General features: G+C 39.4%; 1 protein-coding gene and 1 pseudogene across 1 annotated transcript; one reads left to right on the top strand and one right to left on the bottom strand.

Annotated features, from left to right (window-relative positions):
* Positions 1–17,243: 17,243 nt before the first annotated feature.
* On the top strand, positions 17,244–17,684 carry LOC149839791 (uncharacterized). Its single transcript, XM_090004926.1, has one exon. It carries the CDS (start codon positions 17,244–17,246, stop codon positions 17,682–17,684), a length of 441 nt encoding a protein of 146 aa, XP_089861052.1.
* A 40,006-nt stretch (positions 17,685–57,690) lies between these two features.
* On the bottom strand, positions 57,691–58,959 carry LOC149839790 (fasciclin-like arabinogalactan protein 4 pseudogene; annotated as a pseudogene).
* Between the last annotated feature and the right edge of the window lie 13,130 nt (positions 58,960–72,089).

The following is a 72,089-nucleotide window of genomic DNA, read 5'->3' as shown; positions in this document are numbered from 1 at the left end:
GCTTTATCCACTGATCCATATATTTCTAATGTTTAAGGGAAATATGAGTTTTCTCTTAAAAATTATCCCCAAAATCCTAGTCCTAAGATTTGTATGAATGTTTATAACACAAAGTACACCTGCACAAGCCAGGTAAGAAGCTCACTATGTCCTAGATCAAATACATTTTTCACATTCTAGCATACTGAATCCCTCTGCACATATTTATAGTGCCAAGCTATGCCAGGCAAGGCCTTCCATTATGTCACATGTTTAATCATAAACTCAAACATCCTCAGGATGTGGTAAAATAAGCTAGCTTTTAATATGTGCATAATCTAAAAATGTCAAATGATCTTCCTTTCCAACTCTTATTCTTTGAATCAAGATAAGTTGTTTTCCCAAACATGTTCTTTTATACCCAATCAGACATGGCCTTAAGTGACATGCTAAAATAGCAACACTCATCTTTCTCCTTAAAATAAAGTCAAAAGTCAATAAGGATACCAAAATATATATATATATATATATCAGGGACTCACATAATGAAGAAGCAGGGATCATTCTTCATTTCCTTTTGTGGTCGACTTATAGTTATGGTGCGACATACGTGGTATGACTCACGTATTACGGCAAGACTATCTCACTCCAGTGAGTGTATGCATACACCATTGATTCTCTGTCGTACAGATCTATACTAGTTCAGTTCCTCCTCGAAAAACTAACTTGAGTCATTGAGGATACACATTCCCATGCAATGTCTATCCAAGTCCTCAGATCTGGTCAACCAGGTTACCCTTGTCACTTAAATAGCAAGGTCAGTCTTTCCATATAATTAAATATACATGAGACCTCATCCTAACCCAGTTAGGGCGATGTATTTCATATACGTATATATGGCAAATATCATAACTCATTGTACTCCCACTCTTTTGAGTTATTATCATATGATATCCCTAAAATCTGACATGCTTGTTAATTCAGCAACCCTGGATTTTGTTACATCTCAGCCCGCCCATAAGTAGCGTCTGAGGTGATAAATTTGTGTGAGAAGATTTATCTCAAACCTGGTAGCATACTCATATAGATGTGTAACATACTATACAATAATCATAGAAAAAAATATGAATAACATTAAAATGTCAAATCTTATAAATACTCATAGATTTTATATGCTTTATATAAGAATCCCTATTAATCGGCTTAGTAAAGGGATCTGCCACCATATCTTGGGTATTAACATAAGCCAAGGCAACCTTGCCTTTAGTTACAATGTTGCGCATATACTTGCATCTCGTGTCTATATGTTTGGTTCTACTGTGAAACTTGGGATCTTTGGCAAACACAATTATCGCTTGATTATCACAGAATAAAGTCACTGGCAGTTTTGCATCAGAAGTGACTCCCAAATGTTTGATGAATCTTCTTAACCAAACACATTCTTACATTGCCAACGAGCCTGCAACAAATTCAACTTCCATTGTGGACAAGGCTACACATGTTTGCTTCTTGCTACACCAAGATATAGCACCATTGTTCATCAAGAACACATAGCCAGACGTAGATTTACGCTCATCAGGGTCCTCGCCCCAATTTGCATCCGTATAGCCTACTACACGCATGTTACCACCATGGTAACAAAGAACTGAATCTGACGTGCCTTTAAGATATCGCATAATCTTCTTGACAACCTTCCAATGCACTTGTCCTGGATTAGTTTGATATCTACTCACCAACCCTACTGCATAACATATGTCAGGTCGGGTACACATCATTAAGTACATTAGGCTGCCTACTGCACTGGAGTAAGGGACTTTGGACATAGCTTCTATATCTTTTGACTCCTTTAGACACATCTTAAGACTTAAATCATTTCCTTTTGCAACAGAAGTATCTATGGGTTAACAATCTTGCATATGAAATCGTTCTAAGACCTTTTTTATATATGACTCTTGTAAAAGAGAAAGAAGCCTTTTTGAACAATCTTTTTTAATTTCTATACCCAGCATAAAGCATGTTTCACCCATGTCTTTCATTTCAAAATGAATAAACAATCATTCTTTAATGGGTTTTAGAAACTCTAAATCATTACTAGCCAATAAAATATCATCTACATATAGAGTTAGAATCATAAATTTTGGACCTTGACGCTTAAGATAAATACAGTGGTCTTCATCAATCATAGTGAAGTCATTGCTCATGATGGTCTCATGAAACCTTAAATACCACTGTCTGGATGACTGCTTTAATCCATAAATGGATCATTTGAGCTTGCATGCTTTGCGCTCAAATTCAGCAATAACAAACCCCTCAGGTTGTTTCATATATATTTCTTCATCCAGTTTTCCATTTAAGAATACAGTCTTAACGTCAATCTGATGCAATTCTAAATCCATATGTGACATTATAGCTAACAAAAGGCAAATAGAGGTCAATTTGACCACAAGAGAGAATGTTTCTTCATAGCCTATCCATGCCAACTGTGTGTATCCTTTAGCAACCAAATGAGCTTTGTATCGCTCGATAGATCCATTGACATTCCTCTTAATATTGAGAACCCATTTGCTCCTAATAGGTTTTCTTCCTTTTGAAAGATTAACAAGATCCTAGACCTCATTTGATGCCATGGATTTCATTTTCTCTTACATTGCCTTACGTCATTCATTCCTTTTTTAACAAGACAGAGCATATCTAACACTCTTAGATATCTTATCATCTTGGGGCATGACCATAAAGGCTTTCCCTTCGATTTAGAATCTCCGGCGAGGAATTTTCTTCCTTGAACTCTTTCGAGTTGCCAGATCTTCATCAAAATCGATATCTACTTAAGTGTTACTCCCACTATCCAATAGTGGTCTAGACACATCCTACTGTGTCACTAAATCATGATGACCAATCTCTTTAGATTGATCTAAATCATCCAATTCATAGAACTGAAAGTGACACTCTATCTCTCTTCTTTTAGGAAAGACACTTTCAATAAACGTGGCATTTCTAGAATCTATCTTAGAAATACTCTCATCTGTATTCTCTCCTAAGAACATACATCCTTTTGAATGTTTACAGTATCTTATAAAGATACACTTTTCTCCTAGGACCCAATTTTTCATGTTGATGGGAAAGATAATAGACCTATGCAGCAGACCCCCAGGGTCTAAGATAAGTCAAATTTGGTTTTCTGCCTTTCCATAATTCGTAGGGAGTTGAAGAAATAGATTTAGATGATACACGATTTGATACATGAGTGACAATCAACAAACAATCACCCCAAAAAGAAATGGGTAAATTTGCCTGCGCCATCATGGACCTGACCATCTCTAAGAGGGTCCTATTCCTTCTTTCTACAACACCATTTTGTTGTGGAGTTCAACGAATAGTTAATTGTCTATCTATCCCTTTATCAACACACAATTTCTTGAATTATTTAGATAGATATTCATGTCCACGATCTGTTCTCAAAGCCTTGATCCTACGATCAAGTTGATTATCTACCATGTTCATAAAGGATCTAAAGCAATCCAATGCTTCAGATTTATGTGTAATTAAATACACATGGCTAAATCATGTATAATCATCAATAAAGTGATGAAATAAGAGGCTCCATGCCTCGTTGCCATATTCATTGGGCCACATATATCAAAATGAATTAATTAAAGAGGATAGGTTGCTCTAATTGCCTTTCCAAAAGGCAATCATGTTGCTTTTTCAGCAAGACAATGCTCACATATAGGCATTTCAATCTTTGCATGGGATCCCAAAAGACCCTCTCGTGCGAGCCTATCCATTTTCTTTTGCCCTATATGTCCAAGTCGAGCATGCCATATAGATATATCCATATCCACATTACTAACAGTTGAAACAAGAAAAAAATATTCATCACTAACATTCAAACTTATAAGTTCTGTGTCAAACACATAGAAACCATTCATCAAGAAACCAGAAACAATTAAAGTTTGTCCATAAATGATGTCAACATTGACATCTCCAAACATAAGTTTATAGTTTAACATAGACAAAGCAACAACTGAAATCAAATTTCGTCGAATCTCTGAAACATGCAGAACATCATATAATAATAAAGATCATCCTCATCGTAAATCCAATTCGCAAATCTCGATCCCTTTGACTTCTGCTCTAGTGTTGTTCCCCAAGAACAACCACTTCGAATCAGATGGCATCTTCTTGTATTCGACGAAGTTTGTGCGGTCTTTGGTCACATGGTCGGTGACTTCTGAGTCTACAATCCACATAGGATTAGATTCAATAATTAGTGCACAACTATAAACATTTGCACATAAAACAGAAGTTATAAGAGAATGCAACTTCTTCTGCTCATGACAATCACGAGCATAGTGACCTAAATTGCCACGCTTAAAACATTTTGCATTCGCCTTATTTTTCTTGCTATCATGCTTCCCAAAGCACTGATAAGGCTTTTTTTCTTTATCTTTGTCTTGTCCCTTCTTGAACTTCCTTGGTCCATAAAATTTATTCTTAAAAGATTTTAGCTTTTTTGAGCTTTCTGCCACATATGCTTTCATGCCAGATTATTGAGCCGCTTCAAGGCGGTCATTTTCTAGCTCTACATGATGGGCAATGTCATCAAAAGTCTTAATACTCTCGTTATGAGTCATATTAACTTTCATATGCTCCCAATTGTGTGACAGAGTGTGAATCACAGCCTGGACTTGTTGTTCATCTCTAAGGGTATGTCCTACACTATTGAGCTCTCTTATCATATTTGCCATCTCCCTGAGATGCTGACTCATAGTGTGTTGATGATACTTCTTGTAGGAATCAAACCTGATGGTCAGACTTCTAAGCTTTGTAGCTGATGTTCCCCCAAACTTATCTTTAAGGTTCATCCACATCTGTTGAGCAGTCTTATAATGCTCAAATTGACACATGATGTCATCCTGCATAGAACATAGCATGGTGACACGCGCAACAATATTCATGCGCTTTCATTTCTCATAGGTCTCCATGTCCGTACGAGATTGTGCCCCATTACCAATTTCAGGTCGTTCCACAGTATGATTGAGAGCCTTCAAGGCCTCAGCCTCCTCCAGTATAAACTGAATCTTTCTATGCCATATATCATAGTTATCATCATTCAATTTCTCAATTTGTGCTAAGGCTATTATGGATTTACTTGGTGCAGCCATGTCCTTAAAAAAAATGCGCAACTATGTTATTCATGCATGTTATGATCTAATCATTGACACATCTATATGCAGTCATAATCACACGATTATATAACATATAATTTTTCATAGGGTGTGAAATCGAAAGCTCACTATGTTCACAATCATCTCCCACTTTCTCTATGATGATTATATTCATCTAAACGATATTATAACTATTTGAATTAAATATTAACACATGTAGTAAGTACTTCCAAAATACTTAAAAAATTCTCAAATAATCAACATGATCACATCATTTTTATTCACATTCATGAATGAAAAAATATTATTATTATTACTATTATTATTATTATTATTATTATTATTATTATTATTATTATTATTATTATCATTATTATTACCCGAACCAGGTCTGGGTATCCTCGGCCCAGCCGGGGCTCAACAAAAATGGCCTGCGGCACCAGCCACAAATCAAAGGCCTCAGCCCATATAGGCTCATAAAAAATGGCCTGCGACACCAGCCGCAGGTCATAGGCCTCAACCCACATGGGCCATGGCTGAATGCCAGGGTCCAGCCAAAAAAATTTGCGGCCCTGCCGCAGTGCCCGGCCCTTGGCCGAGCGCAGTTGTCGGGCTGAGGGGACAGGCTTGCGACCTATGTCGCAGGGCCCGGAGCAACGCTCAATGGTCCACCTGGCCATAGGCCAGGCCTGCGGCTACAGCAGCCCGCCTGACTGAAGGCCAGACCTACAGCCTAGCTGCTGGGCCTGCGGCTGCAGCAACCCACATGGCCTGGCCCGCCGACCAGGCCTGCAGCCTGGCTACTGTAGGGTTTGCACAAAGGCCGGATCTGGCCCGGGCACTAAAGCCAGCCGATCCCATGCCTCAATTGTGTGGCTACAGTCACACGGTCAAAAACAACAAAAAAATTATTTTATTGTTGTATGATGCCCCGCCGCCAGCATCCACCATGAACGCACAATGGTCTTAACCATGTGCATTTGAGGATACACCCGCGAACAAAAAATGGCATCTAAAAACCCAATGCTCTGATACCAATGAAGGATTCTAAAACATACATTTTCGTTGAAGCGCAAGCGAAAAAACCAGATCGTTGATGCACATTTTGCTTAATGGATGCGTGCCCTCACTTGAAGAGAACGACGAATCCACAAGTCCAAGTGCCCCATGATGTTTAATCATTTCTTCTTCTTTCTTTTCATTGTGCACACACTCTGCACACCTCTCTTTTCTCTTCTCTGCTGGGTTTTCTCTTAACCTCATACAGAGTGCCTTTTCTTCCCTGTTACCCTCATTTTCACGCAAATGAGACAGACATGAGAAGATAGGGAGGTGGGCAGTTTCCAAACCGCCCCCTCCTCAAATGATGGGCCGGGTCCGGATCTCGCCCATCATGGGCGGACCCGGTACCCAACCCAACAAAACCTATAAAACCCATACATACTGCTCTTTTTAAAGGCAAGCTGGGGTTAGTTAGACCCCCACCAGATACTATTCAAAGGTACCACTGGGGTTCAAGCCTGCAACATCCCACCACAATGAGAAGTGCATTGACAGATCCTACCAACCACGCGGAGCCCCGATTGGTCCATGGGTCACATACTTACCAGCTGTTTAGTGTGCTTTTTAGGGTCAGGATGGTGAGGTATGATGTCCAGTAGGGTCTACCTTAGTTTTGATTGTTTAAATCCACATCTAACACCATATTACATGTTACATGTGAAAAGAGAAAAAAGAATAAGGAAGACGACTTGGTTTGGTTCTGCAGTATTTGTTTGGTCCTGATTCCTGTTGCTCCTTGGATTTGCCAATCTTTCCAAACACTGACATTCATCATGCATGACGACATTGGAATGTGAACAAGTAATGCAACTAGTGATGTAAACAGTTCATATTGGGGTAGGATTTGCTATCCAATGTTGCCTGATTGGATTTACATTCAGATTCAGACTCCAATGGTGAAAAACTCAAATCAAACCCGTTTTTTTACAAGTAATCTGATTCGGATATCCATCAAATCCAGATATTCATCGGTTTCGGTACCAACAAATCAAAACCATATTCTCATCTGATTATAATCGAATATGGTTTCGGCTTACCAAATCTGACTAAACTTGGTCAGATTCTGTCAGACATCAGATAAGATGGGATCCGTTGATATCCCTAAATGCAACAAATCCAAACATGTCATAAACTCACTATCTAATACCATGCATGCAAACATGTCACATTGTCTACTTCCTTGGTCTGCTATGCAATGTATTGCTTCAGATGTGGTGCAGAGTGGGTTCAAATTGGATCCATATTGAAAAAATTGGGATCATGAAGGCAACCAAATACTTTTGATTAACTCTAGCACATCGTTGCCCTGTGGGTATTCAGCACAGTTTGAAAATTAGGAAAAGATTAGTTCTTTAGTGCCAAAACTGATGAAGGATTTAAAACAATAGCCTTCAACAACTGGAAGTTCACGTTACACAACTGTAGCTCCAAAGAATCTTGAAAGGAGACAAACAAGAATATGGGAAAAGAAGCTGTTCTTGTTTTTCCAGTTTCAGGAAACAGTAGATGCCGCTCTGCTTCTTGAATTCATGAATATCAAGGTTGGGTTAGGCATAGGGGTGGCAAAATCTGACACAACCCGCCAACCCGCTTCTTAGGCGGGTTCGGGTTTGGCTTAAACGGGTTCGTGTCGTAAACGGGTCGACCCGCCTAACCTGTTTATTAAACGGATCGGGTTCGTGTTAGGGGTATGCCAACCCGCCAACCCGGCTGACCCCTTTAATAAACGGGTTAGGCGGGCGGGTCAACCCGTTTACCCGAACCTGACCCGCCAACCCGTTTACCCGACCCGCCGCCAACACGAACCCGACCCGACCTGTTTATTAAACGGATTAACCGTGTCGTGTCGGGTTACCCATTTAATAAATGGGTCGGGTTTGTGTTGAGGTTTGCTGACCCGCCGACACGACCCGCCAACCCGACCTGATTGCCACCCTTAGTTAGGCACATGGGGATGCCCTTGCTTTATCATGGTTGGGTTAATTAGGCACATAAGGCTGGGTGGTCGTGTCCTCAACCAGGAGTCACTCCGCAGGAATGCGGGCTCATTAAGTGACCCAGTTCAAAGTGAGGGTTTTTCTTTATCATAAAAAAAAAGACATGAACCAAGGGGGGGCTTCGCTTGTCTGGCAAAAGCAGTTACTGCAAGTCATGTTGTGTTGGGATGATGCAAGTTCGAACCCCAAATGGAATGGCTGTATCACTGGTAGGGGTCTGCCTAACCCCAGCTTTCTCTGTCGAAAAAAAAGGCATGAAGTACAAAAACCCTTATTTTATTTTTTCCATTTTTTATTGTTTTTTGATGAAATTAAACTTATTACAGACATGTTCTATTTATCTCCTCTTGGATCGTCCAATTAGGGGACTAAAAAATCAGCAGCCCACATTAAGCGATATTTTCTCGAAAAGAAAAATTTATTGTCAAAAGATCTTGAATCAAGAGCCGAACCCTAGGGTTTGGAACAATGCAAAACACATCCATGAGGTCCTATGGGGTCAAAACAACCTGCATCTATGATCTATAGAAGTTACATAACGTGATGGTGATACTACCAAATGTTATCCCATGCACGAGACCATGACATCAAACTGCAGTCTGACTATGGAAAGTCTCTTGGTCTTTGTTCCACTTATTTTAAGGGCCTGTTTGGATCTAAATCCAGAAAACCAGTTTTCTAGATTTTTGCATTTTAGGGTTTCTAAAAGTTCTTTTTTTTTTTTTTTTAAATTATGAAAACAAACAGTGTTTGGATGCACCTGAATATCTGCAAAAAATATCCAGATTCTTCTTCCCCTGTTTGGTTGTTCACTAGAAATTCTAACTAGGGATGGCAGTGGGGCGGGGCGGGGCGGGGGACAAGGTTTCCACCCCCGCCCCGCCTCAAAATTTTATCCTCCACCCCCGCCCCGCCTCCGCGGCGGGGATGGATTTTATCCTCCACCCCCGCCTTCATCCCCGTTTCATGTCCTCCACCCCCGCCCCGTCCCCGTCCCCGTCCCCGCCCCGTCCCCGTCCCCGCCCCGCCCCCGCCCCGTCCCCGTCCCGACCCCGCCCCCGTCCCCGACCCCGCGGGATGAGCGTGCTCGTCACCGGCGCCGCTGGCTTTGTCGGCACCCACGTCTCGCTCGCCCTCCGGAAGCGCGGTGACGGTGTCGTCGGCCTCGACAACTTCAACGACTACTACGACCCCTCGCTCAAGAAGGCCCGCCGTCGAATCCTCGGCGACCACGGCGTCTTCGTCATCGCCGGCGACATCAACGACGCCCGGCTCCTGGCCAAGCTCTTCGACCTCGTCGCCTTCACCCACGTGATGCACCTCGCCGCCCAGGCCGGAGTCCGGTACGCTATCGAGAACCCGGCGTCCTACGTGCACAGTAACGTCGCCCGGCTCCAAGGTTAGGAAATTAGGGAAGGGAGTTAGGGTTAGTAAACAGTTCATCTGAGTTGGGGGCGGGGATGGGGCGGGGATGGGCCGGGGGCGGGGCGGGGATGGGCCGGGGCGGGGCCGGGGCGGGGATGGGGCGGGGCGGGGCGGGGCGGGGGAACGTGCCAGTCCATCCCCGCCTCCACCCCCGGACGGGGATGGATTTTAACCTTCATCCCCGCCTCCATCACCGTTTCATACCCTTCATCCCCGGTCCAAACGGGGCGAGGCGGGGCGGGGCCCCGCTTTCCCCCGGTCCACTGCCATCCCTAATTCTAACCAGGTTTTATCTGGACATGTTTGAACCCCAACTAATTAATTTGTTGTTGAATACTCTCTCTCTCTCTCTCTCTCTCTAACCTGCACCGGATCTCATATCATATGCCTTTGTCTCAGGCGTTTCAACAAACACTTGATGCGCACATTCCAACCCTTGAGATAACCCACAAAGAAACAATTGCCAAAGTAGAAGAAACGTCTCCCCTGGGCTCAATGGCACCAACAAGTGGATTTGGTGGAACTGATGACTGCCATCAATTGGTACAAGTCCATCTGTGCATATCTCCTGATCATTGTAGACGATCAGAATGGGAAGAGGTGAAGACGGGCAGCTTCAGAAGAGGATGGTCCTGCACCATATATTAGCAGAGAGTCCATCAGAGAAGAGTTATGGGTTCTACAGCCATAGCAATGGCTGCACAGGCCCCGGCAGATAAACCCTAGGAACCAGGTAGGGTTTAAGGTGGAGGGAGAAGGTGCTATTTTGGGTATTTTATTTTCTTAGAGAGAGAGAGAGAGAGAGAGAGAGAGAGAGAGAGAGAGGGGTAAAGGAGTCAGGGCCAATGTTGTCAGTATCGGTATCGGCCCTGAATCGTTTGGCCAACGATTCAGGTGAATCCACCGATACTGATTCTCAAGTGAATCGTTTTGAATAGGCTAAAAAATAATTAAAAAATATTTCATGTCAATCAGAACGTTGATTAAAAAAATAATTTTAAACATTTTTTATATTTATTAAAAAATAACCGATTCATGTTAGTATTATATCGATTTTCTGCCGATACTTATTGGCCCATGAAGGCCTGTACTGGTCGAGGGTTTGGGATGGGGGCGAAGGGGATGGGTTAAACCAGGTATATACATCATAAACAAAAAGATAAAAACATGGCGGTTCAGAACAAACCCGGTGATTGAAGATAAATGAAAACCTGTTTTTTTTCTTGTTTCTGTTGATCCATGTATCCACTGGATTAATAAAGTTCTGGATTTTGAGAAGTCTTGTTTTGCTATCCAAACAATAGAAAATTATCTCTTAATTTTTAAGTTTCCAGTATCTTAAATATCTGGATATTTGATGCTAACCAAACGGGCCCTGAGTAATTTAAAGCCAGAAACCATGGGCTTCGTTGCACCACCTTGGTTGATTATTTAAATAAAAAACCAAGTTTTTCAATGCGTTATCCAAAACACCCACTCAGAATCCTAGCATTTGGAACATGCTGAACACATCTATGGGTCCCACTGGTTCAAAACAACCTGCATCTATGATTTCTAGAGGCTTTGACTTGTTTTAAGTATGTTTATGCAAGAAACATGAGTGTGCCATAACTTGTAACATAGTTGATGATTTAAAAAAACCAAAAAATCAAGTTTTTCATTGCGTCATTCAAGTACCCAATCTAAACCCTGTATCCTCGAGGTCCCATTGAATTAAACAACCTGTCCATGCACGAACCCCGCGACATGAAACTGTTTGACTGTAGAAAACGTGGACACATCTATGAGGTTGGATTGGATCAAAAAGAACATGCACCTATGAACGACATGGTGCCATTACAAAATGTTCACACACACACACACACAAACACATATGAGTGGGGAGTTTTTCGCAAATCTGACCCCACAGATGTATTGGGCATGGTTGATTTGCTAAACAAACACACTTAGATTGTGTTATTTCTTACGAAAAATGTGAATTTTTCAGCTTGAATATTTATGAAAATTATACTATTGATTTTCAAACTTTATAAAAACCTACCCACGTGTCAAAATCAGACAATCCAAGAGTACATTCTTGTATAATCAAACATGTAGAACAGATCATTATATTTGAAAAACAAGAACAAAAACTCCTTGGGAAGCCCAGCAGACTGGCAGTAGGCAGGCACCGATCGAAATAGGTACGTAGCTATCCTTATACACACAAGTGCGTGCATACACACATTATATGACCACAATCCATATACCGTTTATCATTCCTGCGGAATTGGTTCATCCTGAGCCCCTAGCAATGGGTTATATTTAAACTTCATGGTTGACCTGTTTATCATTCATTTGAACGTATTTCTATAATCCTTTTAATTTCATTAGCGGGTGCAATTGCAATGGATCACCCTAAATAGATCAATTGAAAAAATAAAAAAATAAAGGCTTCCTCCGTGTAACTGTTATCACATCCACCTAAATTGGAATATCAACCGCTTTTTGAAACAATAAACTTGACTTCAATTTCTCCTGTTGACATTTTTCCTTTACAAAGCGAAAATCAATTTTCACATGCTTGGTATGAGTATGAAAATAAAAATCAGGGTTAGCAGCCAAATATGTTGCTCTCAAATTATCACACCACAAGACTGGTTTTCGCTCTTGCTTTATGCCTAGTTCATTTAACAGCTGACCAACTCATGTTAATTCAGCAACACCAGCTATAATGTGTACTGGAACGAGCTATGATGTGTTGTTTTGTCGAGATCTAAGATATAAGATTCAACCTCAAAAAAATCAGTTAGCCACTCATAGACCACCTGTCATCAGGGCACCCAGCCCAATATGCAACTGAAAGACCACAACTTTGTGATTATTGTATGTTGAGTCCAAAGTTAATTGTGCCTTTCAAGTACCTGAGAACATGCATGACATGCATCCAATGAATTTCAATAAGTTGATGCATAAACTGACAGGATTTATTCACAGCAAAAGCCACGTCGAGTCAAGTGAATGTAATATACTGAAGAGCACCAACTGTTCCACCCTGTCATGTTGATTCCTCCTTACTTGATGTAAATACCTCTTAGGACCCCTGCGAGTGCTCTATAAATGGCCTTTGGCCTAAGATCCCCCGTTAACCAAGAAAAGTAACTGGTCCCTCCCCCCTCTCTCTCTCTCTTGCTCTCCCCCCTTTGTAATTGCCAACTTATGAATGGAAGTTGCTTTCGTTGCCTATGCTGCTATCTCTCTCTCTCTCTCTCTTTGCTGCCCTCTTTGAGATTGTGTATGCTCGGATGTGATTAGACACCCTTGTGAAGGGGTGTTTGCGTGCTTTCTGAACTAGGAAGGCTGACCTGGTTGGGTTGCCAGGTGCCGCACGTGGCTTCCAAAATAAGCCCGTGACAACTGGTACCAAAGCCTAGTTGAGAATTTGGGAAGTAGAAAGGAGGGGTACTTATTGAAACCCTCGTGACGTTCAAGAATGGATACTGAGTTTGGTGAACTCGTCGGAAAAGTTCACAAAGCGAAAAAGGCAGACAAGGAAAAATCTGTTGTAGAGTCGACAGAGATGTCTCGCCTTGAAGAAACGGTTGGTCCTCTAGATAAAAGAGTGACCAAGATGGAGAAAAAGATGACAGATTTGACAAGTGATGTTCGTGGTTGCTCAGCTGCGCTAGAAGGTGCACATGAAGATTTTGAAAAGTTGAATGAGGATGTGAGGGCTGAGGCCGAAGAGCTGAGGGCCACAGTCCAGGAACTATCTGATCGGTTGGTGGCTCAGGAAACTGACATGCGGGAACTTCGGGAACGATATGGAGTCTTAGAAAGACTATTGGGAAATGGAATTGGTGGTGTGGCCAATGCCGGGAATCGCGGGGGTAATGCAGTGGTGGTTCATCATGAACGACCGAAATTGAAACCGGTGGAACCGACAAAATTCAAAGGTGAAAGGGATGCCAGAATCGTGGAGAACTGGCTATGGGACGTAGAACAATTCTTCGATCAAGCAGAGATTGACATCGATGCTGATCGAATACGCACGGCAACCAGGTACTTGATTGAGAACGCCGCTGTATGGTGGAGGACGCAATATCGTGGCATGGAACGTGGAAGGGTCCCTATTGAATCATGGGATGACTTTAAAAGGGAACTCAGGGGGTATTTCCTTCCACATAACGCTGAGGAGCTTGCTCGTGACAAATTGATGGCCTTAAGGCATACAGGAAGTATTTCGGAATATGTAGCGGCATTCTCCACAATGATGCTTGACATAGAAGATATGTCAGAAATGGATCGCATGTATTGCTTCAAAAAGGGCCTACAGTTCTGGGCTCAACAGGAATTAACTCGTATGAGACCGACAAACCTGATAAGTGCAATGACTATAGCGGAACAGATAGTTGAGAACCCAAATCGCGGGGCCGCTCAGGGACGGCCAAATCAAGGCAATGTTGCCGGAGGTCAAGCCAGGAACCAGTATCGACCTCCCCCTAGAGATCAGAGAAATCAGCAACAAGCACGTCAAGAGGGGATTCTAGGGAACAGGCCGATTCACCCAAATCTTCGGTGTTGGTATTGCAGCGGAAATCACTTTGCTCGAAATTGCCCTAATCAAAATGCGGGGAATGCAGGAAGAAGGGCGGCTAATGCCATTGAGATGGAGGAAGCCCCGGTAGAGGAGGACGTCAGGATGGGGGCGGTACAAAGGGTGAATGCGCTAGGAGAATCTTCTTCTGCAGCCCCCACGGTTAAGAAGGAACTAATGTACCTAGCGATGTCCATCAACGGAAGAGCTACGAAGGCAATGGTCGATACGGGGGCTACTCATAATTTCATGGCCGAAGATGAGGCCCGAAGGTTGGGCCTACGATGGGAACAAAAAGTTAGTCGCATAAAGGCTGTGAACTCCGCAGCACAACCTATTCTGGGAGTCTCTCAAAATGTGACAGTTGGGGCTGGTCAGTGGGTTGGCAGAACAGACTTCTCTATTGTTCCGTTGGATGACTTCAAAGTCATTTTGGGGATGGAATTTTTACGAGCAAGCAAGGCTGTGCCTATGCCTCACTTGGATGTTGTCAGCTTTATGAGTGAAGAATCGCCATGTATGATTCCTGCCTCGACGTTGGGGGCACCAAATGTTCGTTTGGTTTCCGCCCTGCAAATCAAGAAGGGCCTCCAACGAGGTGATCAAACATTTCTAGTGACAATGAGAGAGGAAACCAGTGAGAAACTTCCTACGGAAGTGCCACCACCTATAGCCGCAATATTGGAAGAATTTCAAGAAGTAATGCCCGAGGAGTTGTCGAGACAGTTGCCACCGCGAAGAGAAGTAGATCATCAGATTGAGTTGCTGCCAGGTGCACGACCCCCTGCCATGGTGCCTTACAGAATGACCCCACCCGAGCTGGTTGAACTCAGAAGACAGTTAGACGAAATGTTGACTGCCGGAATCATTCGCCCTTCAAAAGCCCCTTTTGGAGCCCCTGTCTTATTCCAGACCAAGCATGATGGGTCCAAAAGGCTCTGTGTGGACTATCGGGCACTGAACAAACTGACTGTCAAGAACAAATATCCCCTGCGACTGATCGCTGATTTGTTTGACCAATTAGGGGAAGCCCGGGTGTTCTCGAAATTGGATCTGCGTTCAGGGTATTGGCAAGTCAGAATTGCCGAAGGAGACGAAGCCAAAACCACTTGTGTGACGAGGTATGGTGCTTTCGAGTTTTTGGTGATGCCGTTTGGCTTGACGAATGCTCCTGCAATGTTCTCTACACTGATGAATCAGATATTCTATCCTCACTTGGATCGTTTTGTGGTTGTATACCTCGATGACATTGTGGTGTATAGCCAGGATATGGAAGAACACATGCGACACCTGCGCATAGTGTTCAAGATTTTAAAAGACAATGAGTTATGTGTAAAAAGGGAAAAGTGTATGTTCGGCCAGGATGAGATAAGTTTCTTGGGCCACGTGATCGGGAAAGGCTGCTTAAGGATGGATAGCCAGAAGATAAGTGCTATTCAGGATTGGGGAAGTCCAACCAAGGTTCCGGAGCTTCGATCCTTCTTAGGTCTGGCAAACTACTATCGGCACTTTATCGAAGGATATTCAGCTATCGCGGCGCCGCTAACTGAATTATTGAAGAAAGACAAAAAGTGGGAGTGGACAGAAGAGTGTCAGCAAGCCTTCGAAGGTCTAAAAGACGTCATGGCCAAGGAACCAGTGTTGCAATTACCGGACCAAGGAAAACCATTCGAAGTCTATACAGATGCGTCAAATTTTGCAATTGGAGGTGTACTAATGCAAAATGGTCACCCAATAGCTTTCGAGAGTCGAAAGTTGAACAGTGCTGAGCAGCGATATACAGTGCATGAACGGGAAATGACCGCCGTAGTCCATTGCTTACGTGCCTGGAGGCACTACTTATTGGGGTCGACATTCATTACCTACACCGACAATGTAGCCACGAGCTACTTCCAAACTCAGAAAAAGCTTAGTCCAAAACAAGCTCGGTGGCAGGAGTTTCTAGCAGAATTTGACATGGTTTTAGAGTATAAACCTGGAAGGACTAATGTAGTGGCGGATGCCTTGAGTAGGAAGGCTGGACTGGCGGCCTTGTTGGAAGATGCTAGTAGAAGTACTGGACCTCGAAGTGACCTCCTTGATAGAATTTGGGAGGGCTTACGGAAGGATCCCATGGCGCGACAGCTGCTTTCTCTGGTGAAAGAGGGGAAAACCAGGCGATTTTGGGAACAAGATAGATTGCTGATGACAGTTGGGGGTCGAGTTTATGTTCCCCGGTGGGGGGCACTACGACGAGAAATATTGAAGGAGTGCCATGACTCCCTATGGGCTGGTCACCCAGGCCAAGAGAGAACCTTTGCCTTGATAGAGCGAGTTTACTACTGGCCGCAGATGCGCGATGACATAGATGGGTACGTGCGTACCTGCTTGGTCTGTCAGCAGGACAAGGCCATGAATCAGAAGACAGCAGGATTGTTGGAGCCACTATCTGTGCCGAGTCGACCTTGGGAAAGTATCTCGATGGATTTTATTGTCAGCTTACCAACAGTTGAGGGATGCAGTATCATCTTTGTCGTGGTTGATAGATTTTCAAAATATGCAACATTCGTGCCAGGCCCAAATCATTGTTCGGCAGAGGACACGGCTCAACTCTTTGTGAAGCACGTTGTGAAGTATTGGGGAATTCCAGAGAGCATTATTAGTGATCGAGATGCTCGGTTCACAGGTAAGTTTTGGAGAGAAGTCTTTCGGTTGTTGGGATCCGAATTGCACTTCTCTACCAGTTTTCATCCCCAAACTGATGGCCAGACCGAACGCATTAACGGGATGTTGGAGGACTACTTGAGACACTTTGTGAACGCTAATCAGAAGAATTGGAAGGATCTACTCGATATAGCTCAGTTCTGCTATAATCTTCAAAAGAGTGAATCATCAGAGCATAGTCCCTTCGAGATTGTGATAGGACAGCAGCCTCAGACACCGCACTCCTTAGCTGCTCGAGGTCGAGGAAAGGCGCCATTTGCCTATAATTTTGTTAAGAACTGGCATGATTAGACAGAACTAGCAAAGGCATTCCTACATAAAGCAGCTAAGCAAATGAAGAAGTGGGCAGATCAGGGACGACGGGCCGTTGAATTCCAAGTTGGGGAGAAAGTGTTGGTCAAATTATACCCTGAGAGGACAGCTATATTTCGGGGGCACCATCGGGGACTCATTCGAAAGTATGATGGACCCTTCCCCATCGTCCAGAGAATCGGCAAGCTAGCTTATAGACTAGACCTCCCTCCCAGCTTTCAGGTACATCCTGTCTTTCATGTATGCAATCTGAAGCCATTCCACGAAGATGAAGAAGATCTGAGTCGCAGTCTGCCTCAACGAGCTCCTATTCCTCAACGAGCCCCCTCTACAACAGTGCCAGTCTCACGAGAAGTTGATTTTATCATTGATCATGTCCATAACTATCTTGAAGAAGTGAAGAAGTATCTAGTGAAATGGAAAGGTCTACCAGTGAGTGATGCCAGTTGGGAGACTCCATGAAATATTCGTCAGTTTCAGCAAGCAATCGAAGACTATCAGAAAAAAGATGGCGCCGAGGACGGCGCCAGTTTGGGTGGGGGAGTGTGTTCCACCCTGCCATGTTGATTCCTCCTTACTTGATGTAAATACCTCTTAGGACCCCTGCGAGTGCTCTATAAATGGCCTTTGGCCTAAGATCCCCCGTTAACCAAGAAAAGTAACGGGTCCCTCCCCCCTCTCTCTCTCTCTTACTCTCCCCCCCTTTGTAATTGCCAACTTATGAATGGAAGTTGCTTTCGTTGCCTATGCTGCTATCTCTCTCTCTCTCTCTCTTTGCTGCCCTCTTTGAGATTGTGTATGCTCGGATGTGATTAGACACCCTTGTGAGGGGTGTTTGCGTGCTTTCTGAACTAGGAAGGCTGACCTGGTTGGGTTGCCAGGTGCCGCACGTGGCTTCCAAAATAAGCCCGTGACACCAACAATGCTATGATAAAAGGTAGCATCCTTAAGTTCTTTCCCTTCAAATTTTGACAGCTTTACATTTCAAGCTGCTGGAGTTGATACAGGCTTTGAATCTGTCATACTTGCTTTGGTTAACAATCATATATGTATTTCCTTTGAGTAAGTGCAATGCCTGCATTTGTATGTATAACTTCAACACCCAAAAAATAATTTATAGGTCCCAAGTCTTTGATTGAAAATTCAAGATCAAAGGCTCGCATGATTTTTCTTATCTCCTCTTGTGAGTTTCCTGTAATAACAATGTCATCTACATATACAAACACAAAGATTATATTTCCATAAGAACTAATAAACAAGAAATTATTTAACTTGAAATTCACAAATCCTTAACGCTCCATATAACATTGTAGGTGGTCATACCAAGCACGAGGTGCTGAATTGTTTCAAAGTATATAGAGCATGATCCAACTAACACAATGTAGACACCTCAATTTTGACCAAATAGTTTTCTAAAAAATTCTTTCCTTAAAACCAAGTTGTTTCAAATCATTTTCAAGTCAAAATTAAGATAAAGTGAATTGTTTACATTCAAAAAACATCTTCAAGGGTTTTGACCAAAAGATGAATTGAACTAGAGAGTCTTAACTTTTCAATGAGACAAAAATTCGATCGGTATGATATTGGAGTAAATATTGATAAAAAAACAAGGTGACTTGTTTGACCAAAATCCTATTTTTAGGTAGGCCCCACTTTGAGTGCATTTTTACAAAAAAACTATAGAATTTAGTTTTTAACTTAAAATATAAACTAAATTAGAGGTTGTTACATTTTCAACATATTAAATTGTTTTTCAATCTGACACTTGGATAGAGAGTTATTGTTAAAATAATTTACCCTTTCATAATGTATCTGAAGTATGACCTGATTTAAAATGTAAAGATATGAAATTCCTATATCCAATATATAGAAAGTCTCTAGAAGCCTCATACATGACGTTAAATCCTTATCTTTCTAAAATTCTTAGAAGCTTCTCTCCAATAACAGTCTTGTATAAAAAATGCGTAGGAAGAGTTTGGATAGGATTGGGACACGCCGCTTAAGACTTATCCCAACATTCAACGGGATGGATGACAAAGTATGTTTGTCGTTTGGCCACTGGATGACAAAACAGTTTGTCATTCGACAACCAGACAAAAAAATGAGATTGTCGTTCAAACACTAAACAATAAAACCTCTTTGCCATCCAAACAATGGACGACAATTTGGGTTTTCCGTTAGGCCAATGGACAACAAACTGAATTTGTCGTTCGGCCGATGGACAACGAACTGAGTTTGATATTTGGTCGATGGACAAACACTACAAGAAATTTGTGGATTAGCGACGGTCTTAATCCGTCGCAAATCAGTTTAGCGACGGATAACTTTCATCTCAATTTCCTAGTCGCTAATTAGCGACAGAAAATATTTGTCGTTCGTTGCTAATTTGTGACAAATTAGTGAATGCCATATTGCAAGGCCGTCGTTAATCTGCAGAGATTTGGTTTTGTGACAGATACACATCTGTCGCTAATTCTTTCACTAATGTAGCGACAGAATTGTGAAGGATTACAATCCATCACAAAACATCGGTCGATTCAGTTTTCCAACAGATAAATATCTGTCCCTAATCCATCGCAAACTTAGAGGCTGATACTAATTAGCGAGGGATAATATCCATTGTTAATCCGTTGCAAAAAATAAAAAAATTTAATTTTTTTTTTGAAATATAAATATCGAGAAAAGATTTCTCGTTATACAATTTATATATCCTGTGTATAAAAAATAAAGTACACATAAAAAATACATATACAAAGCAACTGAAATAATTTATCGATCCACTATAATCATCGTCAAGTTCTAACTATTTACAAGTGAATATTTATAAAGAGTTTATTTTGAAACAACAAGAAGGTACAATAAATTCAACACATGAATCTAATCATCGCCAAGATTCTGAGCATCATCTTCTTCATTGTCTAGATCTGCCCCTTTATCCATGCCTCCATCAACTCCTCTACGCTGATTATCTCTAGCATCCTACAAGAGAAAAGAAAGGTTAGTATTGATAAACAAAATATAATGAAATAAATTATATACAATGCACCAAATCTAAGGCAATCAATGTAACATGAATGAATTACACATAGACTAGCTAGCAATAAAGTGAAGGACATTAACAGAAATCCGATATGTGTTCTAAGACTGATAGAAAAAAATTCATAGTGATTCAATCATGTAGATATGTGTTCTAAGGTTGTCAAAAAAATATCATAGTGATTCAAGTATGCATATATGTGTTATAAGGTTGTCAAATAAATGTCTTCTGTATCACAATCATGCTTATATGTGTTCTAATGTTGTCAAAAAACTCTCATAGTGATTCAATTATGCATATATGTGTTCTAAGGTTGTCAAAAAACTTTCATAGTGATTCAAGCATGCATATATGTGTTCTAAGGTTGTCAAACAATTTCATAGTGATGAAATCATGCTTATATATGTGTTCTAAGGTTGTCAAAAAACTTTTATAGTGATTCAATCATGCATATATATGTGTTCTAAGGTTGTCAAAAAACTTTCATAGTGATTCAATCATGCTTATATATGTTTTCTAAGGTTGTCAAAAAACTTTTATAGTGATTCAATCATGCATATATATGTGTTCTAAGGTTGTCAAAAAACTTTCATAGTGATTCAATCATGCATATATGTGTTATAAGGCAGTCAAAAACTTTCATAGTGATGAAATCATGCTTATATGTGTTCTAATGTTGTAAAAAAACTTTCATAATGATTCAATCATGCATATATGTGTTATAAGGCAGTCAAAAACTTTCATAGTGATGAAATCATGCTTATATGTGTTCTAAGGTTGTCAAAAAACTCTCATAGTGCTTCAAGCATGCATATGTGTTCTAAGGTTGTCAAAAACTTTCATAGTGATGAAATCTTGCTTATATGCATTCTAATGTTGTCAAAAACTTTTATAGTGATTCAATCATGCTTATATGTGTTATAAGGCAGTCAAAAAACTCTCATAGTGCTTCAAGCATGCATATTTGTGTTCTAAGGTTGTCAAAAACTTTCATAGTGATGGAATCATGCTTATATGTGTTCTAATGTTGTCAAAAAACTTTAATAGTGATTCAATCATGCATATATGTGTTATAAGACAGTAAAAAACTTTTATAGTGATAAAATCATGCTTATATGTGTTCTAATGTTGTAAAAAAACTCTCAGAGTGCTTCAAGCATGCATATTTGTGTTTTAAGGTTGTCAAAAACTTTCATAGTGATGAAATCATGCTTATATGTGTTTTAATGTTGTCAAAAAACTTTCATAGTGATTCAATCATGCATATATGTGTTATAAGGCAGTCAAAAACTTTCATAGTGATAAAATCATGCATATACTAGCTTGAAATTTAACGACATGAAATAAATAACATGAAACTTTCATACCTGACACGCAGTTGCAGACAAAGTTTCTCTATCCCAAAAAAAGTTTCACAACTCATCACGGATAAGGTCAAAAATTGCTTCATATAAATAGTCATGCATTGTGTTCTTAACAAGTTGGCGGACACCATCCCAAAAATCAACCGGGTCAATTGGAGGTTTGGAGTTGATGCTGGCGAGAGAACTCTGAGAGCCCTAACTGAAGGAGGCAATGACTGGTGTGGTGTTTATATTACTCTCAAACCCGAACACACAACCCTTTTTGGGTTCACCGGTTGGAGTCACCCATGCTGCAAGATCAAAAGACGGATGCTGAGTATAGTCATCGCCATATCGCTCTACCATCTGTTGCTCGTATGACTCCTACAAAGTAATGATTACAGTATGGATTAATAATTAAGAATTATAATGTTCATGGTAACTTTTATATTATAATGTTTATTAATATAATAAATATATATCATTGTCATTCTCGCCTTCTTTGATACAAACTCTCTCATGCTCTTATGTTTATGTGTTTCAATAAACACATCTTTGTAAGGCACAATGCTTTCTTTTTATGCTTCTTGTGAGGTTAAATGATAAAAAAATCATTTAAAAAATATGCAACAATACTTAAAAATTTGACAATATATGTTGATGACTTACCATTTTCTTCAGGAGGCTCCCAAAAGTCCTAGAACCACCTGTGTGTAGATGGGCATCAGGCATCTTTGCTCGATTTTGTGCAGCCTTTGCTGAGCAGTTTTGAAATTCATGCCCCGCCCACTTGTCGCACATTGCATCACAAAAATTTGACATGATAGTAGGAGGGTCATGGCCCTTCCACTGTAGTGGATCATCTATCTCACCAGATGCTTTTATTGTTGCAGTCTTCATATTGTGCAGCATGTCTGCAAATCGACTGGCAGCTACCTTCTGTCACACCCGCCTTGCGTCCTGCTCCTTCTTTGCAGTCGTGAAGCGATTCGAAGCCTACAAATAATTTCAGAAAGTTAATACACATGACTATAACAAAAAATTAAATATGAAACACATTGGCTATGATAAATGATTGTATACCATGAATGATGACCACAATATGTCCAACACCTCCTTCGGGTACTCTTTCCATTGAGCGACCAGTCCTAAAAGATGCTGAACTAGTGACTACCTAATTTCTCGTATTACTTTTTGTGGCTCGAACCTCGGGCTGCACATGAATTGGTACACATTAACTTTTGATATACACTAGTTATAAGATAAGTATTAGATAAGTGAAAATAAAATACTTACGGTCGATTATCGATATACACTATTTGAATGAGTCGTCATGTGTCAAACTAAGAAGACCCTGCATCCGGCATTGTCTCGTGACGTGTATGAATAGCTGGTGTAGGTGGGTCATGTGTAGGCGAAACATCATCTATAGAAAAATGAGTTAGAAATTCACACAATGCGCATTTAAACTAATCAAGTATATAATTAGTTAAATGATATACCTATCGAAGCAGCCCGTGAAGATGAAGACTGAGACTGGATACCACTAGGTGCTCGACCATTGTAACCTCCATGAACCATATTCTAATAAATAAAAACTTTATTTAGATCAGTTACACAACTCTATATCTTCATGGATACATAATCAAATCGAAAATAACTTCATGCAATATATTCAAACATTCCAATACATTCAAATCATTTAAATCATTGCAATACATTCAAATCTTTTAAATCATTGCAATACATTGCAATACATTCAAATCATTCACATCAAACATTGCAATACATTCAAATCATTCACATCAAACATTGCAATACATTCAAACATAAGATATGACATCACTTGCTAATCATGGATAACTTATCATTAACTTGCAATACAATTGGATCAATTGCACAACTCTATATCTTCATGGATACATAATCAAATAAAAAATGACTTCATGCAATATATTCAAACATTGTAATACATTCAAATCATTGTAATACATTCAAATCATATAAATCATTCAAATCATTCACATTAAACATTGCAATACATTCAAACATAAGGTATATATTACAAGATGTATTTCACTAGCTCGAGTATGCTTCCTCATCACTTGTTTGACTTTCATATTCTTCTTCTTCCTCCTCCTCCTCTTCGTCCTCTTCTTCTTCTTCTTCATTGGGCGCCCATCCACTTGGTATATCATTTGGATCACATTCTTCCATATGTGTGTCATCAGATAATAGAGATATGACATGCATACCATGTGCAATATCGTGACTATAAGAAAAGTCATACATATCATCTGATTGATAGTAATCACCCTCTTTAGCAATCGTGTCTTCCTATAACTGATCATACTTGGGGTATAGTTTAGACTTCACCTTGCAAACTGCTCATCATTCATTTTTATCTGACTTCCTTGTATTCGGATATAAAGTATAGTAAACTTGTTGAGCTTGCGAGGCTAATATAAATGGTTCATATGTTCCAAACCTTGATTTATGATTCACCTCTACAATGCCTGAGGCTTTGTCGACTCTTGTTGATGTGGGATCAAACCAATGACACTTGAATAAAGTTACCCTATTATTTATGCCTAAGTAAGTCAACTCCATTATTTTTTCTATAACACCATAATAGTCATGTTCATTTTTACCGTAGTTGTTATCCTTGACACACACGCCACTATTCATCGTTGACTTATTTACACCATAGTCTTTTGTATGGAATCGATAACCATTTACGATGTACTTGTTGTAACATTGCACAACTTTGGTTAGACCATTTTGTAAATCACATATTCCTTGGTCATTAACATCAATAAGGTTGGCCAATATGGTAGTTCTTAGTCCAATTGTGATCCTTCTCAAATCCAAGGAAGGGCGTCGGATTACGGGCATCTGTCAGTCCATATGAAAAGTATCGCAATTATCTTAAAATCTTTATGCCAAACAACCTGTAGGTGGACCTTCCATTTCAGTTGTGTCTACTCAAAACACATTCCTTTGTCGTCAAAATGGATGGTTGCTGGGTAAAAATCGATGGTGACAATCAAACCAGCACGACTTCCTTTCATGCGTCAATCTAAAAGATTTGGTATCCTCCATGCAGTACGGATATGCCAACCTTCCATGTGTTCTCCAACCAGATAACATACCTTATGCAAGGAAGTCACTAATTGTCCATAAAACAACAACCTTCATATTGAAGTTTTGTTTTTTATGTGCATCATACATGAGAACACTGTCATCCCACAATATTTTCAGTTCATCAATCAATGACCTTAAATATACATCAAGATTTTGACCCAGAGAAGTCAGACCAGGGATCAATAGAGACAAGAAAAGATTTTGACGCTTCATACACAAGCTTGGGGGAAGGTTATATCGAGTGACAAATACTGGCCAACACGAGTATGGAGTTGATCTACCCCCAAATAGATTAAATCCATCTTTACATAAACCTAGCCTAACATTTCTCACTTCCATTGCGAAGGTCTAATGAGTACGATCAAAGTACTTTCAAGCTTCCGCGTCAACAGGATGCGTGATCTTGTCTTCACCATGTCGAACTTTATTTGCATGTCATTTCATGTGTTTAGCTATCCTCGAATACATATACAATCGTTGAAATCTATGGGTGAGAGGGAAGTAGCAGAACGACTTGTATAACACTTCTTTTGACCTCATGCTACCATTGCCTCTTGTCTTTGACTTGAACCGATGATGCCCACATAATGAACATGATCTGCTATTTTCTTGATCTTTGAAATACAACATGCAGTGATTTAGACAAGCATCTATCTTTTGATACCTCATACCTAAAGCATTGACCATAACCTAAAGCGTTGACCATAACCTTCACACGATAGAAATTTTGTGGCAATTTTTCATCTTTGAGCAACATACTCTTCACAATAGAGCACAGACGATCAAAACATGATTTGCTTAAATTATACTCGGACTTCAAATTCAGTAGTTGAAGAACTGCAGAAAAAGATAGTATGACTCTCACAACCATTCCAAAGTAGCTCATCAGCATCTCTAAGTAAACCATAAAATCTATTAGTTGCATCGTTTGCTGCTTCTTCCTCTACCCCAGTGGGTACATCACTAGGACCCATAGCAGAACCCAATTTTGGTCCTACGACATCAAATATCAAATTCATATATGGATTATCGTGCACCACATCCATCCGTGCGTCAAAATTGTTCGAAAATTCTTTACCATGAAGCGTCCAATTCTGACAATCACTCACAAAACCCTTTCTGTATAGGTGATGTCTAACGCCATGAGGTTCTATAAATTGATTGTTCTTGCACATCGTGCAGGGGCACCTGATCCGAACTGTGGGATCCACTGTACTAACACTTGCTATTACAAATTCAATAAAACTATCAATACCATCCATATATTCAAGTGATACCTCATTGTCAACTATCCTACAGTACATTCATTCACGGTTTGCAGAAATTTTATCCTATGATGTTACGAATATTATCCTAACTAGTTAAAAGAGAATCATAAGAATGCTATGATAAAAAAATATCTAATTTATCATGCATTCATGGTGGATGTAATGATTTGATATATATCACACACACACACACACACACACACACACACACACATATATATATATATATATATATAATGTCATTCAATCACAAGAACTATGATGCATGCATTGATAACTTAATATTTTCATGTGTAAAACCATTCATTTGAAGCATTGATAACTTATCATTCATTTTCATGTGTAAACCTATTCATAACATGATACATTCATTTGAAGCATGTTTTCATGATACAATTTCACATGGAAGGCATAATCAAATTGAAAATAACTTCATGCAAGCATGGATACAGTCACAGTAAACATTACAATACATTCAAATCATTCATATCAAAACAATGTTAAACATGTACCTACAACAAACACACTTTAATATCCCACTAACTACTACCATGACTAGCATGAAATCCGAACTCAAAAAATAAAAGCACTTTTATTTTCATACATTAAAATCATACTCAGCATGATCTCAAAACTCCATCAAAGCAGTCCTAGATATCCACAACTAAGTGAGTGTGTGAACAAAAAATTGTTGCATCCAAGAAATTAAATAACCTGTGATGTGCTTGCATCACTTACTCACCACGGATATTTACCCGATTTACATGTTATTGCCTTTGCATTTTTTTTAATTTTTTTTTGTATTGCATTTTTAGCTGCATGCGATACTTAGCACTAAGCATCTCACAATTAGCTCAGCTATGCACCTGCAAAGCACATTTATATACAACAGAGGTAGCAACTCATCAAGAGGCAGCTGGGGCTCCGCCACCGCCTAGCAGAGAGAGCGGTATACCTGCAGACTCACCGGTGAAGGAGATTCGATCGCGGGTTGGCTGCGGAGCGAGGCAAAGGTTGGGGTTACATTGAGTGAGCAAGGTGAGAAAGGGGCAGGAGCATTGGCCCCTGCTGGAAATAAAAGAGGGGCAAGGGCATCGGCCCCTGCCGAGAATAAAAAGAGGGGCAGGGGCATCGACCCGTGCCGAAAATAAAAGAGGGACAGGGGCCAATGGCCCCTGCCGAACCAAGAAGAAGAAGAAATGTGGGTGGGTGGGTGGGGGGCGCAGGGGCCAAAGGCCCCTGCGGCTCTTGAAAAGGAGGAGGCAGGGGCCGATGGCCCCTGCCGGACCAAGAAGACAAAAAAAGGGTGGTGGTGGTGGGGGGGGGGGGGGACCCCTTTCGTTGGCCGACTGGGTGACAGAGAGCAAAACGAGAGAGAGAGAGAGAGAGAGAGAGATGAGGGGAAAGAAGAAGGGAAGGGAGGAGACGTACCTGAGGGAGGAGGTCACTGACATCGACGTTGGCAGACGAGCAAGAGGGAAGGAGAGAGGAGAAAGGTGGTGCCGACGTCGGCAGACGAGCTGCCAAAGAGGAAGACAGTCGTCGGAAGGGGGAGAAAGGAAGGTGAGCAACAGGGTGAGAGAAAGTTGTCGGTGTGCGATGAATGAAACAGAAAGAGAAAAGAAAGGGGGCTTGCATTAGGGTTTTATGGAAAATTTAGCGACGGATTAGAGACAAAAAAATTCTGCCGCAAACGCCGTCGCCAATTTACGACGGAGTAGCAACGGAAAAATGGTGTCGCTCATCAGCCGCAAAGTTGCGATGGAGTATGAGACAAAAATTTTTTGTCACTAATTTCGTAACTAATTCCAATTTTAGGGACGAATAGTTTTCTCTCGCTAATCTGTTACAACTTTGCGATGGATTATTTCCATCGCAAATTTTTGTCGCTAAATAACATTTTTCTTGTAGTGAAAAAACCAAGTTTGTTGTTTGGCCTATGGATGACAAACCTGTTTGCCCTTCAGCCAATGAATGGCAGACCATGTTTGTTGTCTGAACCGTGTTTGTCATTCAAGTTTGCCATTCATACATAAAGAAAGGGGGGGGGGATTTTTTGGGTTTTTCTACATCTTAGGGTTTTTATATGATTTTGGGATTTTCACCTTAGAGCCTGCAAAAATACTTTTGAATAGTGTTAGTACTTTGGGCATCATAAAAAATTGAGTGTTTACACTCATTTTTAGTGCGAGTTCAGATTCTACCTCTAAGGCTTAAAAAACTGCATGAAAATTGATGAATTTTTTACTATTTTTTGTTGAACCATATCTATTTTTTAGATCACATCTCAACACTCCAATTTCAAAAATCAATGTTTTTATAGCCGTTGAAAGTCTAAGATCCTAATATAAAACTTCCTTGTTTTGAGTCAGAAACGAAACCCCTTGTAGGGTCATCGTTTCTAGGTTGAAAAACTAAGGCAGAATTCTGGTATGTAGTCGATGGTTGCCAGATAGTCTGTATTGGGAAACCCTATTTTAAGTATCTATTTTCCACTTTTTTAGGAAGAAACCCTAGGTAGATTATTTGCTTGCCTACATTTTAGTTAGAGAATTTAACTAGAAACCTTTGTTGGAGAAAATCTTATCATGTAGGATTTCTAAAAAAATATCACAACCTCCAATAAGTTAGTCTTTGATTTTGTGTGGGATATTGTTTGAATCGTTTATGCTTCTTTCTCTTGAATTATTATTTTTTTAAGATTTTGATTATAGTCTCAATTTTCTTTCTTAGTTTTGGAAACTCCTATCATGTCCTATTATTTGGATCTTCGAATCCTCCACCCGTATCAAAAGTTATCAATTAAGTATATTGGTGGTGGTCCAAGGAAGCCAAGTACCCGCTCACACATACTAGGAGCCATAGCTCGAGTATATAGCGAAAGGTCTGCCAAGAGGTAAGCCTTAATCATTTATAACCTAGTGAAGTGGCCTCACATATCTGTGGAGCATTCAAGGAGATCTAGGAATCCTAATTATTTGCAAAATTTAGATCAGTGTGCAATGCGCATTTGTATAGACTCTTGTGTGCATAAAACATAAGTCTATTGGTAAGAGAGACTCAAAGAAGAATCCACTAGATCCTCTAAGTATATTCAAGATCCTAAGAACCAAGAAGCAGGGAAAGACTTAAATAATCAATAAATGTTGAAAATACCAATTGCTACAAGTAAAAGAGAATACAATAATGATCATGAGACTAAATGTGAAGAAACTAATGATAAAGAAGAAGAGGTGCCCACACCATCAACCTCGACCTACATACGAGGTACTAGTCACTTAAAATCTTAAGCCTAGCTGTTGAAGATTCTAAAATTCTTGGAGCAACTGATCCCTGTTCATCGAAGAAGGCGTGCTACTTAAAGAGTGGACCCCACATTCTCGTGTCTTCTAAAATTCGGATATGTTTTTGAATTTGAAATCTGTTCTCAAATTTATCCTTATTTTTCTTGAAAAAATTGAAGATCTACAACCCCCACCAAAAAATCTTTATCTCTTCCTTTGCTTTTCAACAACATTTTTGTAAACCTTGAATCATGCTAAGACATCAGATTTCTTATGCAAAGAAAAAATCCAAGATAATCGAGAGTAATTATCAATAATCAACAAGTAATATCTAAAGGAAACTTAGCATCATATTCAATAGGATGAAAAAGAAGTTTGTGCATCTTAGAAAGAACACAACTTAGACACATGTCCATCTTAGGTTCATCAAAAATAGAAACTAAATTATGAGTCTTTAGAAAATTTAAAATCATGACTAGGGTGCTCAAGTCTACAATGCCACATATTCTCTGACACCTTTTCCTTAACATGCACCATGTTCACCTCCTTTCTCATATTCATCATGTCCCACTGATATAAGCCTCCTTCAATCGGTCATCCTTGGAGCATAGACCATTTCTGTTAATCCTTAACAACAAATTCATGCAAGTGAAATTCAAATAAACAATTGTTATCTTTAGCAAACTTGCCGACGAATAAGTGATTATGTTTTATCTCTGGAACATGAAGCACATTTTTTAAAATAAAAGTTTTCCCATGAGAGTTGAGATATGTTACTAACACTCATGATAGGGAGATTGACTTTGTTTTCAATCATGACATTGTCACTTCCTTGATAGTCTGTTTTGGTGCTCATGTTTTAATCATACGTTGTAACATGATGTGATGCACCTGGGTTGGGATACCAAGTTGATTCTCGGATTGATTACATTGAATGTAAAGCCATAGTTGTAAAGGCTTTTGGCATGTCTTAGCATATTCTAGCTATAAGATTTTGCCTCCCACAAAACCAACAAACTATAAACCCCTAACTTTGATTTTGTAGACATCTCAATTTTGACTGTCATTTTAATGTTTTGCTAGCTTAAACTTTTGGACTCTAAAATGGCATCCTCTAGACTTTTGTTTAAAATACCAATTAAACTAGAGGATCTTAACTTTTCAACAAACTGAAAATCAAGTTAATACGATATCGAATTAGAAAGCTATGACAAAAACAATATAACTTATTCAATAGAAATCAAGTTTTTCAGTTAGGGCCTACTTTGAGTAAATTTTTTACCACCAAAATAATTTAATTTGGTTTTACGAGATGTTAGCTTTCCAACACATCGAACAATGCCTCAATCTAACATTTGAATAGAAAGTTATAACCAAAACGAGTTTTCCTGTCATAACAGATCTAAAGTACAACTCAATTTAAGCATAGAGATCCAAAATTCCATTATTTAGTCTGTAGGAAAACTCTAGAAACCCCATCCACACGTGTTATTTGAATAGAAACCACTGAAGATCCTATCATTGTCTCCCTAGAGCTCCAAAAGATAAAATATTCTTAAATCTTATCCTACCCAAAGTCCTATCCCAAGAATAATTCTTTTTTTATTAGTTTTATCTTCGACAAGGAGAAGAATAAATCCATTTGGGTTGGTTTCAAACTCAAAAATTCTTACATCCATATCTCACATAGAATTCTATAAATAAGGGCTCACCCTTATAGTTTGATCATCTAAAAATCACATACCTCAGTGTTGGTCCTAGAGAAGAAACTTACTCAAGCCCTATCTGCACTCTGTCTCAAAGTCGTTGAAGAACCTTCGTACCTACGCAGAAGTGTTGTTGAACCAAAAAGAGCCTAAAAGAATTAAATGGACTATTGAGTTCGAAAAATGTACTTTTCAAATCCTTGGCTCATTTATCTTGGTTTATTTAATCTGTCAATTGGTGCTTATACATGTTTAATCTTTATTTGCACACTTGAACTCGCAGTTGTGTAGTTTGTGCTACAAAAATTAAGAACCTATCTGAACTTTACCTTTCCTTTGGGCAAAGGGTGGTCAATACTTGCAAACGACATCCCCACATCTTTCAAAAAAGATTTTAGCGACATTCGGGTAAGTCAATCTTTCCTCACAAAATTTTTTATCAACAGATTCTGACAAGGATTTTGAGGTCATCCATTGCCACTCAAGTTTTGAAAGAAATTATGAAAATAACCATGACCAACTCCTCTTTCTCTTCCTTGGCCATGACTATTTCCTCAGGACAAAGAAAGCAACCGAAGAGTTATCGGTCTTTTCAGGTTAGGATGGTTTAGTACTCAACAATTGCAGCTTCTTCTTTGGATTGATCAATAGATCAAACATTTTAACAAAGTGGGCAATGACTTTATCGTTGACACAATAATGATAAAACTCTCATACTCACTACCTAGTCCATTAAGCACATGCTGAGTATGGTCCTTATTGGGTACGAGTCAAAGAGTTATCCAAGAATTTCATATGATTCATATAATCAACCACCGATTTCTCTCCTTTCTAAAAGTTTTGATGATTCCTCTTAAGTTGAAGAATCCAAATGCTTGATTGAGAAGCATAGGATTTCTCTAACACAATCCAAGCCTCTTGGGTTGATCTAATACAAATAATTTGCTCAAGAATGGATTTAGTGAGTAATGTGGCTTTGATCTAGCTCAAAGCCCGCTGATCTGATTGCTTCCAAAATAAATATTCAAGGCTAAATTTTTGTAACTCATCTTCTTTGACATACTGATCAAGAGGAATGAAAGAGCCATCAACATACTTTATTAAATCTTGATTGTACATGAAAAATTTGATTTGAGAGTGCCACAATAAATAGTTGTTTGATATAAGCTTTATTGAAACAAGCAAAGCAAAATTGAAACAAGCAAAGCGAACAAGCTCCATTGAATTGTGGGATTTGGAGAGAGGGAATCTGGAGTGCTTGATGATGACATGCCGAATAATCAACGAGACCTACTTATACTAACTCATGATCAAGAGCCGAGTGGCTCCGATACTATGAAAATGAAGCACTCAAAATCACACAAATCACAAACCACAAACAAAAGAAATAACAAGTTTTTACGTGGTTCGGTCAAGGTGACCTACATCTCCAACTTAAGCTAGGGCTCTCACACACACACTATCTCATGATAAGTTCTAGAACCACCTTCAATATTTTGAGATAAGAATGGTTCTTGATATGAGATCAACCCTGCCCTTAATATATTATTCTTTACTGTCTTTTTTTTATTGCTCTTAAGTTAAACATATAAATGGGTTGTTAATTTAATTGATTCTATTTAGTAGAATTTTCACTACAAGAAAAACTCTAATTAGTGACAGAAATTTGCGACGAATTTTTTTCGTCGCAAATTTGCGATAAATTAGCTAGAGAAAACTATCTATCACTAACATTCGAATTATTTGCAAAATTAGCGACGAAAAAAATTCTGTCATGAATCTGTCGCTAATTAGCGATGGATTTGTGATTGAAAAATTCTGTCTCAAACTCCATTGCAACTTAACAGCGGATCAGCGACAAAAATTTTCTGTCGCTACTCCGTCGCTAATTAGCAATGGATTCATGATAGAATTTTTTTCGTCGCTAATTCCTCTCGTAAAACCCTAATGTGAGCCCCTTTCTTTCCCTTTCTGTTTCATCCCTCGCCTATCACCCATCGCCCACTGCACATCACCTATCGCCCGTCACCCGCCGCGCGTCACTCATTGCCCGCCGCCCATCGACCTCCCCCTTCGACTCAGTCCCTCTCTCACCTCTGTTCCCCTCTCTTTCGCTCTCATCATTTTTTTGACCGGCGAGCCTCATCTGGCAACCCCCTTCCGACCTCACCCCATCTCCCTCTCCCGACTCTGATCTCTCTCATCTACCGACACCAACGTCGACTCTTTTCAGTTAACCCCCGACTCCCCTCTCTCTTTCCTTTTTCGCTGGCCGACGAGCCCCTTTCTTTCCCTCCATTTCTTTTTTCGCCAGGGAGGGGCCGAGCAACCTTCCTGTCTCTCGGTCTTACTGGATGCGAGGGAGGGGCTTGGCCCCCTCCCTGTTCTTTTTTTATCAGGGAGGGGCCGAGCCCTCTCCCTGTCTCACTATCTTACGGGATGCGAGGGAGGGGCTCGGCCCCCTCCCTGTTCTATTTTTACCCGAAAGGGGTCGAGCCTCCTCCCTATCTCCCTGTCTTACGGGATGCGAGGGAGGGGCTCGACCCCCTCCCTATTCTTTTTTCTCCAGGGAGGGGCCAAGCCCTCTCCTTGTCTCCCTGTCTTACGGGATGCGAGGGAGGGGCTCGGCCCCCTCCCTGTTCTTTTTTTGCCAGGGAGATGTCGAGCCCCCTCCCTGTCTCCCTGTCTTACAGGATGCGAGGGAGGGGCTCGACGAGTAGATTATTTTGTATATTTGTGCTTTGCAGGTACGTATCTGAGCTAACTGCATGATGTTTAGTGCTAAGCATCACATGCGATTAAAATGCAATGCAAAAAGAAATAAGAAAAAAATACAAAGGTAAAAGCAATGTAAATCGGTTAATACCCGTAGTGAGTAAGTGATACAAGTGTATCATATGTTATTTAATTTCTTGGATGCACTACTTTTCTTTTCATACACTCACTTAGTTGTGGATATCTAGGACTGCTTTGATGGAGTTCAGAGATCATGCTGAGCATGATTTTAATGTATGAAAATAGAAGTATTTTTATTTTTGTAGTTCAGATTTCATGCTAGTCATGGTAGTAGTTAGCGGGATATTAGAGTGTGTTTGCTGCAGGTACATGTTTGATATTGTTTTGATATGAATGATTTGAATGTATTGTAATGTTTGATGTGACTGTATCCATGCTTGCATAAAGTTATTTTCAATTTGATTATGCCTTTTATGTGAAATTGTATCATAAAAACAAGCTTCAAACAAATGTATCGTGTTATGAATGAGTTTGCACATGAAAATGAATGATAAGTTATCAATGCTTCAAACATGCTTCAAATGAATGGTTTTGCACATAAAAATATTAAGTTATCAATGCATGTATCATAGTTCTTGTGATTGAATGACATTATATGTGTGTGTGTGTGTGTGCACCATGAATGCATGATAAATTAGATATTTTTTTCATCATAACATTCTTATGATTCTCTTTTAACTGGTTAGAATAATATCCGTAACATCATAGGACAAAATGGCTGCAAACCGTGAATGGATGTACCGTAGAATAGTTGAGAATGAGGTATCACTTGAATATATGGATGGTGTTGACAATTTTATTGAATTTGTAATGGCAAATGTCAGTACAGTGGATCCCACAGGTCAGATCAGGTGTCCCTGCATGATGTGTAACAATAATCGATTTGTAGAACCTTGTGGTGTTAGACATCATCTATACAAGAAGAGTTTTATGAGTGCTTATCAGAATTGGACGCTTTATGGTGAAGAAATTTGGAACAATTTTGATGCACGGGTAGATGTGGTGCATGATAATTCATATAAGGATTTGATATTTGATATCGCAGGAACAAAACTGGGTTTTGCTATGGGTCCTAGTGATGTACCAACTGGGGTAGAGGAAGAAGCAGCAAATGATGCAGCTAGTAGATTTTATGATTTACTTAGAGATGCTGATGAGCCACTGTGGAATGGTTGTGAGAGTCACACTATCTTCAATACAGTTCTTCAACTAATGAATTTAAAGTCCGAGTATAATTTGAGTCAATCATGTTTTGACCGTATGTGCTCTATTGTGAAGAGTATGTTGCCCAAAGATGAGAAATTGCCACAAAATTTCTATCGTGCGAAGGTTATGGTCAACGCTTTATGTATGAGGTATCAAAAGATAGATGCTTGTCCAAATCACTGCATGTTGTATTTTAACGATCAAGAAAATAGCAGATCATGTCTGTCATGTGGGCATCCTCGATTCATGCCAAAGACAAGGGACAATGGTAGCACGAGATCAAAAGAAGTGTCATACAAGTCGCTCTGTTACTTTCCTCTCACCCCTAGATTGCAATGATTGTATATGTCTTCGAGGACAACTACACACATGAGATAGCATGCAAATAAAGTTTGATATGATCAAGACAAGATCACGCATCCTGTTGACACAGAAGCTTGGAAGCACTTTGATCGTATTCATCAGACCTTTGCAATGAAAGTGAGAAATGTTAGGCTCAGTTTATGTACAAATGGATTTAATTTATTTGGGGGTAGATTAACCCCATACTCGTGTTGGCCAGTATTTTTCACTCCATACAACCTTCCTCCAAGCTTGTGTATGAAGCGTCGAAATCTTTTCTTGTCTCTATTAATCTCTGGCCCGATGTCTCTGGGCCAAAATCTTGATGTATATTTAAGGTCATTGATTAATGAACTGAAAATATTGTGGGATGACGGTGTTCTCACGTACGATGCCCACAAAAAATAAAACTTTAATATGAAGGTTGGTGTTCTACAGACAATTAGTGACTTCCCTATATATAGTATGTTATCTGGTTGGAGCGCACATGGGAGGTTGGCATGTCCGCACTGCATGGAGAATACAAAATCTTTTAGATTGATGCATGGAATGAAGTCGTGTTGGTTTGATTATCACCATCGATTTCTACCCAACGACCATCCATTCCGACGATAAAGAAATACTTTCAAAGAAGGCACAACTGAAATAGAAGGTCCACCTACACGGTTGTCTGGCATAGAGATTTTAAGATGATTGTGATACTTTTCATATGGATTAACAGATGCCCATAGTGCGAGGCCCTTTTTTGGATTTGGGAAGGATCACAATTGGACAAAGAAATCTATATTTTGGGAACTACTATATTGGTCGGTCTTATTGATACAACATAATTTGGATGTGATGCATGTGGAGAAAAATGTGTTTGATAATGTGTTCAATACGGTAATGAATGTCAAAGGAAAAACAAAGGATAATCCGAAGGCCCGTATAGATTTAAAAGTAATATGTAAAAGATCAAAATTGGAACTCAAAGAGTATAATGGCAAAGTACTGAAACCAAAGACAATGTACATGCTTGGACCAAATCAAGTAAAGCAGGTATGTCAGTGGTTGAGACAATTGAGATTTTTATATGGATACGTCTCTAACATTGCTCGGGTTGTGAAGATAGACGAGAGACAATTATATGGGTTGAAGAGCCATGATTGTCATATTATCATGCAACGGTTGATTTCCCTAGCATTTCATGATATGTTAGACAAACCTATATGGGGTGTATTATCCGAGCTGAGTTAATTTTTTAGAACATTGTGTGCATCGGAAGTTGTAGTAATTGAGGTAAAGAATCTAAAGGATTTTGTCATCACTACTATTTGTCAACTAGAGAAGATATTTCCTCCAACAATTTTTGATGTTATGAAACATGTGATCATACACTTGCCATATGAACTTAGGGTTGGTGGTCCTGTGCAATATCAATGGATGTACCTATTTGAAAGATAATTTTTTTTTTATATTTTTCTCTCTAATGCTATTGAAAATTTATTGTATTACGAGATGTATATTGTTGACAGATGCATGTTTGACCTCAAAAAAAAGGTTCAAAATAAAGCAAGAGTGGAGGGTTCAATTTGTGAGGCGTACACTTTGGAAGAGATTTCAAATTTCTCATCTATATACTTTGAGTCTCACATTTCAACACGTTACACTTTCCCACCTCGGAATGATGATGAAGAATAAGTTATTGTGGCTGACAAACTATCGATATTTATACCACTTGGGAATGCCTTTGGTAGTTGTCGATCAAGACTCTTGGAAGATCGAGAGCAAGATACAACACAAATCTATATCCTTTTTAACTGCTCAGAGATCAACCCCTACATCGAGTAAGTATACATAATATATTACACTAAGTTCTCTACATACATGGTTTGGTAATATAATTATTTGTTAAGTACAGACGATTTGATCTGGAGTTGCGAAGAGAACTTTCCCATCTCACTGATTCAGAATTACAAAAAGAACGTGAAAATAAGTTTGTGGCATGGTTGAAAGAGTTGGTAAGGATGATGATTTGCATTCTTTCCGTGTAAACAACAATATGTTAATTAGTCATGTTTATAGTCATTGTTTATGCTTGTAGGTCCGCCATGGTGATGTTAATGACCAAAGAATATGTGATTTACAAAATGGTCCTACCAAAGTTGTGCAATGTTACAATGGATATATCATAAATGGTTATCGATTTCATACAAAAGACTACAATGTAAACAAGTCAATGATAAATAGTGGTGTGTGTGTCAAGGGTAGCAGTTATGGTGAAAATGAACTTGACTACTATGGTGTTATAGAAGAAATAATGGAGTTGACTTAGGCTTAAATAACATGGCAACTTTATTCAAGTGTCATTGGTTTGATCTCACAGCAACAAGAGTCGACAAAGCCTCAAGCATTGTGGAGGTGAATCATAAATCAAGGTTTGAAACATATAAACCATTCATATTAGCATCGTAAGCTCAACAAGTTTACTATACTTTATATCTAGAAAATAAGAAAGTTAGATAGAAATGAATGGTGGGTGGTTTGCAAGGTGAAGTATAAACTATACCCCGAGTATGATCAGTTACAGGAAGACAAGATTGTTGAAGAGGGTGATTACTATTAATCAGATGATATGTATGACTTCTCTTATGATCGCGATGTCATATATGGTTTGCATGTCACATCTTCATTGTCTGATGGCACACGTATGGAAGAATGTGATCCAAATGATATACCAAGTAGATGAGCGCCCAATGAAGAAGAAGACAGAGAGGACGAAGATGAGGAGAAAGAAGAAGAAGAATATGAAAGTCAAATAAGTGATGAGGAAGCATACTCGCGCTAGTAAAATACATCTTGTAATACATACTACATCACTTTCTTATATGCTCTTATTTTTGTAGTTTGAACAAATACAAGCATTCTTTCATCACTATGACAACTTTAGAACACTTATGAGGATGATATTTGCATATATGAAAGTTTTTGACTGCCTTATAACACATATATGCATGATTGAATCAATATGAAAGTTTTTTTACAACATTAGAACACATATAAGCATGATTCCATCACTATGAAAGTTTTTTTACTGCCTTATAACACATATATGCATGATTAAATCACTATGAAAGTTTTTTGACAACCTTAGAACACACACACACACACACACACACACACACATATATATATATATATATATATATATATATATATATATATATATATATATATATGATTGAATCACTATAAAAGTTTTTGACAACCTTAGAACACATATATAAGCATGATTTCATCATTATGAAATTGTTTGACTCTCTTAGAACACATACATGCATGCTTGAATCACTATGAAAGTTTTTTGACAACCTAAGAACACATATATGCATAATTGAATCACTATGAGAGTTTTTTTATAATATTAGAACACATATAATCATGATTGTGATACAAAAGACATTTATTTCACAACCTTATAAACCATATATGCATGCTTGAATCACTATGACATTTTTTTGACAACCTTAGAACACATATTTGCATGATTGAATCACTATGACAACTTTAGAACACATATGAGCATGATATTAGCATATATGAAAGTTTTTTGACTACCTTATAACACATATATGCATGACTGAATCAATATGAAAGTTTTTTGACAACCTTATGTGATCATCGCAAAATTTTTCCTCTCTTAATATTCTCTCTCTTCCTTCTCTTTTCCCTTTCCAACCTCTACTTCCTCCTTTTTGAAGGGAGAAGATAAAAGACGAAAAAGAAAGAGAGAAGAGAAAAAGAAGAGAAAAGAAGAGAAAGAGGAACTCTTTTGTGGGGTCTCACTTGACCTTAATTTTGAAGATATTTGAAAAAAATAACTCGCCTCCGTTTTGAAATATTTTGCGGGAAAACTGGGAGATGAGATCCGCTCGTCGGTACGAGGTTCGACCGTTCCTGGCGCCTTTACCAGGGGTAATCGAACCAAGGGTCGAATTCATGCCTTTTGCTTTAAGAAATTATCTAAGAATTTATTCTAAGTCTAAATGCGCAAAAAATCATGTTTGTGTGAATGCAAAGATGTATGCTCTTTTTGAAAAAAATGATTTGAAATTTTCCAAGTGTTTCTGATGAATAGAGTGATGAAATGGTTTTTAACTCAGAACTTAAGATTTAAAGTTCTAAGTTGTTGGAATAATCAGAGTTTGGGAAAATAATCTAGACTTTTGAAAGGAAGGATCTTGAAATTGAGAAAAAAAGAGAAGGAAGGAAACTTCAAAGTCATAAATGGACTTTGAATCAGAATAGAGATGAAATGAAATTGAATTCTAACTTTTGAAGTTTTGAAATCAGAAGGAAATTTAGGAAATATAAATAGAATTGAGAAATGGGATTGATTTGAAAGTTGGATTTTAAGATGAATTTTGAATCCAATGTTTGGATTTTAAATTGAGATCAAAATTGAATTTTGGATTTAGAATCCGAAAATGGGAATTGGATTTGAATTATGGGATGAAATAGAATTGGATTTAAGAATTGGAATTGGGAATAGAAGTTGTTTTGAAATCTGGAATTTCAAGATGAAATTTGAATCCGAAGTCTGGATAGAGTTGAGATTTAAAATTGAATTTTGGGTTTAGAGTCCGAAGTAGGAGTTGAATCTGAAATTTGAGATCCGAGATGGAATTGGATACTATATCCTAAATGGAATTGGATCTGAAGTCTGAGATCTAAAGTAGAATTGGGTTCTGGATCCTAAAATGGATTTTGGATCTGAACCTAAGATCCAAGATGGAGTTAGATTCTGGATCCTAGAATGGTTTTTGAATCTGAAGTCTGAGATTCAAGGTAGAATTGGGTTCTGGATCCTAAAATGGATTTGGATCTGAAGTCTGAGATCCAAAGTAGAATTGGATTCTGGATCCTAAAATAGACTTGGATCTGAAGTCTGAGATCCAAAGTGGAAGTTGAATTCTTGATCCTAAATGGATTGTGGATCTGAAACCTGAGATCCAATGATGGGAGTTGAATTATGGATCCTAAAATAGAGTTAAGATCTAAAGTCTGAGATCAAAAAGTGGGGATTGTACTTGGAAATCTGGATCCAAGTTGGGATTAAGATCTGACTTTGGACTTGGAGTTTCAAAATTGATTTGAAAACTTTGAATTTTGAATGAATTTCAAAGTCAAATTGGACTTTGAATTTGAAACTTGATTTTGGAATTTAGAAAATAAATCAAAAATTTCTAAGTTAAATTGAACTTTAAATTTGATTTCAAAGTCAAATTTTGGACTTTGAAGATGAGATAGAATTGATGAAATCGAAATAGAAATTGAAGAAAAGGTATTCACAATCACTTGGGTTTTTAAAAGGGGAGTTTTGAAAACATGATGCAATTCTATCCTAAATGATGAATGAATTTAAATAACTTTGAAATGAGAATTTGAAAAGCTATTTCATTCTTTAAATGAATTAAGAATGAGGTTGAAGATATAATATATCCCTGACTATGGTCATTGAATATATTATATAATAACCACATTCAAATTCAAGTGAAGAATAAAATACATTTTTGGTGCTTTTATAGCATTTAAAATGAAATTAACTCTCAATATACCCTGACTATGGCCATTGGTATATGTATTGAGTTAATTTTAAATTAAATTTTATAAAAGATGAAAATATTTAAAGAAGATATGATGATTTTTTAAAAAGGATCTAGTGTAGATCCAGTGTTATTTTATAAAAGATAAGAATGCTAAGTTTTGTTCACATCCCGACTATGGCCGTTGATGTAAATCATCAACTTAGGATTAATTTACCTCTTACGAAATGGTGCACGTGCCATTCGTGTAGCCATTTGTGAGAATTTGAGAAATAAAGGAAAAATGAATGAAAAACAAGTAATTCATGATGTTTATAATGCTCATTCATTCTATCTAGGACAAGAAATGTAGATTCTCATTAAGATCTAGCTTTTACAATACACGAAATTGAATTTACAACTCCCAATGATGATCTTTTCATATATTCCCTGCAAGAAGAGATTTAGCACGAAGTAAAGCTAGTAGGAGATGTTATAATTTTAATACAAATACTTAAATTTACTCTGAGTGAAGAATATATACATAATATTCAAATGTCATGCTTGAACTAATGGGAAAATGTGCAAGTGACATCTATGGGTCATATGAAAGGAAGGGGCATATGCATGCATGCCTAGAGGTGATGGTGAGATGATAGAAGCTTCAGCCTTCCTGGGGCTGATGTAGGGAAAAAGGGGGAACCACAACATGCTGGGTTCGTTTGATGAGAGGTTTGGGCAGTCCCTAGTGAAGGAGCCTAGTGTGAGCTTGGCGCTGAGGATAGTAAGAGGGTAATGAGGTTTATTACAAGAGCTGATGAAATACAACAAATGAATGAATGCCTATAAGGTGATAGCCCCTAGGTATAGCAAATAACAATGAAGGGTATAGATAGGATATGGGAGAATCAATGGGCTGTAGGCATAAGGGTATGCTTGAGGCTAATGTAATAGGTGAACAGATGGCTGGTGGGCGATGGAAAAACTAGCATTATATTGTTGTTATGCAATGGAGATAACACGATGTGTTGTGTAGCACATGAGGATTGTCGTGAAGGGTTGCATGAGTGCCTCAGATGACAATAATTAGTTGTAGCAGTAGGTGTGTAAGGTATGCAGGTAGTGATGTTATGAAGAGAAGCACTGTTGATGTTATGGCTGGAGATGGAAGTGAGTTGTTTAATGGGGAATGATAGGTAGACAATAAATAGATGGAATGCAACAGGTGTTGTAGATGATGGGAATGTTTTGGCAAAGCTGGAGACATGAAGCAAGTTATGAAATATGACCGTATGTCTATGGAGGTGAAGTGAAAATGTTAATGATAGGTGCTGACAAGTAACAATGGTGAATGGTGTGACCTGCAATAATGGAAGAAGTTGAAAAGATGGTGTTGGATGATAAAAGTGGCATGAGTACAAGTGGGCGAGTGGGCTGAAGGTATAGTTTATAGTAAGGGTATGAATGGGTATGGAACTGTTGAGGCTGAAAGGTGGAAAGAGATGTGTTGTAAAATGAAGTACGGGTGGTACAGGAACAATGTGCAGGGAGGTGTATACAGATGCATTGTTAGTATTAAGACAAGATGCCAAGAAATGTATGCTGAAAGTGAAGGTATTGTGGAAATGCACTAAAAAAAAAAAAGACACACGAATGATATGCCGTACATCTACTATGAAGAGTGAATGACGTGTTGTGTAAACAATGCTAACAAAGATAGGGAGCTGGATGTTGGGAACAGGGGAAATATACCACCATATATTCAGATTTCCTGCAAATGGCACTGTAGCATCATAGGGATAAGTGACAGGGATGATACGATATGTGGTAAAGATAAGGTGTAATACTAATTGCTGAAGTAGATACAAAGATGCCACAATTGTAAATATGGAGTATGGAATGTATGGAGGTATGCTGTGAACAAACGTGGTGCAAAACAGTAAAAGGAATGTTGCAGAAATGGGTATACAAAATTTATCATATTGTGGCCCCGCACTTTACAGTTAAGCAAATCAATCTTCTTCAGGAATCGTTCTCCTTGTCTGGCTTTGGCAAATCATGCCTATCAAGCTTCGCGGCTTCGCTCTTCAAATACAATTATCGTGCTTTTGCCCTTAGCAAACTGTGAGTACGTATCAACAGTGTTACATCAAAACATAGTGAAATACTTGATAATTTGTTATTGCCATTGACACATTTTCTGAATACACAGTAAATGTCCACAGATTCATGAGGCAAGTTACCCTACACAGAATGGTGAATGTAATGAGACTGCGTCAGCACTCATCTGTATGGGGAAATTGGCTGAAAAATAGAATACATCCAAGAGGAGAATTTTATATGACACCATATGCCATGATGGAATAAAAGCAAAAGGTGAACTCCCAAAAAAACGCTTCCCCAACGTTCGATGCTATACCACTAGTTCCTAACAGAATCATCATACCCTTATGCTGAAAGGAGATCTCATCGAGTGATGGAGACCTATTGAATGCCTCTCGCATGACATTCCCTCTTCTAAATCGTTTTCATAAACCCTTGAATCAATGCAAATGGAACAGAATCTCATGTCAATGCTTATGAAAACGTGAAATATAGACACGAAAATGAAATAGGAAGGGTTAACTACAAATTGCAAATAAAAAAAAAATGATTCTGAAATAAAGTTATCAGATCCGGATTCATCATGGAGAGAGAAAAAATGAACCAAATGAACAGTACATGCATAATACACGGGCAACTATAATGAACGAAGCAGTGGATTTCTCCATCTAATAGGAAGCTATTGTTCGACAATCACAGAGTATTCTAGTGATCGCTGGACTGACTCTATTTTGATGCATAGAACTTAATGAAACCAAAATAATTACATGGAGTTTAGTATAATCTACGTTTGAATCCATATCTCTGAATAGAGGAAGATTCAACAACTTTCGAATCCGCTAAACTACCTCATGCAAACGATGATATGTCTACACCATGCAACCATATCAGACTTTCAAACTAGATTTTGTTATTGTAAATCTCTGCCATCCCTATTTCTAAAAAAAAAAAAGGAAAATTCTAGATATGAAGTAACAGAACCGTGGAAGGGAAAATGAATCTGAATGAAAAATAGGTAAATAAGATCACCCGAATATAAGCAAAGGGGAGTCTATCGCGACACAGATAATTGAGATGTAATGAATATCAACATTAAATCTGTGTATGATGATATTGAAGTCAAAGCATCAGAACCAACAAAGGCAATAAATCCAGACATTTATACGAGGATTCTACAGAGACTCTGAAACCCAACAGTAATTCAAGAGAAAAGTAAATCCTAGTATGCAAAATTAGACTGGAATTCAGATTAACCCCATCGGACAAAAAAAAATCGCAGCATCAAAAGACAGATAGAAGAAATAAAATGAGATATAGGAATGGTTATTACGTTGCTATCGCACGAAAGGTAGATTGGTTTTGCTAAAAAAGCAAGAACCATGGCTACCGTGGTGCTTCAAAAGGGGCCGAACCAGGAGATAAGAAAAAAAAAAAAGAAGTCCAAGATAGTGAGAAAAAAAAATAAAAATAAATAAAGAGCAACTAAAGAAAATAAGCAGATGAACGATACTTATTAAACGATGCTACTAGGAAGGAGTAGTAACCAGAAAGGATGACTTACCTTATTGAGGAAGAAACCGGATTGATCTCTTTGTTCGCAGGTCCTCTAATGGGGGAAGGAGGATTTTCCTTTTATCTCCTTTGAAGCTCTTCTTCTGATCAGGAAGAAGAGGAGTGAAGAAGCGGATGTTGGAGAAGGAAGGTCAGCCTCCCTTTTACTCGATAATGGATGTCACTCCCGGATGTTGGTAAGGGGTCAGAAAAAAAAGAAAACTGAAGATCGATTTGTTGTATGAGTCGTTAAAGAAAAGATGGATGTCTCACGATGATAGACAATATGAAGAAGAAGAATGGATTGTAATGGGTTTTTACAGAGAGAACTCGGTGACGAAGATGCTGATAATGGATCCTTCGATCAAGGGTGAAGACCTCTTCTTAAAGAAGAGGTGGAAGGTTCGAGTGAAAAGCTCGTTGAAGATGGAAGGTGAAGATCAGAGGGTTTGTTGAGGATCGGACGATGGAGAGAAAAGGAGAGGGGAGCGCGGGAGGAGTCCGTTAGAAATCCTCCTTTTTTTCAAAAAGAGGTTTCCTTTTTAGGAAATTTAAAAAAAAATGGTTAAGAAATGAGGTTTTCGGCAAAATGGTTTCGAAAAACTTAAAAAACCTTCGTTTTTCTTGTAGCTTTTCCCAATTTTTTGGTTTTTTATGTTATTTTTCCATTTTTTTGCATTTTTAGAATAAAATCCTAGAGTTTTACGAGAAACCAAAGATTAAAACTATTTTTTTTGTGTTTTTGTAAAATATTTACAAAAGGGAGTTTTTCTGAGAACTCAAGGCGATTTTTGAGAAAATTTCTTCAGAAATTGGATTTATGTCTGAATTTTTAGGAAATATTTGAGGTTTACAACCTCGAACTGAGAAATGTAGGGTTGGGGATTCAACAGAGTGCCAGATGAATTGCCCGAGCCATTTAGAGCCATTTTTTATATTTTTGTAATTTTAATTTGGAAATCGGACAACGAGGCTCGGATTTGGATTTAAACCACTGGGTTCGGATTCAGAATTAAATTTTGAGTATATCAATATGGAATTCATTCCGAAAATCTAAAGAAATGACTGAAATTTAGCTTTGAAATTGCTTTGATTTTCTCAGAAAATGGGGTCAGGGGCAAAAAGGGTCATTTTTTACAAAACTTTGAAAAATTTGGGGTGTTCACACCTTAAAACACATATGTGCATGATTGAATAACTATGAAAGTTTTTTTACTACCTTAGAACACATATGGGCATGATTGAATCACTATAAAAGTTTTTTGACAACCTTAGAACACATATGAGCATGATATTAGCATATATGAAAGTTTTTTGACTGTCTTATAACACATATATGCATGATTGAATGAATATGAAAGTTTTTTGACAACCTTAGAACACATATATGCATGATTGAATCACTATGAAAGTTTTTTGACAACCTTAGAACACATATAAGCATGATTTCATCACTATAAAATTATTTTACTGCCTTAGAACACATATATGCATGATTGAGTCACTATGAATTTTTTTTACTGCCTTAGAACACATATATGCATGATTGAATCACTATGGAAGTTTTTTGACAACCTTAGAACACGTATAAGCATGATTTCATCACTATGAAAGTTTTTTGACTGCCTTATAACACCATATATACATGATTGTGATGCATAACACATTTATTTGACAGCCTTATAAACCATATATGCATGCTTGAATCACTATAACATTTTTTGACAACCTTAGAACACATATCTGCATGATTGAATCACTATGATTTTTTTTTATCAACCTTAATACATATCTGAATTCTGTTAATGTCCTTCACTTTATTGTTAGTCTATGTGTCATTCGGCCATTTACTTTGATTGCATTAGATTAGGTGCATTGCATATAATTTATTTCATTATATTTTGTTTATCAATACTAACATTTTGGTTCTCTTGTAGGATGTTGGAGATGATCAGCGTAGAGGAGCTGAGGGAGGCATGGATAGAGGGGTAGATCGAGACAATGAAGGAGATGATGCCCCAAATCTTGGCGAGGATTAGATTCATGTGTTTATTTTGTTTCTCTAAGATTGTTGTTTCAAACGAAACTCTTTGTATATGTTCACTTGTAACTAATTAGGACTTGGCAAGGACTGTACTGTGTTGTTAAATTTGTTTAACTTATAACTTGTGTTAAATTTGTTTCACCTACTTTATATATATATTTTTTATGTGTACTTTATTTTTTATACACAGGTTATATAAATTATATAACGAGAAATTTTTCTCGATATTCATATTTCAAAAAAAAATAATTTTTTTAAAAAATTTGCGACGGATATTATCCATCGCTAATATCTGTCGCCAATTTAAATCAGTCAATGTTTTACGACAGAATTTAATTCGTCGCTTATCCCTCGCTAAATTGGTGATGGACATTAGCGACAGATAAGTATTCGTCGTTAAATTTTAGCAATGGATTAGCGACAAAATATATTTCTTCGTAAAACCAAATCAAACCTTATTTAGCGACAGACATGATCCATCGTTAATTAGCGATGGATAAATTCTATCATATTTTAGTGACCAGGATAATGCGATGGATGCTTTATGTCACAAATCTATTGCTAATTCGTCGCTAAACACGTTAGCGATGGATTAGCGACAGATTAGCGACGGATAGTGTCCATCGCTAATCCGCATTTTTCTTGTAGTGTTTCTAGTTGATCGAATCAATGGAGTCGTTGATTATATTGAATTGAATCGAAAACTATGAGAAGTTAATCATTCACACATATGGTACTTATTTTGAAGGCCTATTTGTTAGCCATTAAAATTCTATGAATTGATCACAAGCCGAGACATAGTTAGCATTTAAGCATCTTAAACTTATATTGAATGTTGTTAACATGAGAACCAAAACTTTAGATCTGTCGACCAGCTATTTCTAAATTTCAATGAGTTATTCAAGTCCACAGCTGCCCACAAAGGCTTGGCTCATCTGGTACAGGTGACTTGTGAAAGTCACCAAGCTAAAAGGGCATCACGTGTTCAAAACCCATGGGTGTGCCTCCCTTGCCGCGAGGCCAAAGCTGGGTGTACTTTCTCGTTCACAATAGGAACCTAATTTTTTATATTAATGATCTCACAAGTGAGTGAGGTGGTCTTTTTAGTTTATCAAAAAAAAAAGCTAAGTATATGGCAAAAATTAGAATAAAATATGAATCACTGCTTGAGGCTATGCACAAAGTCCAGGATAAATCACGTGACTTGATGAGGCTAGAACAAGGAAAGCATATCCAATCTATATCACATGGACACGACTGCTGATACATAGATACAACTATTTTTTATGACATTCTCAATATGCCTAGTATACAAGGGGACACGATACAGGAGCCAGAAAGGAGTATCTGTGTGACATAGGATCCAATACTCGGCCGAGTAGCTTGCAAAGGTTCTCTGCCCAATGACTAGAAGCAACTTCATGAATCCATCCCATCCTTACAAGGGGTAGAGGGTAAGGATGGCAGTGGACCAGGGCAGAGTGGGGTGGGGGACGAGGTCTCCACCCTCGTCTCTGTCTCAAAATTCTGCCCTCCATCACCACTTTCATCCCCTTATGGGTTTTGATTTTGACTTCCATTTCCACCTCATCTCTGTTTCATGCCTTCTATCCCCAGTTCAAATGGGGTGAAGCCCGTACCCCTCCTCGGTCCACTGTTATCCCTAAAGAGTAGTATTTTAGCATTTTACTAATGGGATCGAGAACGAGGCGGGTGGGGCGGGGGAAAGCGTAAGTCCATCCCTGCCTCCATACCCTTACGAGTTTTGATTTTAACCTCCATCACCATTTCATGTCCTCTATCCCTGGTCCAAATGGGGCGAGGCAAGGGGCCCATTTTCCCTTGGTCCAATGTCATCCCTAGTAGGGAGCATGGCATCCAGCCAATGGCACTAAGTAATTTGCAAAGTTCTCTGCCCGAGTATTACAAGTCTTAGTTCATATGTTTTGCTACTGACACAAATGAGGGCTAGGTATTTTCCAAATGATTGAAACAACCTTGGTTTCTTTTGTTGTTGCTTTATATAGGAATATCGATGAAAATAGTACCAAAAAGGCCAATTTGTGTAGTAAACAAGGATGAAGTTGGAAAAGTTGTGATTAATCTCAAACTTCATTTGACTTTTATGACTGGTTCATAGAATCATGTGTGCTTGGAGAGCAGATCAAGTGATCTGCTAAATCACTTTAAGAAAAGTGATTTGACATCCTCACCGTCCACAATGTACACATGGGATAAGGCAATGGACGGTGGAGATATCAAATGGCTTTCTTAAAGTGATTTGACAGATCACCTGATTTGCTCTCGGCCAACTTCCACCTCTTGTTTTCAGTCTCTCCTTGTCCATTCTATCCATAAGATACCACACCCTACAAATCAGGGAACTATGGCACACCTCTCCTAGTACACAAGCCATGATCAGTCACAAACTGCCTTGCTGCACATGATGTGAAACTTGCAACTATTTTGGAAGGATGCCAAATTTTACAAAGTTTTGGAGCTAGGATCAGGTGCCATCACATGGAACACTTTGAGTGTACCTCTACACCTAGCTGCCCTCCTTCATCTTTAAGAAGATAGATACTTGAGAAAATTGTATAACTGGTTTATTACTTGAATATTCTGTTACAATTTTAATGCAGAATATTTGTTACATATATACACGGTTTAAAATACCCGACTGCTACTACAACAAACAGAATGACACGATAATTGTTATCCGATGAGTATCTCGCCTGGCCTTTTCCATATTTTTTGCCATAGACGGTTGTTGTCGTTGCTTATCTGTTGATCACATTTGACATGATCTTATGTGAATCACATTTGTTGGACGCCGCTTGCGATGTTGATCACATTTGACATGATCTTATCTGAAGCACATTTGTTGCTATCTCATGACATTTGTGGGACCGAATATCATGGGATCAGTCTTGGCTCATGATATTTGTTAGACGAAATATCCGTGAACTCTAAGACTCCCCCTCAAGTTGGAGTGTGCAAATTTGTAATGCCCAACTTGCGAGTAAGAAAATGGAATCAGTCCATGCCAAGGGGTTTCGTGAAGATATTGACTAACTGAAATGTGGTGGGAACATGAGCAGTAGAAATGACACCGGCTTGGATCTTGTCACGAACAAAGTGACAATCAAGCTCGATATGTTTAGCACGTTCATGAAGGAACGGGTTAGACACAATATGAAGTGTGGCTTGATTATCACAGTATAATTCCATGGGTTGATGATGAGAAAACTCAAGATCACGTAAAAGAGTTTATAGCCACACAAATTCATAAGTTGCAGCAGCCATAGCCCGATATTCTGCCTCTGTGGATGATCTCGATACAATAGGTTGTTTTTTAGACTTTCATGAAAGCGGGTTATTGCCCAACATGGTAAAATAACCGATGGTGGATCGGCGAGTCATAGGGCAGCTAGCCCAGTCAGAATCACAATACGCCATCAACTGAATATCAATGTGAGAGGATAAGAGAATGCCTTTTCCTGGGGTGGATTTCAGATAGCGTAGCACCCGAATCATTGCATCATAATGAGGAGTACATGGCTGATGCATGAATTGACTAAGAATGTGAACTAAATAAACAATATCGAGTCTTATAGCGGTAAGATACATCAACCTGCCCACTAAGCGGCGATACCGGGTGGGATCGTCCAATGGTTTGCCTTGAGCGACAACCACCAAGCGAAGCTTTTGATCCATAGGAAAGTCTGTGGGTCAAGCTCCAAGAAGGCCCACATCATCCAAGATATCTAGAGTGTATTTCTGTTGGCTTAAAAAAATGCCCTTGGATGCACGTGCAACTTTAATGCCCAAAAAATATTTCAAGTTGCCGAGGTCTTTGACATGGAATTGTGAATGTAGAAATTTCTTGAAGTGAGAAATAAATGGTGCATCATTGCCTGTGATGATAATATCATCGACATACACTAGAACTGTTGAAAATCCAGTGCCCGTATTATGAATAAAGAGGGAATAGTCTGCCTTGAATTGTAAAAAACCAGCATTTTTTAATGCAAGAGATAACTTGCTAAACCAATTACGAGATGATTGTTTCAAGTCGTAAATTGATTTACAAAGCTGACACACTTTATGATCCCCCTGACTTTGGAATCCTGGTGGGAGGTCATTGTATACTTCCTCATCAAGGTCTCCATGTAAAAATGCATTGCTGACGTCAATTTGATGTAAGGTCCAGCCTTTGATGGCAGCACAAGCTAGTAAACACCGCATAGTAACGAGTTTGGCCACAATAGAAAATGCCTTGTGATAGTTAAATCCCTCGATTTGGATGTAATCTTTGGCTACCAAATAGGCTTTGTATCGCTCAACAGATCCATTCACCTGATGTTTCACCTTGTAGACCCATTTGTACCCAATGGGTTGCTTATCTGGTAGTAGGGACGCAATTGTCCAAGTGCCATTGTCTTCAAGGGATTTAATTTCTGCAGACATTGCATTTTGCCAATGGGGACTCTTTACCACCTTGTTGTAGTTGTGTGGTTCTCTCTCAGAAAGGACAGCAGAAATGAATGTGAAATGGGAAGAAGTAAATTTGTGAGTATGTAAAAATTGAGCAATGGGGTATGGTGTACTTGAAGAGAGCTGATCGATGGAGCCGGGTAAAGTGCACGTAGTGGGCTGGGTATGGGAGGAAGTGCATACATAGTCAGAGAGGTAGTTGGGATGCTGATGTGTACGGATAGATCTATGTAAGGAAATAGGTTGTGGTGGAGGACTAGGACTGGAAGTCAGGGAAGGTGATGAAACTGGGTCTTCGGGAGACTCATTAATGAGACCAAGGGAGGGTCAAGTGATGAAAAGAAGTCAGTGGTGGGAGTCATAACTAGTATGAGTATGACGGGTGTCTTTGAAGGTAGATGAGTAATAGACGTTTGAAATGGAAATATGTCTTCATGAAAAGTGACGTCATGACTAGTGAAGATGTCATGTTCATGCAGATTATAAAGACGATATTCACGCTGACCAAATGGGTAACCAACGAAAATATAACATTTGGCTCTGGAGGAAAATTTATCCTTGGATGCATTGAGGTTATGAGCATAGCATAGGCAGCCAAAAACACACAAATGATTGTATTTTGGTTTGGTTTGAAAAAGAGTTTCATGAGGTGTTTTGTTGTGCAAAACATGAGTAGGCATGTGGCTAATAGGGTAAGTGGTAGTGATAACGCATTCTCCTCCCCAAAAAAGGTAAATTGGCATGGAATTGCAATGCTTGTTCAACTTCAAGGAGATGACGGTGTTTGTGTTCGGCTCTAGCATTTTGTTGTGGGTGTCAATGCAGGTTCGTTGATGGTTTATATCATTTTAGAGAAAATAATTTTGGGTCTTATATGAAAGAAGTTTGGCTCCATTTTTCGATGCAAATTTTCTTTACTTGTGTGTTGAATTGGGTTTTGACCATGGCAATGAACTTTGTTAAAAATTAATATGTTTCTGATTTGTACCTCATTAAATAAATCCAAGTGCAACACGAAAAATTGTCTACTATGGTAAGAAAATAATATGCACCTATATGTGATGGTGTAGCATAACCACCCCATATGTCGTAATGAATCAAGTCAAAAGGTGAATCACTTTTATTTGTACTAATAAAAAATGGTAAACAGGTTTGTTTTGCTCTATAACATGTATCACAAAATGGTTCATAATAGGGAGTAATATGAGGATTATCCCATGATAATAAAGAAAATACCGTCTTTGGTCAGGTGTCCAAGTGGCATATGCCAAATGCGAGAATCAGAAGAAGATCTGACATAGAGGGCTCGACTATCTAGGACATTTGAAAGATGGTATAGCCCATCCTGCATTTTACCCGCTCCAATCAGCTTCTTCGATGAAAAGTCCTGAAAACACAAAGGGTTGGAAAAAATATCGCAACACATTGCAACAATTGAGTTAGTTTACTTATGAAAAGAAGGTTTAAATGGAAATTTGGAATGCAAAGGACATTTGAAAGTTTTAAATTGGATGACACCAACGTGTCACCTATGTGGAAAACCATCAAACTTTGACCATTTGGGCGGTTAATCGTTTTTGCTCTTGTTAAGGTCTTCACATTACTTAGAGAATAAAGTTGTGAGGTCATGTGATTAGAAACACCGGTGTCTATGATCCAAGAGGTCATATTGTTAACAGAATTAAGATAGGCATTACCTACAAGATTAGCAGAGGCTGGTGTAGAGTCCCTATTGACAAAAGCAAGAAATTGCTTAAATTGCTCTTCAAATATATGTGACACACTGTGATCAATATTAGGTGTGGATGTAGCACCTTGCATCGACCCATGGGTAGCAACAGGAGCGAATCCAAGCTTTTGATCAGCTATATTGAATCCTTGTTTGGGTCTTTGAATAAATGCCACATTAGATGGACTTCCCCCTTTAGGATGATTTGGAGGATAACCATGAAGGGCATAGCATTTAGATTTGTAATATCCAAGCATGCCACAATGATCACATTTAGGTTGTTTTTGTTTTTTTCTTTCGGAGTAGCGGCCATTAGGGACAAACTTGGTTTGAGTCTGGGTGTTACTTTTGACATAAAACGCTGCAGGTTCAGAATAATTACTCATAGGCAGAAGTAATTGTTGTTTTTCTTCTTGAAGAACCATGGAGTACACCTTACTGATGTTTGCTAAGGCTTGAATGGCTAGAATTTGACTTTGAATGTTGGTGAAACTTTCATTCAAACCCATGAGGAATTGAAAGACTTTCTCTTGTTGTTGAGCGATACTTTGTTCTTTGAATGCACCACACATGCATATGGAGACTCCGAAGTAGGATGTAAGTTCATTCCATAAGGCTTTTAGCCTAGTGAAATAACTAAACAAGGATGACTATTCTTGTCGATGTTCTGTAATCGATTTCTTAGATAAAATATGTAGGTGGCATTACCTTGAGAGAATCTTTCCTCGAGGTCAACCCATACATCTCTGGCCGTCTCAGCATATATGACACTACAAGCAATGTCCTTTGTTAACGCATTGAGAAGCCATGACAGAATCATGTCATTGCAGCAACTCCATTGTGGCCATTCAGGGGGAAATATGGGTGGTTGGGAGATGCTTCCATCCAGAAATCCGTACTTATTTTTTGTGCTTAATGCCATTTTCATGGCTCATTTCCATGTTGAATAGTTATCCCCATCTATCTGCATTGACACTAAGACTGCGTCGGGATTGTCGGAATAATGATTGTAGTATAGATCAGATGAATCTGTATTTCTGCCTTGATTCTGAATATTGGCTGGAACACTTTCACAAGCCATGAGAAATCATGATCAGAGGAAGCCGAATGAACAAACAATAAGGAAGCGATGTAGGCGAACAAGAACATGATAATGTAATATCACGATCGCTGTGCAGATATGGAACAACAATAGCTATAGCACTATCCGATGCACAAGTGATTGCAATCAGCACTCAGACGTGACTTCAAACACGGCAGTTCGATTTGCTATAAGGGATGATCACAAGCTAATATATCATCTTCCTTGCTCTGATACCATAATATGATGGATACTTGAGAAAATCATATAACTGGTTTATTACTTGAATACTTTGTTACAATTTTAATGTAGAACATTTGTTATATATATATATATATATATATATACATGGTTTAAAATAACAGACTGCTACTGCAACAAATTAACAGAATGACATATCCGATGAGTATCTGGCCTGGCCTTTTCCACATTTTCTGCTATAAACGGTTGCTGACGTTGCTTTATCTGTTGATCACATTTGACTTGATGTTGAATCATATTAGTTGGACGGTGCTTGCTATGTTGATCACATTTGTTGGTATCTCATGATATTCGTGAGACAGAATATCCGTGAACTCTAAGAATCTTTGGCTGACAGTCTATTAGTTGTAGGGCCCAAAAGCAGATTGGAGGGCAGCCTGGTGTAGAGGTCAACTCAAAGTGTGCCATGTGATGACACCTGATCCAAGTTTTAGGCTTCACCATCTATGCAACTTCTGACTGACCATCATGAATATGTCTGACCATCTTTGTTTTAAAGCACCTTCAACATGTTGAAAAGTGTCTGAGTACTTCCTCGAACCACCAGGGATAGTTTCTCGTTAGCTTTAACCTTGTGGCAAGGGATGCATAGCTTAGGTATCGAACGCGATGCCCTTCAACTAGAACAACCTAGACAGGTGTTGGGAGCCCCTGTGAACATGACATTTGAATGAGTCTTTTTTTGGTTTTGTTTTTTGTCGTTTAACTGACTTTACAGATGTGATGTGCATGTTTAAGTTAATGAAAATCAGCTCTTAGATAATCTAATTGCGATAAGTAAATACAATTTTATGAGCCCTAAAAAATCAACACTCTATAATGTGTAATATTTTCTCGACTCATCAAATTATATTTTTTCATCTAAAAAACATGATCTAATCCCTAACATTTGGACAATGCTGAATCCATCTATGAGGTCCGATTCGATTAACATGACTTGGGCCTATGATTTGCAGCTCACTCGAGGTCGCCATGACCGAATGTTATCTGAGGCTTATGAACTAAATGGGTTTTGATTTGATGTCTTCCTCTCTCAAATTTTTTATTTTTTTTATTTCTCCTTAAAACGCCTTCAAATTTACATCATCAATATTTGCTGCTATGTAACAACAAATTGGTTCAACCTATAGGAAAGATAACTTTGGAGGAGAAGAGAAAAGTAATTGATAAATTTGCGATTTCACTATAAAGTTAATGCCACAACTGCTTTTGGTTAATCTTGACAAAGTTGGGTGCATTTTCTAAAGATTTCAAAAGCTTGATGCATTTTTATTGATGATGAAAAACTTAGGTGTTAATTTGGAAAAAAAAAAAATTGAAAGGCAGCTGGGTGTTGCACACGACGTCTCAGAGAGCCTTGCAGTGTGCCAATGAATTTAGCCCGTGACACTGGGTTAGGCAGACCTAGGGGTGGCAATTTCTGACACGACCCACCAACCCGCCTCTTAGGCGGGTTCGGGTTGGGCTTAAGCCAACCCGTTTAATAAACGGGTCGACCCGCGTAACCCATTTATTAAACAGGTCGGGTTCGGGTTGGGGGTATGCCAACCCGCCAACCCGGCTGACCAGTTTAATAAACGGGTTAGGCGGGTGGGTCAACCCGCCAACCTGAAAACCCGTTTACCCGACCCAACCCATTTATTAAATGGGTTGGCGGGTCGTGTCGGGTTACCCGTTTATTAAACGGGTCGGGTTCGTGTTTGCCACAGCTGACCCGTTTAATAAACGGGTCGGGTTCGGGTTGAGGTATGCTGACACGCCAACCCGCCAACCCGACTCGATTGCCACCCCTAGGCAGACCCCCCTACCATCTCTCTCTCTCTCTCTCTCTCTCTCTCTCTCTCTCTCTCACACACACACACACACACACACACAGGCTAAATTGGTTTAAGCTAGATTTGGGCGTAAAACCAAATTCAACCCAAATAACATGCAGTTAGGATTTGGTTTGGTTTGGTTTGGATTAAATATCCACACTTTTAGATTTTGATATGACACTTTACATTTGAATCTAATTTCAAAAATTAAAATTTCATTGAAGAATTGATATTGAGATCCAACCTATTTAAATTTGGATCCATCGGCAAATCCAAGTTGTAGTGTTAGTAGTTGAGCCTAACATAACAAATTGAATCATATCCTCTTTAGGGATTCAAACGAGTCAAATTCGGTTTAGATGCAGGCATTGCTAAATCCAATCTAATCAGATATAACTTGATTGAATTAGGAATCAGATATTAATGTTTTATCTTTAATAAAAAATATATTTTTAGCATTAAAATATCACTTTTTTTTATTGATTAAGAATTAAAAAATTCATGTTCTCATGTTCTATTTTCCATTTTTTTTTTTGAACTTATGTGTCAAACCCGCGTCACTCGTCCAGGTGCCTTTGTGACACAGAATGGGACCATATGGTCCATATCTTCTTGTGAGCTCCCATGAAAGATTGGGATGTGAATGGGTCGGACTCCAAACCAACTCGGGTCAGATATCATAGCATTAGGAATAAGATCTTCACTCAAATGCATAGAGCTTGTACCAAACCCAAATTCAAGTAGATCCCAATCAGATGTACATGTAGGTACAATGGCGTCGGATTTTGTTGGGCTTTATGTTGGACCCAGGATGTGAGAAGGCTAGAACCGAATCCATATCTGACCCAAACCTAAACCATTTAAATCCCTATAATTGAGAACTGTTGCTGCTTCAATGGGGGTTCTATCAATCAGCAATCCTCAGGGGCAAATGTCAAAGAGCACTGTGCAGTGTTTTATGATTGAGAATGAGGGCTGCATTGATGAGAGAGAAAGTTAAAAGCATTGCCAGTTGGGTCCGGGTCCACATCCTAGGGACCATTCCCCTAAAAGGGAATCTCGTTTGGCCCCATCTGCTCGACTGACAAAGCATCTCTTCTTTCTTACATCTTTTACAGTTAACTCGTATAGATTAACCTTGAGGCATGTTTGGCAAGACATGAAAAGCAACCAAGTTCTTGAGCACCATTGTGGATAACAAGTCCCAAACATTGAAGTTCATGAACTTGGTCACTCTCCTCTCGATGGCCAAAACACACTCTTGACGAGGTAAGTTTGTTTGGCTTTGCAAAATTGGATGAAAGATTGTGAACTCTGCTGGATCTCGCGACTTGCAGCCGCTGCGGTGTCCCCAAAACCTTTCGAGTTCGTAAACTCGGTCTCGATTGGATTCACGCCAAACGGGCATTACCGGCGTGTCCCAATGTCCGTAAAATTCCGAGAACTTTGAGTATGTGAAGGGAAAAGAATCGAGATTTCAGAAGATCCAAACCAGAATTATATTCCACAAAATCATGAACTTCCAAGAAAAGAATGAAAGAGAAAAAAAATTCTTTTTTTCTCGACGTTATTTCGAGTACAAAAGAATCGAATCACAAAAAAATCACTGCTTTTTCGCAGCATATATAATAAATTTTTAATGAAAAACAAAAGAGAAAAAAAAACGCGAAAATAAGAACAAAAACAAAAAAAAAATCACAATAAGATCCACCACAACCCTAAAACCCCCAAAATCCCGGCGGGAAGAAGACCCCACCGTCCACCACCACCGCCGGAGGTACTCGATCCACCGCCATCGGTTCTGAGCGGAGACGCAACGCTCGCCGGTGAAATGCCGGAAACCGGCGATACGGCGGGTATCACCGGCGGAGGCGAGTAATCGGGGGTGCGGATCTCCGGCGTGCTCTGGTCGACTCTCCCGGGGCCGAAGACCTCCCGGGGGAGGAGTACCTTCGAGATGCCGAAAATCGCCACCGGATTCTGGTCGAAGACCGTTTGCGTGATCGCCGCGAGGACGATTCCGGTGTCGATGGCGACGGATCCGTTGGCGCTAGTGATGTTGAGGGTGAAGCTCCCGGCGCCGCGCTCCTCCGTAGCGAGGGTCGGCTGGACGGGGTTGACGATCGACTGCAGTGAGCCGAGCGGGTAGTAGGAGTGGAGAACGTGGTACTTGAGCACCACCGCCTTCGTATCGGCGGCGAGGCTCTGGAGGCTTTGCGCCGAGAGCGAGGTGAAGGCGTCGTCCGTCGGGAGGAAGGCGGTGATCCCGGCGCCCTGCTCGTCGGCCTCGAACTCCGCCGTCACGCCGGAAGCCGCCAGCATCGAGCCGACGACGTTGAAGTCCTTGGCGTCGATCAGGACCCTGGTAATGTTAATCGGCACCTGCGGGCGGGTCTCCGACGCCGAGAGGTCGAACCCCAACGGGAGGAGGAGGCCGTCGACGGCGAAGACAGCGACGGAGTAAGGGACGGCACTGATGAGAGAGACGAGGGTGGCGTTCGAGGGGCCCGGCGACCGGATGGTGACGTTTCCGGTGAGGGGGTCGCGGGTGAGGTTCACCGCGCCGAGGTTCGCCTCCGCCCGTCCGGTCGTCTGGAAGAGCGTGGTGACCAGCTTTCCGGCCGCCGGGATCTGACGGAGCGCAGGCCAGTCGAGGTACTGGAGGAGGACGTGGTAACGGAGGACGTCGGAGATCTGGGAGGAGGGGAGGTTGCCGAAGCGGGAAGCGGCGAGGGAGGGGTCGAGGAGGCGGTTGGGCACCGCCAGGATGGTGAGCGACGACCGGTGGTCCAGATTTCCGGCGACTCCCGTGGCCGAGAGGAGGTAGTTGAAGGAGGAGAGGTCCGGGAAGTTCGAGAGGAATGTCGTCACATTGAAGCCGTGGCCGCGGCAGAACGTGAGGAGTACGAGGAGGAGGGCGACGGGGCAGAGGCGTCGGAATCCGGATTCCAGCGGCGGCAGCATTTTCCGGCGAGCTAGCTCGCGCAAAGTGGCTTCAGAGCGCGTGTGGGTGTGAGTGGAAACACAGTGAAGAAAGGAGGAGCATTTTATTTATTTATATATTTATTCATACATTTATTTCCGATCATTTTCTGTTTCGATTACGAATTACGGAGAACCCTTTGAGTTTTCAGATCAATGACGAAATTGACCTTTTGTAACGAGAGACAGCACATTGGCCGGGGATGATATTTTAGTCATTTTTGAGAAGACTCTTTGTAGGTGAGGGTGAGTTCGTACTCGTGATCTTTCAATACGTCAGATGGTTAATCTAGTATAATCAGTTAATTCTCTTTTTAGATGACAATTTTACCCCTGGAAATTGTTCCCATGTACAGATCCGTAAGTTCTCACGAGGCACGTTGTCGAGGACATTTTTCGTAGTTTTGACAGATAGAATACGGGGGTTCTATCGGTACGCAGGTCGGTAAAGCTAAACGCCCGCTTCTATTAACTGAGGTTCCAGGTGCAGTATGAGGGGCAAAATGGTAAAGTCGTGCTGTAATAGTGGACGAGTTTAATATCTTAATAATTTGTTAATCCCTGTTTAAATATACGCCTTTGTTTTGCCAACTTGTTTTAAGGAGGGTTGTCTTCTTCTAAAGGGGAAACAAACGGTGGGATTATTCCGTCATTTTCTTCAGTTTAAGGGCATTTTAGGCCTTTTGTAATAATTTTCCAGACATAAGGGCACACGGATACGAAAGCCAGAGGTTTAACCAATGTTGTCACTATCGATATCGGTCCTGAATCGTACTTCAAAATAATAAAAAATTATTATGACACGTGTTAAAACCAAGGGTGTCAATAGGTCGGATCTTGTTGGAACTCAGATGAAACCCAACTTCGACTAGATTTTTGGGTATTGTATCTGAACGGTACCAAAGTCTAATCAGGTTCACTATAAGAAAAACCATAAGGACTACATGAACCAAACCCGGATCATACCTGATAAAACCATATTTTTTTTTATCATTTTTACATTAAAAATTTGTGGGTCTTAATCCAAACTAGCTAGGGTTGGGTTTGGGTCTGGTATAGTATTTCTCAAACTATACCCAGGTTCATGTATTAGTCGGACCTTGAGGTCTGGACCCGGTTCTTAATTGGGTTTTCTTATTTATCACCAATCCCAAACCCGTCAGGGTTTGGTTTGGGTCGGATCCGGGTAAACCATGACACCCCTATTTAAAACCATTAAATTTTTTTTAAATAATAATAATTTTTTTTTTATGTTTTAGTAAAAAAACCAATTCAAGCTTGGATTATATCGAATTTTTGTCGATACGTTGGGTATCAGCCGATACAGGCCGAAAAGCATAGATACTGATAACATTGGTTTTAATACTCATTTTTTTTTCCATTTATAACTTGAAGAACCTGCAATTGATGGCACGGGACCAACCTATCATACCTACATTCCCATGCCGATGGCATAAAACTCCAAGGCTAGGATCCCTGCTCCTAAGGTCTATGTGGTTTTAACACTCATTTCGCATGTTTGGAAGCGAGAAAGATCCAAAAAAAAACGAGAAACTTTTTCACTGAGAGTTTTTTTCTAAAAAATACAATTTTGTATAGAAAACATTCCCCTCCATGTGGGTGAGAGCTTACCAAAAGAAAATTTATTTTTACACTCCCTACCAGTCATCTTTCTACCACCCTCCCTCCTCTCACATGATGCTACGCAAACAAGCCAAAAAAATTGTTTATGAAAACTTCTCGTATAAAAAAAAAAGTCGAATCTTTTTTTTATCAGAGTTTTTCTCTCCTCCAAACGTGCCCTTTGAGAGATTATTAAAGTGCTTCCATATTACTTGTGAGGGTAGTTTTGTCATTAAGCAAGTTGATGACTGATCTACCCCTTAAGGCCGGACTGCACTTTTAAAATTGATGCCTACGTATTGAGTGGGGTAGATTCGGAATTTATTGTAAAATCTGGGGCAGACGCTGTCATTCACGGAAGCTTAGGTCCTTGTCCGTCCTTCCTTTTCACCTGAATACCGCTTTTCTCGGGGCCGACTGTTTGGAGATTGACAATTCAGGGGTTTGACCGCCGTGGAGAGGAAGGGTACGGCCTCCGTCCTTTCGGTTTTGTGTGTGTGTGTGGTGGGGGGTTGCGTCCAAGTCGGATGACACGTCATCAGTGCGTTACAGCTGCGATCCGCATGGCTCCGATGTGTGGCTTGGACGTACCTATCGTTTTGCTTTATGGTTTCCCATCGCACTCTCTCTCTCTCATCCTTTTTGTGATGGTGGTTGACGAGTAATGGTGAGGTGAGCACGACACCCACGTAAATTTGGATAAGGCCCATTGAATGTACCCTGCTCGGTGGCTCGGGGGTACCAACTATGGAGAAGCCAAGTAGAGGGGGGTGAGTCGGGTGACAGCGTCCCGTGATGGGATATGGGACCCACATAAGTTTAACTCTATCGATCGGACCCTCCAGGTTTGCAAAGATGAACGGCCCAAGGAAATCCTGGTTATTACCAGATCTTGTGCTTACAATAAACAGTACACTAATGGCTTGACTGTTGGATTTTCTCACTTGTCATTCATGTTAACTTTTATTCCTGTAAATAATGTGAATGTTTAAGCTAAAAAAGAGAAAGAAAAGAAGAATGGGGATTGTGCTGCCACTTTTATGTTAGGTCACGATTAGGACCTTTCAAAAATCGTTGTTTTAAGTGTTTTACATTAGATCTGAACCCTTAGATGCCTTTATTATTGTTTATTCAATACAAACAACAACAACTACGCCTTCATCCCAAAACAATTAGGGTCGGCGATATGAATCAACAAAGAAAATCATTATGGGTCTTCCACATGAATCCTTCTCCTCCATTCATTTATATCCAATGCCATGTCCTCGGTGAGGTTCAAAGCATTCATATCCTTTCTTATCACCTTCATTCATGTCTTCCTAGGCCTACCCCGACCTCTTTTAACTAATATATTTTCTCATTTCTCCATCCTTTTAACTGGAGCATCATTAGGCCTTCGTCGAATATGTCCAAACAACCGTAAACGATTTTCTCTCATCTTATTTTCAATGGGTGCAACGCCTACCTTTTTACGTATCTCCTCATTCCGAATCTTATCTTTTATTGTATTTTCACACATCCATCTCAGCATACGCATCTCAGCTACACTCATCTTTTGAATATGATGTCTCTTGGCAGCCCAACATTCCGTACTCTGGATCTACCTGCTTCAAAACCACAAACGAATGATGCTAGATAAGACTTGCTATCCAACTAAAGTAGGATAAAATTGCATGTTTGGATTCACACTCGCTTATCCAGAAAAACAGAGAATAAGCTGAGAACCCGAATTGTGATACATAATATAAATTTCTCCCTTATCCCACTTCCACAAAGAATCAGGCTGCATACGAACAATCTTGCATCCACTAATCCAGAAAATTGGCATAATCAGGGAAGTTTTGTTCTGCTCCAAAGTGCAATTATCTAGCTTGTCCCCACTCTTTTTCTGGATAAGTGGGTGCATCCAGATAACCCTTAAAAAAAAAAAGAATCGATTTTTGTAGATGTGAAATAGCATAATGACAATGAATTATGTGATCCATTATTGGTTGTTTTGGTTGGATTAGACTTGGATGAATTGAATAATGAAATTAGGCATGGACCATGTTGTTGTATTCACTCAATGCACGAAGGAATACGATAACAAAGCTAAATGGAGTGTGAAGTGTGGGTCCCATATGTCTCCTATTTTTGGCCTTTAATATAAGAATATCCAGCTAACCATGATAGCCATTTAGGCTTTAGGAATTTGGGGATGAGCCATCTCCTGTTGGCATAGGGGAAGCCACTATGTGGCGTAATGTCAGCTCGGTTCATCAAGGCTCAGTTGGACTACAAGGTCATGTTTGGATGCAGTGACTGAGAATTCCAAGTCTAGTCCAATTCATAAGGGAGCCTTTATTAAACCCCCATTAAAGGGAGGTCTAAAAAAAGAAAGTGCTTTCCCACGAGGGACATGCGAACCGATTGACAGAAAAGATGTTTTTTTGTATTTATTTATACGTGGGCTCCACCATATATTTCTCATGTTCAGTGTTCTTATGAAAGAAGCCCTCTTTGGCATAAAAGAAGGCATCTTCCATGAGAAAGGTAATGAAACAAATGCCCTACAAAATGTTGAAATGAACAAGGGAAAATCAAGTGTTCCAAAAGAAATATTTCCTCCTAGTAGAGAAACAAGCATTAGGGATGGCAATGGACCAGGACGGGTGTGGGGGAGGGGGCTGAGGACAAGGTCTCCATCCCCACCTCGTCTCAAAATCCGGACCTCCATCCCTGCATGGGTTTGGATTTTTAACCTTCACCCCCGTTTCATGTCCTCCATCCCTGTAATATCTACGAATTTTAAGGTTTGGGGTTAGGATCCGTTACCCGGACCCAAAAGGACGTAACAACCCGGATTGTTGGCTTTAGCTGTTTAAATTTAGTTGAAAATAATAAGTTTTGTTTTTCTTCAAAAAAAATTGGGCATGAGAACTGCATTTCGGATCCAAGATCCGTAAATAATCTGTATTGCATGGGTGGTTTTATACATATTGGGCCCAGATTCGTTTCCTCGATCCAAAAGAAATATATATGGGTATTAAAGGCATAAATGTAATAATAATGTTTAATAAATAAATAAATAATTTATTAAAAAAAAAGTAGTTATGTGGGATTGGATCCACGAATGGACCCAAACGGATCCAACATTTTGGATCCACATCATTTTTTTTATTATTCGGATCCACTTTACTATTAGATCCCGAGTCACGGATTACAGGGCTCAGAACCAGACCCGACCCGTATTGTATAAAGTGAAAAAAAAAGAAACGTAAGGGCGCTACAGGGCTGCCCGATAAGATAGTGCATTAGGGTTCTCAGAACCCTAACGCAGGAATAACTTTGGCTCAGTGGAGGGCTCTTGCGCAGCCGCCGAAAAAGGGATACTCCTTCCTTTTTGGGGGTCGCCCTCTTCAAAAAGAGGTCTTTGAACCCCTGTTCCTATCATCCCTCATCTCTCTTTCTCTCACTCTCTCTCGTCTCCCTCTGCGCAAGCCATCGACGCTGCCCTGGAGTTCGCTGGAGCCTCTCTCGCCGGCACCCTCGCTACGTGTGACTGGATTGACGCTACTGACCCTGCCGAGCCCTTCTCTCCCTCCCGATCTTCACCTCTCCTTCGTTGTAGCAGCAACCACGTCGCCGGAAAAGGTAGGGGTTACTGTTTCTTTTCTTGTTTTGGTGTGTCCGGTGTCCAAGCATTGATGGGGTTACGGTGAGGCTCCAAATCGATTGAAAGAAAAAGGGGTTTTCGAATAATGACAGGGGGATTTGGGGTTTATTAAATCTAAATGGGTTTGGCTTTCAGTTAGAGGTTTTATCTTTTTTTATATACCGTATATATGCATCTTGTACAAAGCTTTCCTTTCCTCATATGCTATCAACTGACTATATGAAACATACTTTGTTGTAAGAGACTCATAATTTGCTTCCTTGCCATTTCTTTTCCAATATATATGAACTTAGGTTTGTTTAAGATCTCAGTTTCATTACTAAGGGAAAGAAATCTAGTGGGCATGAAGGGACCTTCCACACTGGCTGCATACTCCAGTTGGAGTCCTAACAAAGTTCATGTCTGTGATGGTATTTCCACTAGATTCATTGGACTTTATTTTCTTAATTTATAACCTAGATGGATAGAGCTGTATTTTTGAGTATTGGTAAATAGAAGAGTGTCTAGGTGCTGGCCCAATACCTAAATGCTAGGTAGGTTCCTAGGATGGGCAGTTAAAATGAAATATTTGTAACTACTTATATAAGGTTTATCTAACACTGAATACTTTACATTAATGTTAGCAACCTTGAATTGATTGAAGATATGTCACACAGGTAAGGAGTCATGTCCTGTGTGTAGTGTACAACATGGGAATCTATAAGAATATGGGCATACGATTATGACTATAAATGTGTATGTATGTATGTATATTCAAACACCATTCAGTAGTGGAGCAGAACAACCTTTCATGCACCCTAAAATGGATGAAGAAAAGTAATGGGTATGAGTTGGATGGTTTAGTAGAGAAAAACATGGAGATAAGTAACCACACCAAGATACATGTTTTGCATGTAGGTTGAATTAAAATTCTTTCACAGATTTTTCTTAATTCATATATGTAAAATTTTCTCCTGTGTAGGTGTGTAACTGTTTCTTAAGTGTTGAATGTTTTAGCTGCATACTTGCTCAATAATCATGCATCCTATCAGATATAACCGTGTAATTGTTCCTATAATATATATATATATATATATACACTAATAGGTGGGTAACTGTCCAGCCTCGACAACACACATAGGTTGGGTTGGGCCAGTGCAGGTGCTGGCAGGTCCCAGCCGATGGGGTTGGCTGGGCTGACTTAGTTATCCAGTCTGTTTGCCAGACCCGACCCAACTGACTGGTGTTGGCTGAGCCTGGTTGGGACCTCAGTCGACTGGGTCGGCTTGTTGTGAATCTCTTGATGAAGAGAGACTTTCGTACTTTAAATACGTTTGTAAATATATATAAATATATGTGTTAAGAATCAGTATTTGCATGTTATCCGTACTTGACCAAATTATGCAGAAGATAGGCATGTGCTTAATAAAATTTTGAGTTGTCAATCAGGTGGAGCTTGATAGAAATTTGTGTTGATGGGCAGATGACATTTCCAAACCGAGCCAGGCCTTAATAGTTACACACATTTGAAAGAATATGTGCATTTGACGTTTATTTCTATGAAAAACATGCATTTACAAGTATGTGTGCACATGATGAGATTATGCAGTGATACGCTTACGCAATTGTTGTTAAGATCATGGAATCAACATGTGCTGGGTTGCTTTTCATATATGTTTAATTGCATCACCTAAACTACATAGGTTAATACTCAGAGCACAGTGTATGTTGAAAAACTTTGGGGTTTTGGCACAGGGCAATGTCTAAGCATGTGCAGAGCATACATAAATTATTCAATGTTAACAAATTTGTGCCGATAACTCTATCTGTTATCATGTACATAAAGTTGAGATTTTGAATGTAAAGTTGAGTTTTGAATAGTTAATGACACGTGTTAGCATGCTTTATAGTTTGTAACATGTGAGATATTTGATTTCTGCTAAGTTGGCTTGGTACGAATGCGTACATGACATCGATGGTATTGGCGTGTACAATCTTGCATAAATGTCCTTATGTGTTTATGAAATCTTGGATGAATGCATGTGTGTTAGGTGATTTCATGAAAACACTTGCACATGGATGGTGAACACATGCATATGATTGTGGTAGCTCATGCACATTGTTAAATTGGTATGAATGAATATGCATTTGGAATCATGTTGGTATTATTGCATACATTGCAAGTTATGATTTTTGCATACGATGCATCGATGGTCTAGATAAATCATCACAGGCCTGGAGAGCCTTAAGCTTGAGTTTGCTTTTTCTTTAATTAGTTGAATGCATCGCAAAAATGACCTTTTATCTTTATTGCACTGTTCTATGTGTTTCCACGGGCGGGAGTCTCGATATGGTTCTCGCAGGGGTGGATGCGAGCCTTTTTACTTTACTTTTGCATATGGTGTTGCAAACTTAAAGAAATTAACTTAAATAAAAATATAATGAATAAGAACAGTGTAATATACATTCTAGGATATCTCATCTGGAGTATGAGAATCTTAGATATCCGGTCTTGGAGAGACTGTGAGGATACAAAAACTCCGTGTGCTGTAATTTTGTCCCCTGAACCCGATATTGAGGTTCTTTCTCCTGGTCACGGTTTTAAGGAGAATCAGTCACTTTACCCGGGAGTGGTGTGTTTGACACAACTGTTGTTTATGGTACCAAGGAAGTGGCACTTGTGGGCGTGGGGTGACCTTTGTGTCCCCGACATTAGATGTGGAGGTCTAATGTTCCGATTGATGGTGTTGTTTCCTGATATCGGTCGAGGGTTAAGTTGGAACCCAGTTAGAAAATGCAAATTATGTGTTAAGCTACTCTGGGAACCTACTTGACCTCGAGGTTTGTACCCGTTTGGTGTATCCGCGGGCAACGGTAATTAAAAAGAGGAACTTAAAGTTGCGTGCATTTAATAGGGCATGCATATGTAAAGATGGAACTTAAATGAAAGATAATAAAAGAAATCATGCATTTCACATAATCATGCATTTTCCTATTATACATTAGAACATGCATATGTTATTTGTTTACTTAATTGTTGTATGTTTGGTGGATGCATGATGTTTAACTGTCAATGTATGTTTAAGGTCTTGTTGTACTAAAATAATGCATCATGATATGGTTTAATGTTTCTTTATGCATAATGGATGTACCTTGTGGTATGAATGTGTACCTGAATTATAAATGGTAATAATTGCATTTCTCTGAATCATTGTATGAATTTATATCTGTGATTATGGGATATTTAAATGATTGCTTTTGATGATTGCTTCTTATAAATTGTTGACTGTTGTAGTATAGTTCTTTACTTATTCTTGTATGGGTTGAAAATCACATTCGTTACCCACACCATATACTTGACACATAATACACCTGCAAGAAAAATTACAGTAATTTCTACTTAGACAGTTTTAGTCTAATTCCTATAAATTTTCAGGTGAAGAGTTGGATTTAGGAACGACTGCGGGATGAGGCTTCGATCGAGATTTTGGATTTACTGTTCCAAGGATAGTGTAAGAACTCTGATCTTAATTTTCATTAATATTGGAATGAAAATAATGTTTTGGCCTTGCTCCATCTGTAATGTTCTGGAATGCTTAGCCCTACAGTATGACCGGTTTCCGCTGTATTGAAAAGAAAAAAAAATCAAAATTTGGGTTAAGATTTCGGGGCGTTACAATCCCAGTCCAAACGGGGGCGAGGCAGGGTGGGGTAGGGCCCATTTTCTCTCGGTCCATTGCCATCCCTTAGAAGGATTGGGCACGGGACGGGGCAAGGTGGGGTTTGGTAGAGGGATGGGGCGGGGCAGGGGAAAGCGTAAGTCCATCCCCGCAAGGGTTTTGATTTTAACCTTCATCCCCTCCTCCATCCCCATTTCATGTCCTTCATCCCTGGTCTAAATGGGGCAAGGCAGGGCGGCCCCGTTTCTTTCGGCTCCACTGCCATCCCTAAGCCAGATCAGCTGCAACAGTAAGGTCTCAAAGGATTTACAGACCAACCAGTGCCTTGCCTTTGTGTGCACGTCTGCCGCACACTGCATTGAATGTGATTCATGTGGAATTTGATGTTGATTGGTGCAGGAAATTCTTTTTTTAAAGGCAAACTGGGGTTAGGCAGACCCCACCAGTTATTATTATTCAACTTACCACTGAGGTGTGAACCTGCAACGTCCCACCACAAGAAGACCTGTACTGACAGCTCCTACCAACCACGCGTGCAGGAAATTCTTGCTCCCGGAATCCAGTGGAATTTTGCTTGTTTACTTAGTAAAAGATCAGTGAGACATGGACAGCGAAGAGAAGCTAAAAATCAAGTCATTTCGTCCTTCGTGCCATTTGGGTAGGTTAGAGTCCAATAGAAAAAGGTGAAGGAGATTTTGGGGATCAAAATTCAAAAATTTACAGCTGGCAGCAAATGCTTAGCAGGACTTATTTTTCAACTCAAAAGAATGTAGCTCCTGGTTCCACTTCCTACCAATTAGGGTTTTGCTAAATCATACTTACGGATAGCCCTAAGTTTGATGGTCTTTGTGTATGTGTTTGCAACATCAATTATGTACTCTACAAATATGTTGTTATTTATGTCACAGGGGTGCTTCAACTTATGTCTTGTCCTGTTCCTAGGTGTTTGTTTCATACCCTTTCATATGAAAGAGGCTTCATACTTTTTCCTATGAAAGTGGCTCTCTTTCATAGGAAATAGGGTCGCTTTTCTACAGAGGGTGAAGCAAACATGTATATGACAAATATATGGTGGGGCCCTCATAATAAACACAAAAAATAGCTTTTCTATCAAAATAAGTTCATACATCTTCCTTCAAGAAGCACTTTCCCTCCCAAGTTGCCCTTTCAAAGGAACGAGGCATTTATTGAATGAGATCATGTAACAAACACCCTCTTATATATAGGGATGGCAGTGGACCGGGGCCGGGGTGGGGGACAAGGTCTCTACCCCTGCTCCATCTCAAAATCCTGCCCTCCATCCCCCGGTCCAAACGGGGCGAGGCAGGGTGGAGCCCTATTTCCCCTTGGTCCATTGGCATCCCTAAAGAAGGATTGGGGACGGGATGACATGGGGCGGGGATGGGATGACACGGGGCGGGGGAAAGCATAAGTTCATTCCGGCCTCGATCTCCCTAGGGATTTTGATTTTAACCTCCATCCCCGTTTCATGTCCTCTATTCCCTTGTACTTATATTCCTAATTGAAAACCGCAAAAAAGGTGTTTTATATCCTTTTGAGACAGATTTTCAAGTTTCATTAAAGTTCAAGTGCTGGTATCAGAACTCAAGGCTCCTTGATTATCTCTATGGATCTAGTCATCACATTCTGTCTCAACTTTATGTAATTCATCATTATTCCAAAAGAAAAATAAACTTATTTTTGGGTAAGCAAGGATTGGAAACCCTTGTGATACTAGTAGGGCTGCTAAACGAGGCTGAACAAGCCAAGCTAGGCTGTTCGAGCTCAGCTCGGTAAGGGTACACCCTTGCTTAGGCTTGACTCATTAATTGAGCTTGTTATGAGCTGATCACAAGCTCGCTCACTTTTCTAAACAAAATTATTTTTTAAGTGTTTTAAAGCTTGACAATATATAAAATATGTATTTATTTTTGTACAAACTATTATTTTACAATGTATGTAACTACAATTATTTTTTATTTTTTACATTTATTAAAAAATAGTCAATTCAAGCATACAACTTATCGAAATTCTGCCTATAGTATTGGCCGATACTCATCGATAATGACAACTAGGGATGGCAGTGCATCGGGGCGGGGGCGGGTGGACAAAGGTCTCTACCCCCACCCCATCTCAAAATCCTTCCCTCCATCCCCGCACAGGTTTTGATTTTAACCCCTATCTCCGCCTTCATCCCCGTTTAATGTCCTCCATCTTCGGTCCAAACGGGGCGAGGCAGGGTGGGGTTCCATTTCTCTTCGATCCATTGCCACCCCTAAAGAAGGATTGGGGATAGGGGGGAGCTGGGAAAAGCATAAGTTCATCTCTGCCACCATCTTTGCACGGGTTTTGATTTTAACCTCCATCCCTTGTCCAAATGGGGCGAGATGGGGTGGCCCCGTTTCCCCTGGTAACATTGCTTGTGCCAATACATCCCCCTCCCCACAAAAGATAGGTCAACATCGTCACCTTTTCACCATTAGTGGTATTTTTATCATGAAATTTCTGACCACTTTAGGACTTCATTATCATTGTAGGTATGATTTGTATAGTTATTATTACTATCGATGACTAAAAACCCCCGAAGTGAGGGAATACCCCAGGTGAGGCCCCACGACCATTATTATTATTATTATTATTATTATTATTATTATTATTATTATTATTATTATTATTATTAGGTACACATGCAATAATCACATAATATTTTGTACCAATTCCACTTTAGTTTAAGGCTAGTTGGCATGTTGATGACAAACCGTTAACAAATAGAAAAAGATACGAAACCACATGCATTATCTTTTGGATTGTTTTGATTATTGTCTTCCTTCGTCACGTTGCTGACCTCATCCATGATACAGATTTTTTTTTTTATAGGCAAGCTGGGGTTAGGCAGACCCTTACTAATTATACAACTATAACTTTAGGTTTTGGACCTGCAACCTCCCAACACAAGATGAGGTGCACTAGCTGATCCTACCAGACAAGCTGAGCCACCGTTGGTATCCATCATGCAGATAAGGAAAGGTACCATGGTGAAAATTAAATATAAAAAAGTAAAGTCTCAGACATGCAGATCCAGCCTAAGTAGTACGAGACCTAGTAAATGAAGCCAAGCATGCCTTGTTTAAGCTTTCCTTTTTTTTCACTCTCAAAATAAGTTTTGCCCCATAAAAAAATTCCTTATTTTTTTTCTTAAAATACGAGTTTGAACTTGAACCCGCTCACTTCTTGATCACGCAAGGCTCGAGCCAAGCCCAAATTGATTCACGACAAGCTCAAGCTGGGCCTGAGCGTATTTGTTGAATCGAAAACTTTTAATCTTGAGGGAGGATATAGAGGAGAATCGAATATATATATATATAAAGAGAGAGAGATTAATGGGTTCGTGCTAAACCCATTTGGTGCTAAACTGCATGCTAAATGGGTTTATCAGCTTCTCTAGTGCTTTTTAGGCAGTTCCTGCCCTGTAAATGTGTTGGGCATGGCCGATTTACTAAGAATTCACACTTGATCATGTGTTTTGGATGAAAAAAAATGATGTTTGAAGCCTCAAAAATTTACAAAGATTTTGGACTGTTGATTTTTTGAACTTTATAAAAATCCACCCATGTATTGGAATCAAATGCTTCAATATCTGATCCCTATAAAATCAAGTACATATGTCACATCTGTACGGTCAAAATTTTAAAATAAAATGAAAAAAAGCCCACAAAACCTATTTAGCACACGGTTTAGCACCAAATGGGCTTAGCACTGACCCATTACTCTCTCTCTCTCTCTCGAGAGAGAGAGAGAGAGAGAGAGAGAGAGATTTGTGGATGTGCTCCCTGTGTGCACGCACCTGAACTGTTTAATAATGAAATGACCAAATGGTAAAAAGAGACTTATAAATGTGATCTACAAATTAATTGATTAGTTAAAAAAAATAGGTTTTTGGATCATATGATTGCAATGTGTCAAAATGATTTTAAAGCCAACAAAATATCAAGAGCCTCGAATATAGGGAAATTTTATGACCTAAAATAAAAACATGATTTTTCTTTAAAAAAAACACAATCCAAGGCTTGATTCTTAGCAAAAATCCTATGCTTTATAAGCTTAGATTGAATGAAAGATATGTTCTTGACACGGGTACACGTGGGAATACACCAAAACTCAAGACAAAACTTAGC

This window comes from Nuphar pumila, chromosome 4, assembly GCF_984573655.1.
Source record: "Nuphar pumila chromosome 4, dmNupPumi1.hap1.1, whole genome shotgun sequence".
Classification (NCBI taxonomy): Eukaryota; Viridiplantae; Streptophyta; class Magnoliopsida; order Nymphaeales; family Nymphaeaceae; genus Nuphar; species Nuphar pumila.
The sequence above is the reverse complement of the archived record's forward strand: the minus strand, read 5'-3'. Positions and strand labels throughout refer to the sequence as shown.

What these genes read in the sequence shown, in the direction of transcription:
- LOC149839791 (XM_090004926.1), top strand. Translation starts at nt 17,244, where the DNA reads ATGAAGAAGTGGGCAGATCAGGGACGACGGGCCGTTGAATTCCAAGTT.